The sequence below is a fragment of the Schistocerca nitens genome, chromosome 2 (genome assembly GCF_023898315.1).
Source record: "Schistocerca nitens isolate TAMUIC-IGC-003100 chromosome 2, iqSchNite1.1, whole genome shotgun sequence".
Taxonomy (NCBI): Eukaryota; Metazoa; Arthropoda; class Insecta; order Orthoptera; family Acrididae; genus Schistocerca; species Schistocerca nitens.
The window spans coordinates 453,949,075-454,021,163 of NC_064615.1; the positions used below are offsets into that span (position 1 = coordinate 453,949,075).

The window sequence follows — 72,089 nt, forward strand, 5'->3', positions numbered from 1 at the left end:
GCTGCCTAAGGTAACAAGTTTTACAGCAGTAAGTGTCCCGACTATTATGTTAGACTGTGGTGAAAATTGCTACCGCAGTTTTAGCGTCTGGAACGATCCCGAAAGTCGATGCGCAGCCTCTGTCGTCATAGACCAGAGATAATATATAGTCTATGACTATCATATGCGATTGTAGGCTTTCTCGGCGTATTTCAGCTATGAATTTTTAACGGGGTATCAGCCGAGTGGCGTCGTGTACTTGTCGCAACGTTTCAATGGACTGCGTATCCACCATCGCCTGAAGATGACGGATACGCAATCCATTGAAACCTTGCGAATAGAAGACGACGCCACTCGGTTGATAATCCGTGAAGATTTCATGTATGTCTATCGTTTTCGATACAACGCGTCACGTCATATGACGTCAGTCGTGACTCCATCAACGTGGAGTAAGACTCCAGCGCCAGGCGTTTTACTGGCGTGATACACTCCGTGTATGGACATACATTTATTTCTAGATTTTATGTTCCTTCAGGAGTATAATCCCAAGCGAAGATATTTTATAAGCCCCAGTACATGACTGACATATTGAATGTGGCCTAAACTCGATACTGCGTTTTTACAATAGGGTATATTCTGCGCCTATTTGCTTTCAGATTGTCCTCACTTTGTACTCAGTGAAAAATCATATATGTGCGATGAATAATATTAAGTTTAATACTGTGTACCTTATAAAAAGTAATACGAAAAACAATTTTTTCGTTAATAACTAGTAGTAACCTGTTACTGAGAAATATAAAATGTTAAGTAACTCATATGTTCAGAATGTGACAGTTCCAATTATTTTTAGGTACTCCAAATTTCTTTGGAGCGACTGCAACGGTTCAGACATAACTGAAGGTCATTTGTTAAGGCAATCACTTCGATGGGAGTGGCTTGTTGGTACTAAATAGGAGGGCGCTGTAGTGCGGAAGTTTTGCAGTGTTGCACAATTTGACAGCCTGTCGTTAAGTGGCGTCTGCTGCATAGTATTGCGTAGAAGGCTTGTGTAGCGCATCGCATAGGTTGTCAAGCTGTCTGAAAGCAGGTTAGTCACGTATTTGAGTTGTATGTTTCCATTGCCGTCAAAAAATTTTTTTGTATGTGAATACGTCTTAAAGAGGGAAAGCTTGCTAGTGTAACTCGTAGTGCTTTTTAACGTTGTGATGTAGCGTATTTCGTCGATGCTCAGAATTCTTCTTCCGTCAAGTTGCTCTCCGGCACACAACTAATAAGGTTCCGTAAACCAGGGATTCTTTCCTCAGCTTCTAGTCAGATTATTCAAACGAAATCGTGTAATCCACAGTAGTATTGTGAAAAGACTTTTGAAAATGTAAGTCTATTCCAAAACAGCGTCAAAATAATCTAGTTACATACAAAGACAACAGATTTGTTTTCGAAATGTGATAATGTTTTAAAAATTGCAGGAAAGTAGTCCCTGGAGCGGGTTACTTTGCTCCACATAATGTAAGTATTAAGGCAAGACAATCACGTGAGGCAATGTTACCGTCTTGGAAATTTATGTTATAGGACCATAGTAACACCATTTATGTACTTTTTGGTGTTACGGATCAAAAATAAGAAATCCAGGGTAGTTCAGTTTTAAGATGTTAAAAGTAACAAGCGTGTACGAAATTCAGTGTTGTCATGCACTTTTTAAAGTTTCCTTAGGTATGTTGGCGTGTCAAAATATCAGTAACTATAACAGCAAAAATTTTTCTCGTATTACTCACCGTTAACTCTACCACTGAGGAAATGGCTCTTTCGTTTAAACTTTTTAGAAGGTTTATTTCTTAAACTACATGCTCCCATTTATGAAAATGTAAGAGACATCTGTATTTACAGGCCATTTCCAGTTATCAAGAGGTGGCAGCACGGTATTTACGGTTGCACTTTCTTCGGTAAAACCTTCTGTAACAGTGCGGTAATGTTTTTTTCGTACTGTGAAACCACAAACGCCCAAATCTGCTTGCTGTTGGTTTGTTTTTCCTGTGGTTTTGATAGTCTCGTCATTATCTGTACATGATTCTAACGCAAACCTTTCGATTTCTTCTGTACGATTGCCCATCTTCGTCTAAAATTCCGTCAAATTGTTCTTGTAATAGGTCTTGATCACTAGAATAATCAAACACTGTTTGGATTTTGTTCTGTAGCTGTTTACTAGTACCTGGCACTTGTTCAGATGAATTTTGTGACATCACTGAAATAGTTCAATATTTTTCCAGAGAAACTGAAATTGCCATTGTTAAACTGCTTTTTAAGAATGGTGTTAAGAGTGTCAATAATTACCGGCTTGTTTCGCTGCTGACATAAATTCCCCAACATTTTTTAGAAGGTGAGTTGCTCTAGAAAGTATCCCACCTCAGTAAGAATAGTATCCTTAACAAATCACAGTTTGGGTTTCAGAAGGGTTGCTCAACTATGCCATTTACTTCTTCACTCACCAGATTTTACAAGCAGTAAATAATAAAATAGCACCAGTCATTATTTTCTGTGACCTCTGTAAGGCACTTGACTCTGTGACTCTCACTATTCTCCTAGATGACTTAACATTTTATGGCAGTGATGGTATAGCCAATCAGTGGATAACATCATATCTAACAAAAAGAATACAGAAAGTTGTACTAAGTAATTCAACCAATACAGTTTAGGCACATAATGCGGGTGGGAGAAATCGTGTGGGGTTCCCCAAGATTCAGTTTTAAGTCCACTATATATGTGTAAACGATCTATAAACCAAACAGAATTAACTGTTTTTGCAGGTGACACTAGTATTGTAATCAAAGTATAGCTTACATACAGAAACAGAAGAAATGGTAAACAAAGTTCTTAAAAGTATCATTGACTGGTTTTCTGCAAATGGTCTCACCATCAATTTTAAAAAGACCCAACATATTCAGTTATGGTCATGTAGAGGTGCTACGCCAGTGTAACACATGGTGAGGAAATAATAAATAGGGTGGAAACTTTAAAATTCTTAGGGGGCCTTATTGATGAGAATTTAAATTTGGAAAAAAAAGAAAGGGGAAAAAAATTTTTTGGGACTCCTGAAACAATTTATTTCAGTCACATTTGCACTTAGAATCATTGCAAATGTTGAGGGGAGAGAAATCAGTACTCTGACATATTTTGCATATTTTATTCAATAAAGTCCTATAGAATAATGTTATAGAGTAACTCGTCTTTAAGAAAGTAAGGCTTCATTTTGCTGAAACATGCAGTGAGAATAATATGTGGTCTCACCCACAATCATCTTGCAGACATCTGTTTAAGGAGTTAGGTGTTCTGACTACTGCTTCACAGCATATTTATTCCCTCATAAAGGTTGTTGTAAATACTGTAATCCACTACAGTTCAAGAGTAACAATAAGGTACATAATTACAACCCTAGAAGGACAAATGACACTTATTACTCCACATTAAGGTTGTCTTTAGTAGAAAAAGTGATGCACAATGCTGCAACAAAAATTTTTGATAATTTACTCTGTGATATAACTGCATCTCTCTCTCTCTCTCTCTCTCTCTCTCTCTTCAAAGTGTAACCGTATGTACAAATTAAATTGTTATGTGAATGTGTAATGACTTGTCCCGCACCTTTATGATCTCTCATACAAAATGACCTGTGGAACATGTTACCAGCTAATTATCAAGCAAGTGTTCCATTTCATAGGGATTCCAGGCATTCTTTCAGATTTTCTGTGCTATAAACTTTGTACTGGGGAGGTCCTAGCTCCTGTTGACTCTTTTTATCACCTATAACAGCATTAACTTCTCAGCACTACTCATTTTTGACATTATAAACTCATCCCAAACTGAATCTGGTCTCAAACAAAGTAATGAAAACACTGTGGAGATACCTTGATGCACTTTGTAAGTTTGTTTATTATTGGTCCTGTATATCATACAATTTGTACAGCAAATCACATCATGATATAGAACAAGTCAATTTGAAAATTAAGACGGTGTATGATGAGAGATAATGGTAATGGTACATAACTTACATAGCAGAATACATATTGGATATATAGGCAAAATATTAAAAAGTTTGTGTGTGTGTTGAGAGAAGACAATGGTGGTACATACTACACACAGCATATACATATGAGATGCAGTCAGAATATGAATAACATATAATAATTAGATTATCTTACTAAGTAGAAATATCTAAAAGTGAATAAACAGGTTATTACAGGTAATTAAAAGGTGCAGGTTGACTAGTTTTCCCAGAGAAAACCTTCACAGCTGCTCTTAATTGTGGAGTGATAATCAACATTTTGATTGCTAATTTGTGGCCATACGATGTAGAAGTAATTTCTACACCTAAATGGATGTCTTTGCCTTCAGTTTAAGTAGTTTTCTGGTAGTGAAATACCAATTTTTCTTTACAAAAATCACAAAAAAAAATACAGTAGTACAGATTTGGTTAGCAGAATATATCAGAGATGGCAAGCGGCAGAATAACTCAAGTATATGAGCTAGCAGAAACTGTCAATTGTTGGACAGAATAACAACTCTTCCAAAATGTTTATTGGAGTAGGTGCTGCAAGTTACTTCCCCCCTGCCCCCCCCCCCATCCCCCCTATCCAAGTGACAAAGTGGCCCTGCTTGACAGTTCCAGGTGTGTGGTAAAGCAGTTAAATTCAACCTAACATCTACTTGTGCCACTTCATCAAGGGATATCGCCTTACGTTAGTTAGATTTTGGACATCTGTTGAGTACATGTAATTGTTGTGCATAATTGAGTTGAATTTTATTTGGTCCTGTAGATTACATATTGTACAAGTAGTGTACTAGCAGTATATGATAAGTTAAAAAAATAGTGTTACATGAGCATTTTATATGTGATGTTGTATACACTAGTTATGTATTTTCTAAGAAGAATTGTGTATTTTTAACCTAGTGACATAAACAAATCAATAAATTTGCGGTTTTCATCACAATTTAGGTTATCTCGACACGAATAAAAAGTACTGCATTAATTTCTTTTCTTTTAAGAGTCTTTACTAAGGTGGTTTCCTCTCTTTGTATACAAAGGGATGCCTTTAATTCTAAGAATTCATTCATTTGATAAAAAGTTTAAAGTTTATTTGAAGACATGTACATTATTAATTTCCCTTTTCATATCGATGGGAAGCTTATTGTATACTTTTACACCTGACTCAGCGACGTCCTTGTAAATACTACACATAGCGTATACATATGAGATGCAGTCAGAATGTGGTGGGAATTTTGATCTGTCTTGTTATGGTTGTAAATGTTGTGATTTGTCTGAAAAATTCCCTGTTGTTGGCTACAGACATTAGTGAATATGATGAAACACATCCTGGTAAATGCAATTGATGTCATCTGCGTGTATGCTGACATAAGTGTACAAATGCATATTTACATTGTGGAAAAGATATCAGGAGCTACACGCAGTAACTGGCCTTTATTGTTACTGATATTGATAAAAGTTCCCAATGCAAAACATATGCATCATATACACAAATTTGACGAAAAACATAAATTGGGGAAAAACATTTTTTAAATCCATTTTTGTGTCCTGTTTCTTAATGCACGGACACATCATATATCTCTGACGGCAACCTATTAAATAATTGTAAACCATGTGTTTGTACAAGTAAATCAGGTATAAATTAAATAAGTTACTTTGAGAACAAAACTGAGTTTTGTAATGAGTAAACAGGAAAAGGCTCTTTATAGTGAATTTAGTAACTAGGCTGGAAATTAAATTTCTGCAAAAATTGAGCAAAATAGGTAACTGTACTTTCTTCATAGGATGTTCACATTCACCTGGCAATTTATTTACTTCTTATTTGTATTGCTAATAATATAATTCAGTTACAGGTAGACTGTGACATACTCAAACACAACACACAGAAATAATTTTCATGTTAGTTTGCCACCTTTCTAGGGTTCAAATTGAAGGTAGCGCAAGCTGTTCATTTAGATTGCATATGTCAGGAAAAAAATTGGAATACCTTCAAATTAAAGGCTAAAATTCAAAGTTAAAAAAATTCCTTAAGGCACTATTTCTTCAGCACATTTTCTGATATCTACATTATTGAATTAAAGATTCCTATTAGTTTCATAACAGTTAGCAATGTTTTTATTAGAAGGCTTTTTTGTTAAGGCCTTTCAATAGAAATCAGTGTTGCCATCTAACTATCAAGAGAGCAGTTTCAGTAGTTAATTGTTTATGCAGTTTCTAACAGCTAGTGCTCTTGATTGATGTATACTATGACTTGTTTCAGAATCGTGAAGGTTCTATTTTTATGATAGGATCTACAGAAAATGCATGAATGAAGTGAGTGTTGACATCTTCAACTTTTGTAGTCCTGTCTCCCTCAGTTGTGTGTAATATCACGGTATATTGATAATGTTTACTTATGGACCATCTGACAGCAACTGAATAAAACACAAAACCGCAAATTGGCATTCATAAGAAGAAGGAAAAACACCAAAAATGCAACAGGAGTGTAATATGTAAGAAATTGTCCACGCAACCTGCCACTGATAGTGCCTTGCAGAAAATAAAGGTGAAACGCGTATGGTACTAAAATTGTGTTTTATTCAGTTGCTGTCAGACGGTCCATAAGTAAAAATTGTCAATATACCATGAAGTGAGTGTTATTTGCTCAGAACTCCATGATTATAAGCAAGTACTGCCCTACATGTAAGGACGTACAGTCTTTTGCTATCTGGCACTTCTTTTTGGATTCTGTCTTCCATGAAATCAGTCTATGGGCACAAGAACATTTAACATGAAAGAAAAGATATTATTCAAAGTTTTGAGGTAGTCTGGAATTTGAATTTGAATCTGAGCTCTTAGTTCACTGCTTCCCCAGAATCATTTCCTATAACTTATTGGGCCTTGGTTTGGGGTGACTTCTAGTGACTAAGTAGTCACAATATTCTGAATGAACATTGTATAGCAAGCAGTTCTTCTTTCGAGCAAAGCTATTAATCTTTCTCTATAGATTTGGTGGCAAGAAGAACACAGTGTTAAATTACTCATTTTGTTTATGGAAATAACCAGTTTTATTCAGTATGTATGTATTCATGCATCTGTGGAGATTTGAATTTCGAGATTCATTTCTAAATTAATTTGACATCGAATTAAATAAACACAACATTTGTTAAAAATGTTGTATTTCGATAGTTGCTATCTCTTCATGAAAATATTGCTATTTAGAGGAGTGCAGAGAATGAATGGGGACTGCCCATTGATTAAATTATTCACATTTTTTTCAATAGTGTGCCAAATAAATACATTATGTCGTAAAGCAGTTTCATTGTTTAATTAGGTCATATAAATTTGTCTAAGAAAAAAAGACAAACTTTATTTTGCAGGAACAAAAGGTGGTGTTTCAGGCTTGACTCAAATGCCATACGTTCTAGTTAGAGGGAATCTCGCATCTTACGGACAGAGGCAGCCTTGGAGAGTCCTAGTGTCTGGATTAAAAGGTAACTATAGTAGTTATTTTTTAAAATCACAACTGTGCATAAAATTTAAACTAAATTGTCATTTTTGAATATTTACATTTATCTGTAAATGTACTCTGTGGATTTTTGTCACTTATCATTTCTTGTACCTCTGGTAATGTTCCTCGATGAGAAAAATGCTGATTTACATTGTGGTTCAGAATCCACTTTGAAACATGTCTCCCCCTATAATTGACTGGATAAGCCAGTTAAAAGATCAGCGGAAGGCAAAGGCACACCACTTCCAGCAGGTCAATGCACCGTGCTGTTCAAAGCTTTACTTTTTTACTCTTGAGAGATTGTTTGCAGTGTGACGGTACTGGTACTATGTGGAGATGGTGTAGTCATGTCCAACCTTGCTGGTCTTAACAAAACACTGGCTGTGAGCAGCCAATGTGGTACTTAAACAAAAAAATGGGGGTGTGTAGGTGAGGATAGAGGCAGAATCTTGATGTGAAGACATTTGTTCTAGTTGAGATGTAAATACTCCTTTTTGTGGAAATAAGGCACTTGGAGTTCAGAGTGTAAGAGATCTGGTCCGACACCTTGTTTCAGATACAGATTTAAGAAAGTAGTACCAGTGTAATATGTAGTTACGATTATCAACTCTGCGTGTCACTACAAATTTTAGCTGTCGTGCTCTGCAATGTATTCAGTTACTGTTGACGCTACGGTGTTGGCGGCAGCTGCTGCAGTGCATAATGCAGTAATTGAAGGCGGATTGTTTGCTTTCTGTCAAGAGATGCTTGATGTACAATATTGAAAAAGTGAAGGGGGGAAAAAGATGGTGTATGGGAGGAATAAATGTGGTATCTTTTAGCATGCGGACACAGGTGGGCAGTAATTGCAGATGTACGGAAGTTCGTAAAATTTTTGGGTAAAAAGCCAAAGAATTGCTCAAGGTGGGTCAGTGTGCGATCTTGTTGCTCAAAATCAGTCTCTTCTCAGAGGACACCAAAGCACAACAATCTTCAAGATTGCTAAGTGCAGATACCAAAGTGTCAATATTAAAATTGCGTTCTGGCTTTATCTGATTTGTTTCTATACCTAAATGTGAAGCAACCCCTTAGGCACATTTTTGAGCCCAACAAAGATGCTCCCCCCCCCCCCCCCCCCAGGGGGGTCCACAATTCTTTTGTGGATACGTGCATAGCGAGCACGGGACCCCGAGCTAGTGTGGCCCTCCTTCCTTTCTGGGCTGCATACCTTCCTTTTCCACATCCTTCCCCATTCCCCATCTCCCCCCCCCCCTCCCACCACCGCCTCTTCCCTTCCCTTTCTCCCCCTCTGGGAGTATGTTTAGTGCCTACGTCCGGAGACGGATGCTCGAAGAAACTGTAAAAAAGTCTCTCTTCTTCGCTTTCTCTGCTGGCAAGCCTTTGTCCTTCCTTTGTCCTTCTCTTTTCCTTACCTCTTCTCTTTACCATTTTCTCCACTGCAGCGTTTGAGACCTCTCTTCTTTCCTTTCCATTTCTTTGTTCCTCCCTTTCTCTTTTTTCCTCTTTGTGCGTGTCTGAAGGCTGACCCATGCATTCCCACGCATAGCCAGTGACGGGATAACGCGTAATTCCCCACCCCGGGTAGACAGGTAGGACACGTACTTAGCCCCTGGCAATGGCAAGGCGCAGGGAGGGGTGATTACCCAAGCTGATACCTTCCGAAAGTGCCGATTGGTCCCTCCATCCATTTCTCGGGAGCTGTGACCTGAGGTGTGAACAATCACCTAAGGCGGGAGTGCCCTCAGAGACGGCCCCCACAAGGAAGGAGCGAGCCATCGGAGATGCTGGTAATCATGGGGGATACTTCCGCAATGGTTTCCTATGTCTGCTCACAAGCGAAAGTTAAATGAGTCTCAGCCACGGACAATTCTTCCGTCAGTGCCACAGTTCCTTGTTGTTTCTTGGTCGGACGAAGGTCAAGACTTCTCCACAGTCAACCCTTTCATTATTCAGAAAGGTGTATACCCAATTGCAGGTCCTGTAAAGTCTTGTTCCCGATTACGAAATGGCTTCTTGTTGTTAGAAACAGTCAGTGCCCTCCAGGCACAAAAATTGCTGTGTACTTCACTGCTACACACCTTCCCTGTCCTGGTGGAAGCGCACCGCACTTTAATTTCATCATGTGGGGTCGTTTATACACGCTCCCTTGACAGATTGTCTGACGAGGAAATTCAAAACAACCTCTCAGACCAGGGCATAATGGCTGTTCGTCGAGTCATGGAAAGGGTTGACAAGGACATGGTTCCAACCCATACTGTCTTCTTGACATTTGACAGAGTTCAACTTCCATCGAACATAAAAGTCTGAGAGAATTTCTGTTTGCCCTTACATCCCAAACCCTACGCATTGCTATCGGTGTCAGCGGTTCAATCATACCAGCCAGTCATGTTCCAATCTGGCCAAATGCGTTGTGTGTTGCAAGGATGCCCATGAGGGTGCTTGTCCACCTCCATCCCCTCGTTGCATCAACTGTAGGGTGACTACGCTGCTCCCTCCAGAGATTGCTCCATTTTTAAAGACGAATGGCTCACTCACGAAATCATAGTGAAGGAAAAGGTGTCACCCTTTGCTGCTCGAAAGTTATTCGCCAGTCGAAAGCCCACTGTGCCTCACGCAGGTAAATACAGCACTGTCCTTGCCTCTCCTCGGCCTACAAAGGAGGCAGCCACGCAGACTTGTGATCTTACCTTTAGTGCCACGGTCGTCAGATCGGCCAGGGCAAAGATCGTCCGTTCAACCTCCCCACTCTCACCTGCTCACTCTATGGCTCACCCTTCATCGGGTTTTGCTAAATCCTGAGCCCCAAAATCAGACACTCCGACTTCCAAAAAAGAGCCTACTCACGAAGATTTTTTACGTTCCCCAACTTCACAACCATTGATTCCTCCTTCATCTCAACGTCCTGTTTCCAAGAAGGCTCATAAGAAACTCAGTTCCTCTCCTTCTCCGCCACGGCGTGTCTCGTCTACAGCACCACCTGGCGGTAACTGCCCTCGGCCGTTTTCTGTGTCGCCAAGGTGCACTGCAGGCGGCCGCTCAACTGGCCGATCGCTGGTGGCAGGAGCTGCTCCCGAACAACCTATGGATCAGGATCTGATGCCTTCGGCTGAATGCCGTTCCACGCTGTCGGCCGCCGGCCCTGAGCAGTCGTTGAGTTGAGGGCAACCTTGGTCACATTCTTCCCCTTTCTGTCCTTCCTATGTCCATTATCCATTGGAATATCCACGGCATTCGAGCCAATCGGGATGAATTGTCAATCCTATTACGATCATACTCGCCGGTCATCTTCTGTCTTCAGGAAACAAAGCTGTGTCCCCACGATCACTTTGTTTTCCCCCATTTTCAGTCAGTCCGATTTGATCTCCCCTCTGTTGAAGGCACTCCAGCACATGGAGGACTCATGATTCTTCATGATACTCTCCATTATCACCCAATCCCCATAAACAGTTCCTTCCTAGCTGTCGCTGTCTGTCTTTCCATTTCTGGATACACCTTATCTCTTTGTACTGTATACATTCCATCGTCCACACCAATGGCAAGAGCAGATCTCCTTCATCTTCTTGGTCAGCTTCCACCCCCCTATTTGCTGGTTGGGGACTTCAATGCCCACCACCCGCTTTGGGGATCTCCTTGTCCGTGCGGCTCGCTATTGATAGAAGTCTTCCACCAAGCGGATTTTGTTTGCCTCAACACAGGGAACACTATATTTTTGTCTGCCTCCACGACAAATTTCTCTCATTTGGACCTTTTGGTCGGTACTGTTCCGCTAGCTTTTTCATCTCTAGCAACATTCGATGACCGTAACTTTCCTAGTGTCGATGATGAGGTCAATCGTATTACAGAAGTTATTCTTACAGCTGCGGAACTTTCAATACGCCGCACCTCCGTTTTGGCCCGGCGTGCCTCTCCCCCACCCCCACACCACCCCACCCCCCAGTTCCTTGGTGGGACGAGGCATGCCGTCACGCATTACGTGAGTGGCGACGTGCTCTTCGCGTTTTCCGCCTCCATCCTACTTTGGCCAACTGTATCCACTATAAGCAGTTCCGTGCGCGATACCGTTGCGTCATCCGTGATAGCAAGATGGCAAGCTGGGACTTCTTTACTAGCTCATTGAACACCTTCACTCCCTCCTCGGAAGTTTGGAGTCGGATTCGACAGTTATCTGGCGCGCTAGTTTCTCCCTGGTCTCTGGGCTCACTGTCGTGCATGATACGTTAGTGGACCCCGTCGCAATTTCTAACTCATTGGATCAACACTTTGCTGAGATTTTGAGCTCTTCAAATTACCCGCGAGCTTTTCTCCCAAAGAAATGTGTAGCGGAATTGCGACCTCTTGCTTTCTCCTCTGAAAATTGCGAAAGTTATAATACTGTTTTCTCCATGCGGGAACTCCCAACACGCACACTCTTCTTCTCGCTCTCCCACCCCAGGACCGGATGGTATCCACATCCAAATGTTGCTCCATTTATCATACCATAGTCTGCGTTACCTCCTTCGTCTTTATAATCAAATTTGGACCGACAGTACCTTTCCCAGAAGATGGCAGGAAGCTATCGTCATTCCTGTTCTGAAACCTGGAAAGGACAAACATCTCCCCTCTAGCTATCGCCCCATTTCTCTCACGAGTAGTGTATGTAAGGTTTTGGAATGTATGGTGAATTGCTGTTTAGCCTGGTGGCTTTCTCCATTTATATCATGAACAATTTTCTCAGGAAATGCCAAACAGTAGCAATTTATTTTGATCTGGAGAGAGCATATGATACCTGTTGGAGGGCAGGCATCCTCCGCACACTGTTCTCTTGGGGGTTTTCGAGGTCGGCTGCCCCTTTTTCTTTGTGAATTTATGGCAGAGCGCACATTTATAGTGCGGGTGAACACTGCTTTCTCTCGTACTTTCTCCCAAGAAATGGGGTACCCCAGGGCTCCGTGGTAAGTGTTGTACTGTTTGCCATTGCCATAACTCCAATTATGGATTGTCTCCTTCCTGATGTCTTGGGCTCCCTCTTTGTGGATGATTTTTGTGATCTACTACAGCTCTCAACGGACCAGCCTTCTTGAACAACGTCTTCAAGGATGTCTCTGTCACCTCCACTCTTGGAGCATTGGAACCGGCCTCCGCTTGTCTCCCAGTAAGACAGATTGTGCCAATTTTTGGCGTCGTACGAAGTTTCTTCTGCCTTTCTTACATCTAGGCCCTATAAACCTTCTGTTCAGACGTTGCTAAATTCTTGGGTCTTATGTTTGACAGAAAACTGTGCTGGTCCTCCCACATTTCCTATCTTTCGGCTCACTGTCTGTGATCCCTCAACACCTTCCGGTCCTGAATGGTACCTCCTGGGGAGCAGACCAAGTGGTCCTTCTCCACCTCTATTGCGCCTTAATGCGCTCGAAATTGGACTATAGAAGCATAGTTTACTCCTCTGCTCAGCCGTCTATTCTTCAGCGTCTCGACTCTGTCCACCACTGTGGATTATGTTTAGCGTCTGGAGATTTTTACACCAGCCCTGAGGAAAGCCTTTATGCTGAGACTGCTGAACCTCCGCTGTCCAATCGGCGAGCTGTCCTTCTGAGTCATTATGCTAGCCACCTGTCTTCCATGCCTGCTAATCCAGCCCGTGACTTTTTTTCAACGCCTACTTGGATTTAGAGTTTGCAGGCCGCCCTTCCTCTCTATTACCACTGGGAGTCCGCTTCCATCAGCTGCTACATTCTCTTTCCTTCCTTTCTCCTAAAACTTTCTTGACAACTTTGGGTACAGCACCGCCTTGGCTCCGGCCCCGGACCTGCCTGCTCCGTGACCTTTGTCAGTTTCCCAAGGTTTGTATCCCTTCTCTTGTTTATCATCAGGCATTTGCTGCTCTATGAGTACAAATGAAGGATGCCACATTTATTTACACTGATGGCTCAAAAACATTGTTTGGTGTTGGGAGTGTCTGTATTGTTGGCGACACCCCTAATCAGTTTCAGCTTCCCGACCAGTGTTCGGTTTTTATTGCGGAGCTTTATGCTGTTCTCCAGGCTGTCCAATACGTCCGTCGCCATCAGCGGATACAGTATGTTATCTGCTCAGATTCGCTCGACTCTCTCCTCAGTCTCCAAACTCTCTACGCTGTCCACTCTCTGATCCACTGGATTCAGGACTGTCTCCACTTGCTCCACTTGGGGGGCATCTCTGTGGAGTTTCTCTGGATCCCAGGACATGTTGGTATCTGTGGAAATGAGGCGGCCGATATAGCGGCCAAGGCTGCAGTCTCTCTCCTTCAGCCTGCTATTCTCATGATTTCCTTCGCCGATCTACGGAGTGTTTTATGTCGTCGTGTTGCTCTCTTGTGGCATGCGCATTGGTAGACACTTCCCAATAATAAATTGCAGGACGTGAAAGCTCTTACCTGGGCTTGGACCTCTTCCTCCTGAACTCGTCATCGGGAGGAGGTAATTTTAACTAGACTCCAGATAGGGCACTGTCTTTTTAGCCATTAACATCTTTTAAGTGGCAATCCTTCCCCACTTTGTCCCCACTGCTCTCAACTGTGGATGGTGAGACATCTTTTACTTGAGTGCCCCTATTTTACTCAGTTATGCACCCGTCTACAGCTGTCGTCTGATATATCTTCCATTTTAGCAGATGACACGCGCTCAGCTGATCGCGTTCTCGAGTTTATTAGTGCGAGTGAAATGACGTCAGTCATTTGAAGCTCTTATTGAGGACAAACAACCCCACTTCTGGAATGAGATTTTCACTGTGCAGCGGAGTGTGCACTGATATGAAACTTCCTGGCAGATTAAAACTGTGTGCCCGACCGAGACGCAAACTCGAGACCTTAGCCTTTTGTGGGCAAGTGCACTACCATCTGAGCTACCGAAGCACGACTCCCGCCCGGTCCTCACAGCTTTACTTCTGCCAGTATCTCGTCTCCTACCTTCCAAACTTTACAGAAGCTCTCCTGCGAACCTTCCAGAACTAGCACTGTTGGAAACATCCCCCAGGCTGTGGCTAAGCCATGTCTCCGCAGTATCCTTTCTTTCAGGAGTGCTAGTTCTGCAAGGCATAATTTTGTTTTTTGGCGTGGGTCATGGGAGGGGGGTTGCAGTAGGTGCATTATTCCAAAAATGTTAGTCACGGATGCTGTAGTTCTGACTTTATGCACTAGAAGCATTGCTGTCACATTGTGGTGATGTGACGTGCACGCTTAATTAAGTATGTGGATTAGGCCTGCAGGTCACTGAAGGCTGCCCAAGCCAGCTCTAGGGCACTCCCTCTGCCTCTCTCTCTTAGTTCTGCCCTATGCCATAGACTTGTATCCAATCCCCAACCAACACAACGTTTACAATATGCCCCCCCCCCTCCAGCTCTCTCTCTCTCTCTCTCTCTCTCTCTCTCTCTCTCTCTCATGAGTAGTACAAATTAATCCACAATGATATTAATCACTAATTCATAAAATGAAAATTGGAGAGGAAAATACTACAGCTAGTTTAAATGCATAAAATTCTTGGGAAGCACGGACGTCCAGGGAAGGAAAAAACTATAGTGCAATCAGGTGTTGTTCTTAAAAAAAATTTAAAGTTGGTATTGTGCAAGTTTTTAACAGGGTTGGAACTGGAATTACTTTATGGCTGTTTGCAAGTCACATTTTTCTACCAAAATATTAAAAATATTTTATACTACCCTGTTTGGCACCCTCCCTCCCCTAAGAACTGTCACATGGGCACTCTAGTTTGGAAGAGCTGGTTTTCACAGCAGTAGTGGTTTAAAAGTTGCTAGACATAAAGTATCATAAAAAAAAAATCCAATTTCATTTTGCAGATCACCTTTTATTTTCAGATAATCAGTTTTACGCCAGTGGGTACAAATTAAATAACAGTTGTTTCAAGACTTATGTTTATATATGAAATTAATCAAAAGTCATGTAACACATTATTACAAATGATTTTTATTCCAGTCTTTGATCACAATATCAATTCTTTAGATGATGACCAGTTTCAGTCCATAATGACCATCCTCAGATCTTTTTTACACCATGTCCTAAAGTGATAAGTCCATAATATCATAGTCAAAACATACACTCCTGGAAATTGAAATAAGAACGCCGTGAATTCATTGTCCCAGGAAGGGGAAACTTTATTGACACATTCCTGGGGTCAGATACATCACATGATCACACTGACAGAACCACAGGCACATAGACACAGGCAACAGAGCATGCACAATGTCGGCACTAGTACAGTGTATATCCACCTTTCGCAGCAATGCAGGCTGCTATTCTCCCATGGAGATGATCGTAGAGATGCTGGATGTAGTCCTGTGGAACGGCTTGCCATGCCATTTCCACCTGGCGCCTCAGTTGGACCAGCGTTCGTGCTGGACGTGCAGACCGCGTGAGATGACGCTTCATCCAGTCCCAAACATGCTCAATGGGGGACAGATCCGGAGATCTTGCTGGCCAGGGTAGTTGACTTACACCTTCTAGAGCACGTTGGGTGGCACGGGATACATGCGGACGTGCATTGTCCTGTTGGAACAGCAAGTTCCCTTGCCGGTCTAAGAATGGTAGAACGATGGGTTCGATGACGGTTTGGATGTACCGTGCACTATTCAGTGTCCCCTCGACGATCACCAGTGGTGTACGGCCAGTGTAGGAGATCGCTCCCCACACCATGATGCCGGGTGTTGGCCCTGTGTGCCTCGGTCGTATGCAGTCCTGATTGTGGCGCTCACCTGCACAGCGCCAAACACGCATACGACCATCATTGGCACCAAGGCAGGAGCGACTCTCATCGCTGAAGACGACACGTCTCCATTCGTCCCTCCATTCACGCCTGTCGCGACACCACTGGAGGCGGGCTGCACGATGTTGGGGCGTGAGCGGAAGACGGCCTAACGGTGTGCGGGACCGTAGCCCAGCTTCATGGAGACGGTTGCGAATGGTCCTCGCCGATACCCCAGGAGCAACAGTGTCCCTAATTTGCTGGGAAGTGGCGGTGCGGTCCCCTACGGCACTGCGTAGGATCCTACGGTCTTGGCGTGCATCCGTGCGTCGCTGCGGTCCGGTCCCAGGTCGACGGGCACGTGCACCTTCCGCCGACCACTGGCGACAACATCGATGTACTGTGGAGACCTCACGCCCCACGTGTTGAGCAATTCGGCGGTACGTCCACCCGGCCTCCCGCATGCCCACTATACGCCCTCGCTCAAAGTCCGTCAACTGCACATACGGTTCACGTCCACGCTGTCGCGGCATGCTACCAGTGTTAAAGACTGCGATGGAGCTCCGTATGCCACGGCAAACTGGCTGACACTGACGGCGGCGGTGCACAAATGCTGCGCAGCTAGCGCCATTCGACGGCCAACACCGCGGTTCCTGGTGTGTCCGCTGTGCCGTGCGTGTGATCATTGCTTGTACAGCCCTCTCGCAGTGTCCGGAGCAAGTATGGTGGGTCTGACACACCGGTGTCAATGTGTTCTTTTTTCCATTTCCAGGAGTGTATAAATATAATCAGCACAGCATCGTCACAAGATCTGAGGATCATTACAGACTGAAACCGGTCGTCATCTTAGGAATTGATTTTGGGATCAAAGACTGGAATGAAAAACATTTGACAGTATTGGATCACTGTTTGTATATGCAACCATGTCGCAGTTGGTGACACATTATTACAGTTGTGGAATAGCAACAAGTCAGTACACTTAGGAACATACCAAGCGAGGTGGCACAGTGGTTAGAACACTGGACTCGCATTTGGGAGGATGACTGTTCAAACCAGTGTCCGGCCATCCTGATTTAGGTTTTCCGTGATTTCCTTAAATCACTTCAGGCAAATGCTGGGACAGTTCCTATGAAAGGGCATGGCTAACTTCCTTCCCAATCCTTCCCTAATCCGTTTGTGTTGTCCTCATCATTTCATCATCATTCATGAAAATGGCGAGATTGGGCTGAGCAAAGGTTGAAAAATTTTAAATTTAGAAGACCCAGCCTTCTCCTCTTTCTATTTGGTGGGCCTAGTGGGAGCTTCCGCTGCACCTGCCCAAACACAGTGCCACACTGAAGTTTCCCCTGCTTTGTCCAGTTTGTAGCCACCAGTATGGCGAGGGCTTCTAAAGTATCAGAATAGGATTATATTTAAGAGAAACTTGGTTCCAACCATTGTGATGAGTTCAATACTGTGGTGTTATGTAGCCAAATGAGCATACATTGTAATGTTATTGATTCACTGTATTCATGGAACTGTAATCTGGCAACATGTTTAAACATTCCACGTGGGAAAAATATATCTGAAAACAAAGTTTTAATCTGCCAGGAAGTTTCATATCAGCGCACACTCCGCTGCAGAGTGAAAATCTCATTCTGGAAACATCCCCCAGGCTGTGGCTAAGCCATGTCTCCGCTATATCCTTTCTTTCAGGAGTGCTAGTTCTGCAAGGTTCGCAGGAGAGCTTCTGTAAAGTTTGGAACGTAGGAGACGAGGTACTGGCAGAAGTAAAGCTGTGAGTACCGGGCGTGAGTCGTGCTTCGGTAGCTCAGTTGGTAGAGCACTTGCCCGCGAAAGGCAAAGGTCCCGAGTTCGAGTCTCGGTCGGGCACACAGTTTTAATCTGCCAGGAAGTTTCATATCAGCGCACACTCCGCTGCAGAGTGAAAATCTCATTCTAAAGATGATGTGACTTACCGAACGAAAGTGCTGGCAGGTCGATAGTGTATAGGTTAAGGCACAGGCCAACCACAAGAAAGCAAAATAAATACAATAACTTCGGGGTCTCAAAGATAAAATGTGGGTGCTCTCCAAAATTTTATATTGGACAGACAGGGTGAAATTTTGGAATCTGATACAAGAAACTTTTGTAATGACAGAAAATGACATCTGTAGCACATGTAAAAAGATAGCAATTATGAAGTTAGCACAATAAGTGAGGAAATGGAGGCATTACACACACTCTAAAGAATGTGCTGGAGGAATTGAGAATTTATGCACCCAGAAAAACTGTTTAATGAGCAAAGTGATTTTAAGCATTGTACTTATTACAAAAGTTTTAAAGACCTACTTCAGTCTAATTTTGGGAAGGCATAGGATGCTCTACCAAACATCAGCTGTGGTAGCCTAAAAGGTAATCAGCTTTCATTGCTACAATTCAGCTACTAAACTTGATGATTATCATTGATCTTCAGTGAAGTATGTAACTAAATTTTGCTGCATTTTCTCCTTGTGTAATATTATCTGGGTTCTTTAACATGTCAGGTTTTGCATGTCCAGTTAATCAGTTAAATGATGAAGCCAAAACAGTCCACCTGCTTTAAAACCTTGCTATTCCACCAAAGACCGACACAGGTTTGGTGTCTAAAAGTTGAAATGGTACTAACTCCCCACAGCTACTGCCACTCTCCCGTACATATCTTCCAACAGTAACAGATTTGTATTATACACTGTTTCAATCAGATTTAATGGAATGAAGAATTAAGTTTACAGTGGTTTTACAAAATTGGTTACAATTTGTCTGAAGCATATCGAAATATCAGTTCTCATCAGGGGGGGATGTCAGTTCTCATCTCAAACCACAAAACATTTAGCGCATGTTGATCATTTTAATGCAAGTAATATTAAATTTAGTAGTTTGGAATGTGAGCACGGCTGTAATTAACAAACAGCGAGTGGTTTTCTCGCTATTAGGTTACAGAACGGAGCCACTTGTTGCAGCAGGTGGTACAGTAATTGAGCATAATGCTGTGAGAGCTGCCATTCTGATGGGAAGAGCTATTGGAGCTAGTAACAAGATTATTAGCTGTACTTGCCGTGGAAGCCACCTAAGATGGTGCAGAGGTTGCAGAAAATCTGAAATTGAAATTTCGTGTGTGAAGAAGTCAGTCAGCATTAGAGTTTGGTGTGGAACACATTATGTGTGTCTTACAGTGAGCTTGTAGTGGTGCCATGACTTAGTGTGCTACTAAACTGGACGAGTTTGAAGGTGAACTTTGGAACTGTGCAACATCACAAGTGATGATTATGATATATGTAGCTGGAGTGATCAGTGTAGGTGAAGGAATGAGAGTTCCATAAAAATTTTGCAGTTGAAGATGATTACATCCACAAATGGATTACAATTGATGGAAACTTTTTTTATTAAAGGCAATTACACCATAATCCACCAACCAACCAACCTAAGTGCAAAAGCAATTAGTTTTCAGCTGACAAGTGCTGCATCTGCAGTGGACAAGCAGTGACAATCTGAGAGGTGTGTCTATCACAGACCGTACAGTGCTAACCCACAGTTTAGTGCAGGTACTTACTTTATCTAAACTGCACCTTCTTTTGCAAGATACCTGCCAGAGCAGCTTTATTGTTGCATCAGTGCAGCTTATTGGTAAAATGGTAGGACAGAGATGTTCAACCATAGAGCTTACACTCAAACTTACCACTTCTGTAATAGTGCTAGCAGCAGAAGCTGCAATCCTTGTCTCTTACGAACATCACTGAATGAAACGTGGTGGATGTGTGAAAAGGTGGTCATCATTAAATATTGCAGACAAGCACTTCAGCAAACACAAATGATCTTGATTGAGGTAAGACATTTATATTCACTCTGAGCCCAGACCCACTACCGAATTAATAAATATGAAGAATGGTTCTGGGAAAGATTTGCCATGACTATTGGGTCCCATACCATCACCTCAAATGCAGGATATACTATGCAATATTTATGGGCACCAGTCATTGTCAAGTATCCCAGATATCAGGGTGTCATTGAATTTGCCCCTCCTCCCCCCCCCCCCCCCCCCTTCCATGGCAGTGTGTGTGTGTGTATCCATCCTTCAATCCTCAACCCTCAGTATCATACAATGAGTAGTCTAACAAATCTAGCACTGCTCAATACTTCGGTGTAATGCCACAAAACGGCACTGTTTGTGTCTGTTTCCATAACTATTTTCTACATTAATGCTGAGAACACAAATGTAATATTATTGCTAACTAAATTGCATCTGGAATGAGGTGGATTCCCCACCCCACAATGGAATGAAAGCTTAGTTATCCCAGTTTAAAAGTGGGAAAGAACCCGCACATTGTGGATGGCTGTAACCTCATTTGTAAAAAAAAAATTCTGTATGCAAGTGGTGCAGATGAATGGTGAACCCACAACAGATTTGAACCATATAGACCAAGGGATTTGTATTTAGATTTTAGGCTAGTTTTCAGGAAGACTGATCTACCAGCAGTCACTTAATTTGCTTGCATTCTGCTCTGAAAATGGCGTTCAGCTTCTGTCTACGTTTTATACGTGTGTGTGACTTTAGATTGTTATCCCTAATTTTGTCTCAGTTCTGCATTCAAACAGGTGTTTTCCACAGTCTTCACCACACACAGAAAACAGCCTAAAAGATTCTGTTCTTAGTGTAGACCTTTTGATAATAGCAATTATAAAATTTTTATAACATTTAAGGACTGCAAAAACTTACCCTTCAGACCGGCACCCCCCATTGGTGCTACACCTTGTAGGTCAAGTTGATTAATGGGAGCTTTAATTTGCTACAAGTTCCTTATGATGAACCTTATATCTATATTCACTTAAAGGAAGTGAGGATTCCTCCTCCCCTTTAGGGATTTGGTGGTGCTAGCTACTGCTTAACAATGATGTTATTATCTTCCCACATAAGAGCACTATGTCCACAAAAATTTCCCTTCGTCTGATGTTGCAATGTCTGTCCATGTCCAGTTCCTCAGAAATACATGTGACCTTAATGAACTGTCTCACAAAGATCCTCATGGATGTTTATTTTCCACAAATTCATCTAGGTGCATTATTCAAAACAAAAAAAACCGTGATAGGACCATCTATTTTACAACAAAGGTTTTATTTGGTGGTAGAATAATTTGAATTAGAAGATTATCTACAATGGTGCACCATGCATTACTGATTGAACTGGCTATGCCTTCACACATGTAAATGACAGTGAAAAACTGTCCCTGTCACAGGAATGTAGTGTCCTTAGTGTAAAACTAGTACTCATTATGTGTGCTCTTTCTAATGTCTGCACTTTTCCAGTTTTCAGTGCACCATGAATAGTTTCCAAGCCATAACTCAACTTCTATTTCTGATATCTACTACTACCGCTGCCACTAAAACAACTACCACCACCACCACTACCACCACCACCACTACCACCACCACCACTACCACCACCACCACTACCACCACCACCACTACCACCACCACCACTACCACCACTACCACCACCACCACCGTCCACTGAAGACCTTGCTGAGCTCCAAAATACTGGAACTTGGATCACATTTCTCTGGATCCCTAGTCATGTGGAGTCTCGGGGAAATAAGTTCTCAGGTCATTTGGCCAATGAAGCTTCCAAAAAGGATGCCTTGGTATTAAATACTGGTTCCTAGAGGCAGGTTACCCACGTAGCACATGCTACAGGCAATGTGGTGATAGGGTCGCTACAGCTGCACTTCCCAAATTTTCAGTGGAAAATTTATTACCAGTTTTGAATTGAAGCCAATAAAACTGTGCAGTATACTTTTAGTGAATGATAATTCCATGTGACATTATATGTGCACGATAATAGTCAGAAAGTGAAACAGTCTGACAACCAGAATACTCAAGAGTCTGACAGCTATTCATTTGAATGAAAGTTAATCATATTCGAATGCTGTTTTTACTATCCTTTCACCAATTATAATTTCAGCCCCATTTGCCTTCGTGGTATCACATTCTGCTTCATTACTATTGAAGGAGAATTTTATTGGCAGGTCTGCAGCATTTGTTTCAAAAACAATCATTCCACAGCAGCATTTTGTTTTTTGTTATAGTAAAGTAAAATAAATCAAAATTTAGGTGTGGATGGCCTAAGTACTAAACAAATACCTTATGGTATGTTTGTCTGCCATTTTGAGCATGTTTTATTGTTTAACCCATTTAGATATTGCAATGTGGTAATTTTCTCCCACAAGTGCCACAGTGTTAATTTTCCAGCTTCCAGCATGAAGCAAAATGTATACTTATCAGCCAGAACATAATGACCACTATCAATGTAAACCCATCCAGGCGATAGCAGCATCACCTGGTGAGGAATGATTGCTAGCCAGACACACCCACAGTGCATGTAGTAAGAGCGATTGTGCTATCCATTTGTAGAATGAGGAAGGCACACAGTCTATCAGATTTTGACGGAGGGCAGATTGTGATAGCTCAGAGGCTTAGCACAAACATTTCAGGAACTTCATGACCTTTCAGGTGTTTGAGGAGTGCTGTGGTGTCAACATGTGGTGAAACCACATGCAGATGTCATGGGTTTGGGCAGCCACCCCTCATTATAGATGTTGGCAGTGCTTTTTTCTAAAAAAAAAGTTTGAGGGTACTCTAACATTGGATATAATGCAGCAAAAATTACTTATAACTGAAGCATGGGATACCACGCGTCTGCTGTTAGCCATGACGTCATCAACATGTTGAACTACAAAAAGATGGTATCAGACTCTTCAGTTGACTTTACAGCTCAAATGAAGCAGGTGATACCGGGAAACACCCAGACATGCAAGAGAATGTGGTATCGAACACTTCAGTTTACATAATCTCAAATTAAGCATGCAATTCCCATCAACCGCTGAACAATAAAAGAAAATGGTATCGTACACTTCAATTGACATATAATACACCTAAAATGAAACAGGTGAGTCCAATCAAGCCTCCGACATACAAAACAATACAAGGAAATATTACTGAACACACATTTCAACCTATAAAACACCACTAAAAGACACAATACAACAAAAACCATCCACACCTATCATGAACATCAATAGAAACTACACTACAAAAATCTTTTGTAACCTTGTTTGGCTCCCGAAATGGCATAGATGATGTGTGGTATCCCAATCTTCAACTGACCCAAATTTTAATACAGCTGAAAATTTATTTAACTATAAAACTACATTGTAACTTACATTAATAGCATTACAACAGTTTCCAAACTGACTTGAGTTCATGGCTGCTGTAGTCTTTGCGCCTTCTTACTTTACTCTTGCTATCAGTAACAAGATGTCTTCCTTTCGTGAACCAAGTTTGTACATAATCCATGGGCTGGAACATCAGTGGAGGACCAACCAACTTTATGAACATCAGATTGCTGACTGTGGAAAGATGAAATGAAACTCTTGTTGGCGAGACGATCATATTCATTTGGGAAAACCCACATTCACATTCACTCATTGATATAGGAACACATTTCAGTACATTCTGAAGAGGAAGGAGGGATACTGGCATTTTCTTCTCCATCAAATACTCCCGAACCAGCTGCCAGCGATTCAGTTGTCGAACGGTTGCTGCAGCTTCGAAATGCTTGAAACAGTCAATGACATCACTTTTCCCACCAAAAACTTCACTGGTATCGTTCGTATTACAATTACCAACATGAAAAAATGAAATAAAAAATTTATGTCCTTGAAATAAATCTTTGGTACTCATCCAAGTTCTCAACATTGTAAAAAAATTACTTTGTCGATGAAAAAGTTTAGGGGTATGCATCCCCCAGCGTTCCCCCAGAAAAACAGTACTGGATGTTGGATGCTGTAGGATAGGGAGACTGATAAAATCGGAAAGACGACGAATGGTGACGGAACTAACATCAGCCTTAATGCAGAGTAAAAGTGTGTTTGAACAAACAGCGCACTGTATGTTCCTAATGATGGGCCTCTGCAGCTGACGACCCATGCAAGTGCCAATGTAGCACCATGACATTGTCAAGTACAACTGAAATGGGCGTGTGACCATCGGCACTGGATGTTGGCATAGTGGCAGAGCGTTGCAAGGTATAGTGAATCCCAGTATCTTTTTCGTAATGCCAATAGGTGGGCATGAATCAGTTGTCTTCAGGGTAACAGCTTCATGACACCTGTACTGTGGGATGGACAAGCTGGTACTAGCTCCTTTATGCTCGGGAGAACATTCATATGGGCATCCATGGGTCCAGTGGAGCTCGACAAGGCACCATGATGGCGAAGAAGTATCATACAGTCCTTCATGACGATCATGTTTCCCGATGGCAGTGATATTTTTCAGCAAGATAGTGCACCTTGTCACAGTGGCAGGAATGTGATGGAATGGTTCAAGCAGGGTGAATATGACCCGGGAGATCCGGGAAAAACCCGGGAATTTTTTCATCCGGGAGAAAACCGGGAAAAACCCGGGAATTGTTTAGAATTCCGGGAATTTTTCATTGTTTTGGTTTTCAGTTAAATTTTTGACTGGTAAGAACCAATATTCTAACTAAGGATATTACTGTATCCCGCTACTGCAGAATAATACTGGAGCAACAAAACATGAACGAGAGAAAAAAAACGAAAATAAAACTTGCAAAGGAAATGTGCCGTATACAACAACAAAACACAGTGCTCATACAAGCATCTGCCAACAGCACAGTGTGTCGAAGCCTTAGGAACACTGTGCAATGCTTCATAACAACAAATTGCCTCCAATGAGCGTGATGTGACAACTGTTTAAATTAGAGTTGTTTGAGAGCCGGTCGGAGTGGCTGTGCGGTTCTAGGTGCTACAGTCTGGAGCCGAGCGACTGCTACGGTCGCAGGTTTGAATCCCGCCTCGGGCATGGATGTGTGTGATGACCTCAGAAGTTAAGTTGCATAGTGCTCAGAGCCAGTCATTTGAGCAGTTGCGGGCGGGCTCTTGCGCATGCGCAGTTCAGTCGCATATGCGTAGTACCTTCTCGTGCTTCTGGTTACCGAAGTGTGGCTGGGCGCCACTACCTAATATTGCCCCGGTTTGGGAATATAGTAAATCTGGGGCTGATGCACAGAGCAGTCAGAGTTGTTGTGGGGAGGTGGGTCGTCTCCACATGACCCGTCTTTCGTTCAGTGATTTTGTTGTTTCGTCTTCATTTATTGCTCTCACGTTAAATGATGATGAAATGGATTTTTTTCGCCGGGGGCTATCAAATGAATTAAAATACGTTCGCTTAGTAACGGAAGGCGTTGGCTTAGTAACGAAAGGCAAAAATATTTTATTACTTTCAGATTTTATTTCCACTTTTCTGACAGTCAAGCATTAATCGCCTTGCAGAATAATGAAGTTATTTTTGTCGGTTTGATTTGGCCTTTATTAATCTTTTCTGCTGAGGCAGTCAATTTATTTGAAACGAAGAGTTTAATTTCACACTCTTGGTTAGTTTCAACTGTTCGCTGCATTTCAAGTGCATGTATGGCATTATACCATAATAAAGAAACAAACATGAGATAATACAGCACTGGTACTCAAAGAAAATTTACATCCGAATATGGACATACGAATGTGCACTTTAAGCCGAATTATTCATTTTAGTGTGGTTCACGAAATTCCGATGCTCTTGAAGTATCCTCTAATGTCTTGTTTCTTTTATGACATAACATAAGATCTTTTAATATTTGCACGTACGAACATATGGCTGTCCTGCGTCATCGTAGCTGCGCAAGCACGGTGACGCCTGTTATCTGGTGCTCTCTTGCAACTGCTGAAACGAACCAGTATCTAACAGGTTGCGGGAAAATATTGCGGATGGTGGTTTGAAAAGCTTTACATTCAAAGCAAATTTCCTTTTGCGCAAGATGAACTGTGTGCGAGAATGTACGATAAATTTCTTAAATCACAAAGCGTTTGACTCTCATTTAAAAATCAACTCTTTGAGGACGACCATTTAGAAGAATTTCGAGCCCAGATCAGACATTTATGTTGTTATTAAGAATTTTATTGGCACATTTGTGTGATGTATCTTAATTTAAACCATGAACTTTTCTTATTTGCGTGTTCACGCTACTTAAGAGTGATCTTGCTATTGACTGACTACATCAAGTGTCCTATGCTGTCATCAGCGGGCGAGGTCAAGTGACATAAGCTATTACTGGCTTACAACAGCGCATCGCAATCTCGATTACAATGCTTCAGAAAGTGACATGCGGTGTTTGGTGGAATTCCCGGGAGTTTCGTTTTCTGAAGCGCCTGGACATTCTACGTCGGTATATAAAACCATAAACATTCAAAGGATTGATGAGTTTTACAGTGCCGAGTAAGAGTGTACTGTCACTTAACACGGAAAAAGTGTATTTTCACCCGGGAGAACGTGTATTTTTTACCGGGAAAAAGCCGGGAATTTTTTTCTTTGTCCACGTATACACCCTGTCAAGGTACACAGTGGGGTGAGTTCCAGTTAATATGCCAAATATGCCCCCCCCCCCCCCCCCCGTGCCAACTCTCCCCAGATCTGAATTCAATTGAACATAACTGGGATGTGATTGAACTCATTGCCCCCATCCCCAGAATTTATGGGAATTAAGCAGCGTGTGTGCGTGCGCGCACAGATGTGGTGCAAATTCCTTCCAGCGACCTATCAAGGCCTCATTACTTCCATGCCATGATGCGTTACTGCTGTTACCCATGCCAAAGGTGGACAACTGGCTATTAGGTAGGTGGTCATAATGTTTCGGCTGATCAGTGTAGATCAGGCATATAACTTTGGTGTTTCCAGAGATCTTAGTTTTATAGGGCTGTACATTACCCTTTTTAGCATGAGCTGTAATAATTTGTAATCAGTATTGAGGTGGTCTGTACCACAAGGTAGCAATTGCAACAGGAGCAACTATTAGTTCTGCTTCTTATTAATTCAAGCAATGCTAAAAGTCTGGAAAAGAATTACTTCTTTCCTTCCACTTTGTGAAAACTAGTGTAAGAACACCCTCGTCTGATGGTAAGAAGGCAGTTATACAAAAATATTATTTCAGTTTTATGATGGAGATACTTGTTTGTAAAAGGCAAGCTGAATAACCTTTTTGGGCTCAACACTGTTATTTCAGTTGCAAATAATGTGAATGAAAATTGTGGTCCTCTTCAGCATTTACAAGAACATTCTACAGATTTTAAATACAGGGCTGGACTTTCGTAATATGTTTATATATGAACATTTAATAATTTTTTCTAGACAATGAAACATAAGAAGTCCACAGCTATGTGAATTTAGTATTGGCCTGGAGAAGGCAAAGAGAAGCAGGAAGTTGAGTTTGTTGCCAGTTACCACCACTCCAAGTGTTCTGAATATGTGCAGTACCTAGAATAGTGCAAATAAAGCATGCCATGCAGACAAGCAAAATTACATGGAACATAAAAATATAATTATATATGTGGTGTCTGTTCTTTTGGGCAGCACAGATGCACAGGCTGTGAACACAGAGGTGGCTCACAAACAGAGCACCCTAGAGTGCCCCTGAGAAGTACAACACTAAGAAGAATCACTTCTCAGCTTTTGACAAGATCAATGTGTAGGGTTTTTTGGGAATAAGGAAATTTTATTTAATTTCGATAATAATAGGTTACATCACTGACAATTTATATTTTTACATACAGGATCATCCTTAATCCATATTCATGTTCCTTCTTGTTCATTAATTTTGCAATGATTCCTGGTCCTTAATACTAATGGCATTGTAGATGTAAAGTAGGATTTATCCACATCTCCATTATGTACCTCTCCAATCTAAAAGGTACGACAGGCAATTACATCCATACTATTAAGTCTCAAGTCCTGGAACTGTTTTCACTTTTTCGCCATTATACCGCACTACTGCAATAGTTAACCAACCAACCATTACCATGCTGTGCAGCACCAACATTGGTAAGGTTCAGTGCAGATGTACAAGAAGCTCAAACTCTTACAGGAATCAACAAGTTGCCACAAGGAATGATGCTAATGATTAGGGGCACTACATCACTAGTGCGTGGTGTTAAGTTGAGAATTTTGGTCTGACAAGAGGCATGCTAAGGTAGTCAGTGCAGTTCTGGTGACCACTGTGTCCAGATTGCACAGTGATCAGCACACCTGTTTAGTAAACTGGAGACCAGGGTTCAATCCCTGATCCAACACAAATTTTCGATTGGCCTGATATAAACCAGTGCCCACTGGCAGCTAATGTATATGGTTCATCTGTGTCTTAAAAATGTAATTGGATTTGTTCTCAGTCTGGAGGCTGGTTTGATGGAGCTCTTCACACTAGTCTGCATTGTGAAAGCCACATCTCTGTAGAACTACTGCAACCTACATACATTTAAAGTTGCTCTATTGAGGTGTCCAAAATTTTTACACTCACCACTACCACTACACTTCCCTCCATTACAAGTTTAACTATTTCTCTTTACTTCTACTGTTAAATGTTTTGCTCACAAAATAGCAAAACCCTTTTACTTTCAGCATCTCATTTCCTACTTACAATCTCCTGTCAAGACAATGTCCACTGCACTCAGCTGATCTTCAAGCTCCATACATGTCTGCGACAGGTTTAGAATGTGGGGTGTTCTTACTTCAACTCTTTTTCCACATTTTTCCTCAGTTTCCTTTACTGTTATGCCTTTGCAGAGATTGAACAAGTAGAATGAAACTTATAACGCTCTCATTCCCTTCTTAACTATTGCGTCTCTTTCATGTCTTACATGAAACAATGGAAAAGCCAGGATGGAATGTAACAATATTATGAAAGGAAAGTTGCTAATCATCATATAGTGGAGATGGTGAGGTGCAGATAGGCACAATAAGAAGGCTGTCACAATATAAGCTTTATACCAACAAGACCTTTGTCAAAAATGGATGACACACAAACTCGCACACTTGATGGGAGTGGCAACTGGGTGGGGGTAAGGAGGAGGCTGGGAGGGGGATGGGGAAGGATAGCAGGGTATGGGTGGGGCACAGTGAAGTGCTGCTTTGGAGCATGCATGGACGAGGTGGAGAGAGGGTAGGGCAGGTGGAGAGAGGGTAGGGTGGCTGGATGTCGTCGGTAGGTTAGATGGTAGGCAGGAGAGAGGTTGGAGGGGGGTAGTTGAAAAGGAGGGAAGTAAAAAGACTGGGTGCATTGATGGAATGAGGACTGTATATTTCTGGAATGGGAACAGAGAAGGGGTCTAACCCTAGACAAATGACTAACAAAAGTTGAGGCTCATCTCTGGCTGCCACCCCTCCTTCCATAATGACCTCCATCTGTTCAGATTCCACCAATCCTTAGCCCTCACCAACATAGTCCTGCAAAACAATAACGACCAAGCTCAAATCTCCTTGCAATATCTTCTCTCCATCTGTACAGTTCTCCTTCTATGCAATCTCAAATTCCTGGAACCCATAACACACACAAACTCATGCTCACCAGGAACTAGAGCAACATGCACAAGGCCACCTCAAAAAACTCTTCACGTCCTGCTCCTTCTTTGGAGTACCACTGTCCACCACCTCTACAATCATCTCCAAACCTCCCTCACATCCCCTCATAGCTGACAAACCCTGTCTCGCAGACCTATTACACTTACCCCTCCATCCAAACCTCCCTCCCTCCCTCCCTCCCTCCCTCCCTCCCTCCCTCCCTCCCACCAACCACCACACACACACAATCCAGAACCTAAACAGACTCAAAACAGTTGTGAAGCTTTCCTATAGAAGCCTTAGCCCCACAGAAATATCAGTCGTTTCCAAAGGCCTCACCTTTTGCCCCACTCCTAATTTCAGTCATGCAAGACTTGGTGGAGACGTTCTCTCCTTCTTCCAGTCCCTACATTGAAAACACTTTTTCACCACCAACCCTACCAATCAGACCAATGTTGAACCCTGGCAGACTCAGTTCACTCCTCCATCCAACCGTGATCAACCCACACTGCCCCCAAATCACTCCCTGTTAACTTTCCATAATTTCTTAACGTCAAATCTTGCCTCGCCATCATTCCCCAAACCCCACAACATGCAAACTAACCCTACATCTGCAAAAAGAACTGCAGTCCACCGCCTAAAAACTGATCCTGACCTTTGGATCCTACTTGTGGACAAATGCTCCACCATCGTTGTTTTGAACCACTTTGATTACCTGGCAGAAGGACTCCGTCGCCTATCAGACACATCCACTTACAAACCTTGCACAGTGACCCCATTCCTGAAATCCAGCAGAATCTCCAGTCTCTCCTCAAATCCTTAGGCCCATCCCAGAACCTCTCCTCGGAGTCCATCTCTCTGCTCACCCCTACAACTCCCTGCACTCTCCATGCTTCCTAAAATCCATAAACCCAACCACCGAGGATGCCCCATTGTAGCCAGTTACTGTGGCCCCACGGAGAGAATCTCTGCTCTTGTAGACGAACATCTTCAGCCTGTTACCTGCAACCTACCCTGCGTTATTAAAGATACCAACCATTTCCTCCATCGACTCTCCACGGTTCCTGTCCCTTTACCACAGGGTGCCCTGCTCATCGCTATTGATGACACCTCCCATTTACAGGAACATCCCCAGTGCCCATGATCTTACTGCTGTTCAACACTACCTTTCCCAGTGCCTGACAGATTCCAAACCAACAACCTCCTTCCTAGTCGCCATGACCAACTATACCCTCAACCACAATTACATCTTCTTTGAATGCATTACCTTCAAAAAGATCTGGGGTATGGCTATGGTCACGTGCATGGCACTATCCTATGCCCACCTATTCACGGGCCATCTAGAGTAATCCTTCCTGGTTCAGATTCATTGACGACATCTTTGCGATCTGGAGTGAGGGTGAGGACACCCTATCTACATTCCTTCAGAACCTCAACTACTTCTCCCACATCTGCTTCATCTGGTTCTACTCAACCCAACAAACCACCTTCGTAGATGCTGACCTCCACCTGAAAGATGGCTACATCAGTACCTATGTCCATATCAAACCTACTAACATCATGTGATACCTCCACTTGAACAGCTAGTGCCTATTCCATACCAAGAAGTCCCTTTAATACAGCCTAGCCACCCATAGCTGTCATATCTGTACTGATGAGCAGTCCCTCTCAAAATACACCAAGGGTCTCACTGAAACCTTCACGGACTGTAATTACCCTCCCAACTTTGTACAGAAAGATATCTCCCATGTCTTATCTCTCCAGCCACCTACCACTGTCTCATAATCCCAACATCTGGACACGAGGAGAACTCCTCTCATGACTCAGTATCACCCAGGACTGGAGCAACTGAATTACATTCTCTGCCAGGTTTTTGACTACCTCTTGTTGTGCCCTGAAACGAGAAATGTCCTGCACACTATCCTTCCCACTCCTCCCACTGTGGTATTCTGCTGTCCACTGAACCTGCTCAATATACTCATCCATACCTAAACAACCCCTGCTCCCAACCCCTTTCCTCATGGCTCGTATTCCTGTAATACGCCTAGATGCAAGACCTGTCCCATACATTCTCCCACCACCACCACCACCACCACCACCACCACCACCACCTACTCCAGTTCAGTCACAAGCATCACCTATGCCAGCAAAGGCAGGGCTACCTATAGAACCAGTCACATAATCTAAAAGCTAAGCTGCAACCACTGTGCTGCATTCTATGTGGACATGACAGCCAACGAGCTGTCTGTCCGCATGAATGGCCACTGACAAACTGTGCCCAAGGAACAACTTTACCACCCTGTTGCTGAGCACGTTGCTGCTTAACACAACGTCCTTCATTTCAACGACTGCTACACAGCCTGCGCCATATGGATCCTTCCCATCAACACCAGCTTTTCTGAATTGTGCAGGTGGGAACTCTCCCTGCAATATATACTATGTTCCCATAACCCTCATGACCTCAATCTTCTTTAGCCATTTTTCTCATCTGTTCAGCCCCTTCTCTGTTCCCATTCCAGCACCACACAGCCCTCATTCCACCAATGCACTCAGTCTTCTTACTTCTCTCCTTTTCCACCCCCCCTCCCTCCTCCCACCTCTCCCTTGTCAACTGTCTAACCTCCTGACTGCACCTGTCCCTTGTCAGCTGTCTAACCTCCTGACTGCACCCTGGGCTGCCCTACCCTCTCTACATCTTTTGTACCCTCTCTACCTTGCCCTTGCACACCCTGCAGCAGCACTTCACTGCCCCCCACCCCTACCCTGCTATCCCTCCCCCTCCCCATCCCAGCCTCCTCCTTACCCCCTCCCAGTTGCCACTCCCATCAAGCACTGCTGCTGTTGCTTGCAGTGTGGCTTCAGCTGTCAGAGGCTGCAGTCGTGTGTGTGTGTGTGTGTGTGTGTGTGTGTGTGTGTGTGTGTTTTTGACAAAAGCCTTGTCGGTCAAAAGCTTATATTGTGACAGTCTTTTTGTTGTGCCTATCTGCGACTCAGCATCTCCAATTCGGTCCTTCATCCTTAGACTCTTAGCACCACTGTCTGGTTTTTGTGGGCTGTGGTTAACCTTTTGCTCTCTATTTTATCTCTGACAATTTTAGAATTCTGGGAAGTGTGTTCCAGTCAGTACTATCAAAAGCTTAGATAGTTAGAACATCCCACTAAAAAAACATATTCATTGCATATTTACCATTAATTGGGAGATGGAAAAAAATTTCTTATACTTATTTGTAACATGGGCAGAATTTCTGATGTGTCTAGTGATGTAGCAAGTTCTTATTACGAAATACGTGGATGATGATCTGTAGCTGTAGTAATATTGTGAGATTTTGTCACAATTTCAGGTTTTTATGATATCAGCTGTATTAGTCATGGAAATTATACCTATTGGTGACATTAAAATTTGTGCCGGACAGACACTATTGCATGTGGAGATTTGGATTGGTCCTGGATGTGTGCGTGGATAGCTGAGATGGTTAAGGTGACTGGTTGTGATAAGCACGAAATCCAGGTTAAAGTCTCAGTAAGGCACAAATTTTCTTGCGCTCCAATAGGTATGATTTCCATGCCTAGTACAGTTGATGTCAAAAATATTTGGAATTGTCACGAAAGTTCATAATGCAACAAGTAGTCCCTAGAATGCAAATAATTTTTGCATGTTCCAGTTTGAAAGAGATAATTCAGGCAAATGGTATAACTCTAATAACAAAATAATAGACAGATGCGTAGATTTTAACTGCATCTGCATGCTAAAATACTTTTATTAAATAATGCCGGTCAGCATGATCAAGGATATTGGCATAAGTTTCTTCAAATGAACATCCAGCAAAGTATTAAGAAAATGTGGGTTTGAGAATGGGCTGTGGATTAACTAAACTTTCATTTAACAGAGTACACTACGGTCTGATTACATTAATGCTTTTATGGTGGCAGCTGCTTCAGAGTATAATTAGTGTTGTCATCTATGTGCATGTATACCAGAAGCTGTTTCTGTACCTTCACCACAATTAGTGAGGCCTTCGTTAAAGAAGAGTCATTAGGGGCGAATATTGTCAATTACATTGAGAGTTGTGAAACACAACATGAGATCAATTCAACTTGTAGTTTTCACTGTGTAATATAATCCTAGGTATGACTCTTAAAACAGCATTCTGTTCTGAGAGACATTTTCTTGTCGTCAGCAATTGAAGAAAGTCCAAAAAAGACTAAATACAGGGTGTACATAAAGTCCGGGAACTCTTTCAGTTATTTATTGCTCAAGAACCAAACATTTTACAGATATCACACACATGTCATTTAGAAGAGAAACACTCAGTTCCCCCCCCCCCCCCCCCCATGTATACCGCCACAGCGTAGTTTGGTAATTTGCTGAGAGTCAGCGCTGGTCGCAAACGTGGTGAGTTCAGGTGCGGAGCCAGCTTTCTGAGTATTGTGGCACCCTGATCACCAGATCTCTCTGTGTGGCTTTTTTCTGTGGGGACACATTAAAGAGCTGGTGTATGTACTGCATTTACCATGTGATGTAGCAGAGCTCCGGGAGAGAACACGGGAAGCGATTGCCACAGTCGACAATGTCGTGCTGGGACGGGTATGGCAAGAATTTGATTACCATATTGGTGTCTGCCGGGTCACACGTGGTGCACGTATCAAATGCTTGTAAAAAAAAAAACTTTTGAGTTTCTCTTCAAAATGCAATATGTATGACATCTGTACAATGTTAAGTTCTTGTGCAATAAATAATTGAAATGTACACCCTGTACATTACATTTCTACATTTATTGGTTTGTGATATGTTTATCAGTTTTACAACCATATGTTATCCTGGAGAGAGTGGTAAGATTTTCATTTTCTTAACTCAGTTTGACTACACTGTTAATTCACAAATTTTGTCCAGTTGTATTCTGAACAGACATATCAGCTGAAAATCTTAACTCTTAAGCATTAAGATATTATGATTTTAGATTCATTTTCTCTTTGCATTTTTGTAAGACTGTAGTGAATAAGAGGCATTTTTGAAAGAGCCGATTTGTAATATTGTACTGTGCTTTTTTCGTGTCATTTTGAAGCATCAGATATTGAGCAGATGGACAGGTTTGCTTCAGGAGGTTATAGTGATGAATCTACTATTGTATATTTGCAACACCCCTGTGTTATTTTGACAGCCCTTGAAGTTTTGGGCTATAAAGTAGTTGCATCTTCATCTACATCTGTCAAACAGGACTATAATGAATACATGTGGACACTGACAAAGGATTTTGCTCAACAGAAAGCTAGTGAGTAATTATCTTGCTGATATTGTCTGCTGTTACAACTTTTTGCAGTATCTCACAGCTGTTTTGTAGTGGCAGTAATTGATTTGTGTGTCCTTTCCTCACTCATAAAATTTTGCATGAATATCTTTCATCTGATTGAATGACTTTAACCACACTCATTTGAATGAAAATTTGAACCTCTCTCCTCCACACAAAAATAGCCCTTGTGACATATAAATAACATTTTTGTTCACAAATCTGCAACAACTTCATTTATACTTGTTAATAACTATGTGATATCATCATCATTGAGTTCTAAATATTATTGCAATAGTATACTTACTTTGTCTTTAAATTTTTTTAAATAATAGAATGTATACTTGACATACTTCCTTGTCTCTGCTACAGCTATTCCATCACAGAGCTCTTGATGGTGAGCAGATGATTAAATATCCTAGAAGGACTTAGCCAAAAGTTGGGATTGCATTTGAATGTCCCAAAACAGCTAATACAGTCTTTGAACATACAGTGAAGAAAGAGTAACTGATTGACCCTTTGGCTGCCAAGATCTCCACAGCAAACAAATGGCATACCTCAGATGTGATAGACTGCTACAGCAGTTTGAGTCAGACATGTTCATGATGCACACAGCTGCTCTAAAAGTTTTGAGACTACTGCTTATCGTTTAGTGGTGATTCTGTAATGTCTGTCTGGTGGCAGCCCTGCTGACAGACTTGCCAAAGTATTCCATTTCATTTCAGTACAACACATGGTGGATCAATGTGCAGCAAATGTAGATTTTTTTTTTTTTTTTTTTTTTTTTTTTTTTTTTTGTGAACTCATCAACTGCAGCTTCAAACCAACGTCATTATAAAAAATGAAATAGTTAGTTTGGTTAAACAGGTACTACAAACAGTCAACAGTACATTACCTGTCTAAAGATTGATTTGAGAATGTATGAATGCAAATATTAAAATAACAAACCTAACTCTCCCATTGTTTCCAGAAAGAACAGATAAAAAAATTGAGAAATGTCAAGTGTGTAGAAAAAATTCAGTACCTGAGGCACAGCCACAAAGTGTCATGTGCCACACTACAAATGTGCTGCCTCAAAATTGGCAGCTGATATTCTAGTGGATATGGGCTCTTAAACTTGATGTAAAGCAAAACTATTTCACCACAATACCAACTTTGCTTCCTTATAATTGTGCAATATTGGTGTAAATAATGCGTACTTGTATGGATCCTCCCCCTGTGTGTTAACACATCAGGCTGATACTTGATTCCATGTCTTGGTATATCGCTTGTCAGACTGTTTTGGATGTGCCACTCACTGCATGTTAGAATGTCTGCATTGTTTGTGTGAGTTTTGTAGCCATTTTCTTATTGCATGGATTGTTGATAGACTGTGTTGCTATTGCATGCCTATCTGATTACCTGAATTGATTTCATTAGACCATTTTTGTATGTTTGATTTGGAGGGAGAGTGCGTCTGAAAGAAGATGCTCATTTTATCTATTTAGTCACATAATCAAGAAAGGGATAAGTCCCCTCAGTGTGTGTTTAAAAGCCATAACTGGGAAATTGTATTGTTCATATGACTTAGTTTTCCATCTGGAATGTTCTTGATTGTTAAGATGTTGAATTGGACAGAAATAATTGTTAGTGACTTCTAGCAGTGATGGAGAATTTTTGTCTGCCAACACTTGGGGCCTGTGAGCACATACTGAGATGTGATATATTAGCCACATTTTTATTAACTGCTAAGTATTAGTTTGTTTTTCTTGTTATCTTTCTAACATTCACAGTTAGAACAACTTATAAACTTTCATAAATTTTATATATTGGATTTGATTTTTATACAGGGTGTTCCATTGATCGTGACCGGGTCAAATATCTCACGAAATAAGCATCAAACGAAAAAAACTACAAAGAACTAAATTTGTCAAGCTTGAAGGGGGAAACCAGATGGCGCTATGGTTGGCTCCCTAGATGGCGCTGCCATAAGTCAAACGGCTATCAACTGCATTTTTTAAAATAGGAACTCCATTTTTTATTACATATTTGTATAGTACGTAAAGAAATATGAATGTTTTAGTTGGACCACTTTTTTCGCTATGTGATAGATGGTGCTGTAATTGTCACAAACACATGGCTCACAATTTTTGATGAACAGTTGGTAACAGGTAGTTTTTTTAAATTAAAATACAGAATGTAGGTACGTTTGAACATTTTATTTCGGTTGTTCCAATGTGACACATGTACCTTTGTGAACTTATCATTTCTGAGAACTCACGCTGTTACAGCGTGATTACCTGTAAATACCACATTAATGCAATAAATGCTCAAAATGATGTCCGTCAACCTCAATGCATTTGGCAATATGTGTAACGACATTCCTCTCGACAGCGAGTAGTTCGCCTTCCGTAATGTTCACACACGCATTGACAATGCGCTGACCCATGTTGTCAGGTGGTGTTGGTGGATCACGATAGCAAATATCCTTCAACTTTTCCCACAGAAAGAAATCCGGGGGACGTCAGATCTGGTGAACGTGCGGACCATGGTATGGTGCTTTGAAAACCCATCCACCTGTCATGAAATATGCTATTCAATACCGCTTCAACAGCACGCGAGCTATGTGCTGGGCATCCATCATGTTGGAAGTACATCGCCATTGTCATGCAGTGAAACATCTTGTAGTAACATCGGTAGAACATTACGTGGAAATCAGCATACAGTGCACCATTTAGATTGCCATCGATAAAATGGGTACCAATTATCCTTCCTCCCATAATGCCGTACCGTACATTAACCCGCCAAGGTCGCTGATGTTCCACTTGTCGCAGCCATCGTGGATTTTGCGTTGCCCAATAGTGTATAATATGCCGGTTTACATTACTGCTGTTGGTGAATGACGCTTTTTTGCTAAATAGAAAGCGTGCAAAAAATCTGTCATTGTCCCGTAATTTCTCTTGTGCCCAGTGGCAGAACTGTACACGACATTCAAAGCCATTGCTATGCAATTCCTGGTGCATAGAAATATGGTACGGGTGCAATCAATGCTGATGTAGCACTCTCAACACAGACGTTTTTGAGATTCCCGATTCTCGCGCAATTTGTCTGCTACTGATGTGCAGATTAGCCGCGCAAGCAGCTAAAACACCTACTTTGGGCATCATCATTTGTTGCAGGTCGTGGTTGATGTTTCACATGTGGTTGAACACTTCCTGTTTCCTTAAATAACGTAACTGTCCAGCGAACGGTCTGGACACTTGGATGGTGTTGTCCAGGATACCGAGCAGCATACATAGCACCCGCCCGTTGGGCATTTTGATCAAAATAGCCACACATCAACACGATATCGACCTTATCCACAATTTGTAAACGGTCCATTTTAACACGGGTAATGTATCACGAAGCAAATACCGTCCGCACGGACGGAATGTTACGTGATACCATGTACTAATATGTTTGTGACTATTACAGCGCCATCTATCACATAGCGAAAAAAGTGGTCCAACTAAAACATTCATATTTCTTTACGTACTACACGAATATGTAATAAAAATGGGGGTCCCTATTTATAAAAACGCTGTTGATATCAGTTTGACCTATGGCAGCGCCATCTAGTGGGCCAACCATAGTGCCATCTGGTTTCCCCCTTCAAGCTAGACGAGTTTTGTTCTTTGTAGTTCTTTCGTTTGATGCTTATTTCGTGAGATATTTGGCCGGGTCACTATATTTTCTTCTGCGAGTTTGATAACATTATTCTTGTGCCCCCTGTATAATATTAGGAATCATCTAAGTAAAAAGCCCCATTCAAATTGTTGAAAAGGTTATTCCAGCAGCCATTGAGAGAACAGGGTGCAAGCAACTGCAGTTTGTGGCACATATTGGAACAGATGCTGCCTGTCGTTTAGGCACTGGGCTCATACTTGGGTCATTCCAGTGACTGGCAGACAAGTTTGAGAAGACCAGCCTTATGCGTGGCATTTCAACGAAGCTCGCAATTTGCAGTATTATCTCCAGAACTGATTATGGCCATTTGGTTCTGAGTCAAGTGGAGGAACTAAAACAGAGACTTTGAAGGTTCCATGAAAAGCTAGGTGGCGACTTCCTGGACTCGTGCTGTAGGGTTGAGAACTATGCAGTTCCCCTAAATGGGTCAGGTGTGCACTACACAGCAGAGGCTGCTACTCAGGTAACTGACTGTTTGTGGTGTGCACACATGGTGTTTCTTTTATTAGGCAGCTCTCCATCCAGTCCAAATAACAGTAGCTATGGGGAAACCCAGAAGTATAGTGTAACTTCAAAAGAAATGCCTGCGATAGGTGAGAGTATTAAAATCATGATGGTAAATTGTCGAAGCATTTGCACCAAAGTGCTAGAGTTTGAGGCGCTCATGGAAAAACAGTGAAATTTGCATAATACTAGGTACAGAAAGCTGGTTGAAATCTGAAATTGATAGTAGTGAGATTTTTGGTGAAAATTTAAGACTGTAGTCAACGTATTGGCTAATGGGAAATGGAGATGGTGTATTTGATGCAGTAGGCAAGAAATTCAAATCAGCAGATATAGAAACTAGAGCTACATGTGAGATAGTTTGGACAAGACTCAGTATCGCGGGTGGACATAACATTATAATTGAATCCCTCTGTTGCCCACCAGTCTCACCTCCTGATGTAACTGAAAACTTGAGAGGAATGGGGGAATGACAGTGAATGAGTCATCTGTCTGCATGAATGGCCATAGACAAGCAAAGGCCCATTGCCGAGCAGTCCACTGAACACAGTGTTCATTATTTCAATGACTGCTTCACAGCCTGCGCCCTCTGGATCCTTCCCATCAACACCAGCTTTTCTGAACTGCGAAGGTGGGAACACTGCCTGCAACATACCCTACATTCCCGGAAGTTCTAGAACACAGGATTGGTTGCTGACCTTCCGAGGTCTAGTCGACCAAGAACCTCAGCAGACAGGGTGGATGCTGTAAGGCAGTCTTTCTGCGAAGTCCGAAGAAATTGGTGCGCAGGGCCTCACGTGAGTTACAGATGCCAAAAAGCTCTCTCCATGACATTTTACACAAACATTTATTGTTTCGTGCATACAAAGTGCAAATCGTTCAGGCCTTGTTGCCACGTCGATATGACTTTGCGGTCGAAATGCTATCATTTATTGAGGACAATGATGGTTATCTCAGACGAATTGCCATTTCCAACGAAGCGACCTTTTCTCTCAGTGGAGTAGTGAATTGCCATAATGTGCGCATTTGGGGTTCACAACCCCCTGGTGAGGTCATGGAGTGCACCAGAGGCAGTCCAAAGGTGAATTTTTGGTGCACGCTATTGCACGATCGAATTATCAAGCCATTCTTCTTCACTGAGGCTACCATCACATCTGCAGTGTATCTGGACATGTTGCAACTGTATGCTGTTCCTCAGCTGCTTCAGTATCACCCCGATGTCTTGTTTCAGCAAGACGGTGCACCGCCTCATTGGGGTCTGGACGTCTGTGCCTATCTCGATATGACCTTTCCTGGGCGATGGATTGGTCGTGATGGGCCAACAGTTTGGCCTCCGTGCTCTCCTGGTATAACCCCATTAGACTTCTTCTTATGTCAAGGACGAGGTCTACCGAATACGTGTGCCAGATCTTGAAACCCTGCGGGGTAACCACAGTCGTTGAATCGATCCCTCCAGTGATGTTGGCTAAAGTGTGGACGGAAATTAAATATCGCCTAGATGTGCTACGTGCTACCAAGGGTGCTCATGTGGAAGTTTACTGATGTGTGAAAAAAAAAAAAAACTTTGATAGTTTGTAAACAATTGGACACCAGTTTCATATTTGTATCTTACTTCTAGCCCGAGTTATCAATTTACGTAATCAGGGAAAGACTTTTCGGACACCCTGTACCTCTTTAATGATACTATGTCCCATAATTTATATACTATTGCGGCTCTCCTTTCACATCTTCTTTTTTCTCATTATCTGTTTTAATTAATGTCTTTTTGATATTTGAATGTAATACTGGAATAATCAACACGTTCTCTTTAGGCCAGTCGATCTACTTTAACGAAGTTTCAGCTTTGATTTGTTTGCCTAAAATCTCTATGGGTGCTACCCTAGTAACTGAATAGGGGAGTTCATTCAGAATTCTTTCAAAATCAGTCACTATCTCAACCCACTTGGAGTGTTTACTGGCCCAGTACATTAGACATAACCAATTCCTGCATCATATGTTTCAGTGGGCTTAGTTATAAATTATTAGAGAACAAATGTTTCCATCTCCCTACTTGCTTTAAATGATGATCTCTTCAACTTCAGTATGACACTGTGGGTCATAACTTTTCTTGATAAAATTTAGTTTTGGTCAGCATTGCAGGATGACAAAAACGAACCCAATACCCCATCCCCAAGGCAGTGGACCATAAAAGTCCACTGCTACTAATCCCACAACTCATTGGGATGAAGTAAGGTGTGCAGTTTCATCATCTGTATTTTTACTTTTTGACAATATAATGTTACATTCCATCCTGGATTTTCCATTGTTTGATTTTTACTTTTTGATGTGTCTCACATAATTTTAAAATTTTTGTATGTCATTGGAGTATGTTTTTAAAGTAATATTGTTTGTTAATGTGCATGGTACATTTCTTGGGATCAGAGTGACCATAACCTAGATGTATGTACCGAATTATTAATTGACTACAGTTGTATGGTATACATACTCAACCAGTTACTTGAAGAGTGACTTCTGTGGAACAGCATTCCTCAGTGGAGCTTGCATCTCATGTTTAATTCATCAATCCTATCTTCTGACCATTGAATATGTTTAAGTAGTGCTTGATCTTTGTGTTGTTCTGTTTGAAAGTTATGACAGACATATGACAGCCCTGTCTAAACCGTTGATTTAAAAAAAAAAAAAAAAAAAAAAAAAAAAAAAAAAAAATGTTGTGAAAGTGCCACATTCCTTGACATAGTCTTGTTGCTGTCAACCTATTGAAGCTGGAACAACACATCGTGTAAGATATTTTCATTGCCTTTGTCATATCTTATAGAAAAAATGAATTCCTACAAGAACATTGCCCACTATGGAAGCTACTGTGTAGCAACTTCCTTTTCAAGAGTAGCATTAATGATGTATGATCACTATGGAACATGGTCTTGTTCTGCTAATAAGTATTTAAATTTCTTAAATGCCTACACTACTACAAATGGCTCTTTCTTGATTATGCCATAATTGCTTTCAGTATGTGTGAGCATACAGCTTGCAAATGTTATCGGTTTGTGTTCTACATCTGACTGTTTTGTGTTACACTTGGGGCCCCAAGGCTATAATCCCAGGCATGTGTTGAGATGAAATGGTGTGCTGAAATCAGGATGCACCAATAATGGTGTCAACATCAAACTGTCCCTGGTGCTAAGAATTTGGCGGTGCATTCCTGTTCATTGAAGTGGCAGTCACTAACATTACCTATCACATCAAAGGCAGGGCTACCTGTGAAACCTGTCATGTGATGTACAAGCTAAGCTGCAACCACTGTGCTGCATTCTATGTAGGCATGACAACCAACAAGCTGTCTGTCCGCACGAGCCGGCCGGTGTGGCCGTGCGGTTCTAGGCGCTTCAGTCTGGAACCACGTGACCGTTACGGTCGCAGGTTCGAATCCTGCTTCGGGCATGTGTGTGATGTCCTTAGGTTAGTTAGGTTTAAGTAGTTCTAAGTTCTAGGGGACTGATGACCTCAGATGTTAATTCCCATAGTGCTCAGAGCCATTTGAACCATTTTTTTTGTCCGCACGAACGGCCACCGACAAACTGTGGCCAAAAAACAAGTGGACAACCCGTAGCTGCACACGCTGCCAAACATGATACCCCTAATCTCAGTGACTGCTTCACAGCCTGTGCCATATGGATCCTTCCCACCAACAGCAGCTTTTCTGAATTGCGCAGGTGGGAACTTTCCCTGCAATACATCTTACGTTCCAGTAACCCTCCTGACCTCAACCTTCGTTAGTCACTGTCCTCACCCATCCAGCTTCCTCCCTGTTCCCATTCCAGCACTACACAGCCGTCATTTCACCACCACACCCAGTATTTTAATTTCTTTTATTTTTATTTCTCTCCTTTCCGTTACTTACCATCTCCCCCCTTCGCACCTTCTCTTCTAGCCTCCGTCTAAACTGCAACACTTCACTGTCCACCACTCCTTCCATACTATCCTTCCCCCTCCCCCTCCCCATCCCTGCCTCCTCCTTACCCCCACCCAGTCGCCACTCCCACCATGCACTCGTGCTGCTGCTCGCATTGTAGTTTCAGCTCTCTGGGACTGCAGACATGTGTACAAGTTGCGCTGGCGTGTGTGTGCGTGCACGCGCTGCTGGCAAAGGCCTTAATGGTCGATAGCTTTTATTGTGTGAATCTTTTTATTGTGCCTATCATGACTCAGCATCTCCGCTATATGGTAGTAGCAACTTTCCTTCTCTAGAAATCCTAAATTAAGATGACCACACGTGGGTTTGAACCATTGTCCTCCCGAATGCCAGTCTAGTGTGCCAACCTCACTTGATAAAAGACCTGTGTGCATCCACAAAAGATAATGTTATGCATCTGGTGGAACAGCAGTGGAGTGGTGTATTATGAATTGCTTCCCTGAGGTATAACCATCACTGCTGACATTTGTCAACAACTGAGATTTCTTGTAGACACAGTGCAGGGACAGTTACCAGGAGCTCTGCATGAAGTGATGCTACCTCATGATACTGCCAGCCTGCATTCAGCTAGACTGATAAAAAACACTATACAGGAGTTGAGTTGGGAAGTCATTCTGCGCACACCATATTCACCTTATCTTGTGCACTCAGGTTTTCGCCTTTTCCAATCTCTGTTGAATAGCCTTCAAGGAGTCTCCTCTCTTGATGAAAATGCACCTGAACATGGCTTGATAATTTCTTTGCCTCATAACTACGTGATTGCTACAGTCACTAAATGGAAAAGTTACCACAGCATTGACAGACTGTTGTAAATAGTGAAGGAGTATTATGAGGGTTGGAACTTTAATAGTGGCAACTATTTATTTACAGCTCATACAAAATAGATATGTTTTTCAGTTTTACTGACCTTCAAAGTGATCACCAGCATTGTGCATAACCCATCGCCAGCCATGTGGAAGTCGTAGGATACTCTTAGCAGTGCCAGTTGTGTTAACAGTTCGAGCGGCGTGGTCTACTGCCCAACAAATTTGTAGCAGTTCTGAAGTGAATACTGTGAAGTGTTTCTTTCAGTTTAGAAATGGAATTGAACTCATGAGGGCATAAGTCAGGGGAGTGCAGTAGGTGGTATAGTACTTAGCAGCCCCATCAGTCAAACAAATCGGTAACAGCTTGCACTATACGTGCTTGAGCATTGTCCTGCAAAATGATGGTCAGGTCCTGCAGAAAGTGTCATCACTTCTGTCTCTGTGCTGTTCATTTTTGGAACACAACCTATGACCAGCTTAGAGACAAAAATGATGATACTTTCTACAGGACTTGGCCATCATTTTGCTGGAAAATGCTCAAGCACGTACAGTGCAAGCTGTTACTGATTTGTTTGATTGATGTGGCTGCCAAGTGCTATACCACCTACTGCACTCTCCTGACTTAAGCCCTCGTGAATTCAACTCAATTTCTAAACGGAAGGAAACATTCCACAGCATTTGCTTCAGAACTGCTACAAATTCGTTGGGCAATAAACTGCGCTACTCGAACTGTCAACACAACTGGCACTGCTAAGAGTATCCCACAACTTTCACATCGCTGGCAACGGGCTATACACAATGCTGGTGACTACTTTGAAGGTCAGGAAAACTTTGTAAGACGTATCTATTGTGTACAAGCTGTAAAAATAAATAGTTGCCACTATTAAAGTTCCAACCCTCGTACTATTGACATCTAAAGTCTGTTGCATGTATCTGTTGTTTTTATTAAACTTGTGGAAAAACACTATGAACTTCTGCAACAGCCTAATAGTTGAAAGGATTATTCTACAAGAATGTAACGATTTTGTATTTCAGTAAATGTTTCTCTCCACTAAAACTACTGTAAATTGTTACATTGTTTGTGTCCCAAAGCATTAAAAATTAGTTATTTATAGTCAGATAAGCTTTTATTACAAATTTAATAATTTTTAATGTTTACTAGTATTTTTGCACCTAAGGATGTTGCTCATATTTGCATGCTGTTGAAAGCGTAGTGTGACTAGAGGCATGAAGAAAAAAATGTGGTTCCTTATCACATTAGAATTTAGACATATTAACATTTTTGTATATTTGTGAATGTAGAATCGGCAAATTAATTCTGCTGCATTCAGTTTAATCCTAGATTTTTCAGGTTGAAAGAAAAGCCTATACGAAGAGTAACCATGTTGAATGATGTTTACATTTTATTCTTTGCAGCTGGAAATGGCCACTCAACTTTCGCAGCCTAATGATTTAAAGATGGAAGACCTGCCATCGTACCTGTATGTGGCAGTTAAAGGCTCATTACATGCTAATGACTGTTCAGTCTTCGGACTAAATTGTGATGAAATACAGGCACTGACAAAACGTTACCAGAACACCTCTGCAGAGACGCTTAATGGAGTTATAATAAAAGGTAAGATTAATTACTTTCCATTCCTTTAGTATTTTTTTGTAGGTATGTTATATGTTAATTACATGGGAATCATTTGCACATGTCTGATACAAAGCTGTTGTCCATGTGTTACTTTTGGTTCTTCCACGGTAATGGAAAAAAAAGTGCAAAAAGTTGGGAATGACCAGAAAAAGTTGATAACATAAAAAGCTTCAACCTTTTAAATTTTACTGAGAGAAAACTGATAATATTTGTGTAAACACAGAAAGTGACCTGCAACCCATGTAAAATCTCATTACTAAGTAAGAGGAGAAAGTTGGAAAATGTGCATAAACCTGAATTTTTCATAAGCAGCATCTGAAGACATAATAGAAGAGAAATAGGTCCTAGTAGTTTTTTGTAACGCCTATGAAGGAAATGTAAATTTCATTTAAAACATTCTCACAAAATAAATTTGTAGTCATAATTACAAATTAAATGTGAAATATTATTTCAAAGGTTTCTGTTATAGGAGATTATCTACTCATGCTTATATACAATGTCATTTGTTCAGTGGGCTATTCTTATACCTACAGGGACTATGAAAATCAGCACTATTCCGTGTTATATTGTTGGAATATTATTTGCTTTGGAGTATCCATAATTGGGCCTAGATGTTCTCTCTCTGGTATTTGGGGTGGTAGCTTGTCTAACTCATTTATAAAATACATTTAGATATGGTACTGCGCAGATCTAGATGCACGGCATTGGTATTCTTAAACTGATGAGAATAGGTGAAGTATTAAGAACTTCCATTAGTGAGAAATTCTGGGGCACACATTGTATGCAGTGCATTGTGTATTTGTCATGGTTGAACTCTACGTTTAATTATAGGTTTTTGTGTTGGCATGTACGCCACAGTGGATAGGAGTAAAATGTTTAGTAAGAAGGAAGTTGAGAGACAGTTCGACCATATCATGCCCCATTGTCAACAATAGAGATCTAATGCCTGGTCATTAACTAACGAGAGCACCTTCTTGACTCATTCATCTTGTTATACACAACAAGAGTGAAAACAAGTGGATACTCAAAAATCTGTGGGATGTCTATGTATATCTTCATTTCACTGTATCACATAACTATTACATTTCAAGTAAATATACATTATAAAACTGTTTTACTGCACATCACATGTAATTGCAATAAGATGAGCTAGTTTGCTGCACTTGATAAAATATAAGACAGTTTGAACTTGCCAATTTTTTCATCTGAGAACTCTGTTGTCTAGTGTTGAGAATGTCATTCGGTTGATATCCACTGTGTGTAACAAGGCACACAACATACACAAAAGCTAAGAAAGTGTCAGAAGCATTATAATCCTAAGCGCTTCCACGTCCTTATAGTCTGTCGTAACAAAATCTCATCAGTATGTCAATGAAACCACCTAAAGTACTGGAAAGCATAATTATGTACTTGTCAATATGCTTGTTCAAAAATAATTAACTTATCTCTTTGAAAAGAAGTGTTGTTGCAAGTCTTTTGGAACTCTTAACAGCCACTTCCTCTGGTGCTCACATTAAACTGTAAGTTATGGTGACCAGATTTTTTTTATACAAGGTGCATTCAAATTCTAAGGCCTCAGATTTTTTTTCTCCGGACTGGAAAGAGATAGAAACATGCGCATTGTTTTAAAATGAGGCCACTTTCATTGTCAATACGTCCCAGAGATGGCAGCACCGTACGGCAGATGGAATTTTACCGCGAGCGGCGAGAATGAGAACTGTTTTAAATGCTTAAAATGGCGACGTTTTCCTTACTTGAACAGCTTGCAATCATTCGTTTTCTGAATTTGCGTGGTGTGAAACCAATTGAAATTCATCGACAGTTGAAGGAGACATGTGGTGATGGAGTTATGGATGTGTCGAAAGTGCGTTCGTGGGTGCGACAGTTTAATGAAGGCAGAACATTGTGTGACAACAAACCGAACAACCTTGGACTCGCACAAGCCGGTCTGACGACATGATCGAGAAAGTGGAGAGAATTGTTTTGGGGGATCGCCAAATGACTGTTGAACAGATCGCTTCCAGAGTTGGCATTTCTGTGGGTTCTGTGCACGCAATCCTGCATGACGACCTGAAAATGTGAAAAGTGTCATCCAGGTGGGTGGCACGAATGCTGACGGACGACCACATGACTGCCCTTGTGGCATGTTGCCAAGCAATGTTGACGCGCAACGACAGCATGAATGGGACTTTCTTTTCATTGGTTGTGACAATGGATGAGACGTGGATGCCATTTTTCAATCCAGAAACAAAGCGCCAGTCAGCTCAATGGAAGCACACAGATTCACCGCCACAAAAAAAATTTCGGGTAACCGCCAGTGCTGAAAAAATGATGGTGTCAATGTTCTGGGGCAGTGAGGGCGTAATCCTTACCCATTGCGTTCCAAAGGGCACTACGGTAACAGGTGCATCCTACGAAAATGTTTTGAAGAACAAATTCCTTCCTGCACTGCAACAAAAACGTCCGGGAAGGGCTGCGCGTGTGCTGTTTCACCAAGACAACGCACCCACACATCGAGATAACGTTACGCAACAGTTTCTTCATGATAACAACTTTGAAGTGATTCCTCATGCTCCCTACTCACCTGACCTGGCTCCTAGTGACTTTTGGCTTTTTCCCACAATGAAAGACACTCTCCGTGGCAGCACATTCACCAGCCGTGCTGCTATTGCCTCGGCGATTTTCCAGTGGTCAAAACAGACTCCTAAAGAAGCCTTCGCCGCTGCCATGGAATCATGGCATCAGCGTTGTGAAAAATGTGTAAGTCTGCAGGGCGATTACGTCGAGAAGTAACGCCAGTTTCATCGATTTCGGGTGAGTAGTTAATTAGAAAAAAAATCGGAGGCCTTAGAACTTGAATGCACCTCGTATAAAAAAACTGGACATGTCTGAGAAACGAAAAACGGAACAAAACAGGATACTAGTTACAAATAAAATATACTTGTATATGTTAACAGTGCGTTAATGAGGTAAATGAAAACTTTAATATGATTCTTAAAAACTCTAATTTTCATCCATCTAAAGGCAGTTAACAATTGAAAAGACTCTTTCCTTAGCAACATTTGTGCCTGGTACAGTAAGAGCAAAATTCACAAGAACCTCTATATTTATATATGAAATATCCGCATTTTTAAGCATAGTAATACCCTGGCTCAAGTTATCCCATTTTACTCAAATCTGGAGCTATGCGATTCATCTGTTTGAGCACCACACACCTCTATTCTCCTTCACTGCCTACATAGTGTTTGGCTTAGGACAGGTTCATACATGTTTCACGTGGAATCATTTTAGCCATGGAACTGTGGTTCCTAATGATGCCATCCAAATGGAACAGAACTGATTCATTTACATCAAATAAAAGAAAGAAAATCATTATCTTTGATGTAAACTTTAATATTAATGGAGACTTTGATGCCAAAATTTAAATTTGTGTTGGATCTACCAGAAACAACGGTTATGCCATTTATAAAAGGTTAAGAAAAAATTCTTGAAGCCATGAAAAAGCCTCAGTCTTTGAATTCAAATATCATTCATATTATCACGTAGATGGAAACAATATTAAAATTATGGTGTGGTAATCCAGTAAGAATGAAAAATTGCTCTGTTGATCAGAATACAGTGTGCTGTCAAGCTAAGCACGTTTCTGAGAGATTGAAAGAAGCAGCTGGGAGTGTGGCCAAAAGTGAAGTCTTAAAAGCTGGTAATGGTTCGTTTAGCCAATACAAAAGTAGTTGATATTGGCATAGCACCACAGAAAGTGAGGATGCAGCAAGCACTAATAAAGAGGCTGTGCTGCTCTATCCAGAAAAACTAGAGGCAGTGACAGATGGTGGTAGTTGTACCAACCAAACCATATTCAACGTAGATGAAATTGGACTGTTCTGTAAGAAGATGCCTAAAAGAACTTCTGTTGTGCGTGAAGAGAGAGCCTTTGCAGGTTTTAAAGCCGCTAAAGATCGATTGACAGTGATAGTTATCAGGAATACAGCTGGTGGTTGTAAATGAAAACCTGTTAAGTTATCACTCAGGAAATCAAAGAGATTTAAAAACCACATCTAAAGCTGGGTTGCCCATTTTTGGAAGTCAGTTGCTAAAGCTTGGGTGACAGCTTCCCTTTTTGAGGACTGTTTTGGTCTTGATTTCATACATAAAGTCGAAAGTTATTGCCAATTAAAACAAATCCCATTTAAAGTGATGCTATTGACAATGTACAAGGTCATCCTTCTGTTGCTCTAATTTTGATGTGAAAGTAGTCTTTTTGCCGCTGAATGCAACCAGCTTGCTTCAGCTGATGTACCTGTACCAGGAAGTCATTAAAACACGTTACAGTTGGAAATGATTCAGTGTTTTAGATGTTGTGAGAGTTACTGGAAAACTATCCAATTTTAAAGATAAAACCCTGGGTGGATAGCAACCATATCCTGATCAGATTGATATTGTGACTAAAGAAGTGGTCAACCTTGGCAGACAATTAAATTTAGATGTGGATGGTGATGACATTTGAGAACTGCTGGATTCTCACCATCATGAGCAGCACCAAGTGAGGTGGTGCAGTGGTTAGCACACAGGACTCACATTCGGGAGGAGGACGGTTCAATCCCGCATCTGGCCATCCTGATTTAAGTTTTCTGTGATTTCCCCACTTCAGGCAAATGCCGGGGTGGTTCCTTTGAAAGGGTGCAGCTGACTTCCTTCCCTAATCCTCCTATGAGACCAATTACCAGCACAGTTTGGTCTCCTCCCCCAAATCAACCCATTGAACAGCCATATTCTTTACACAGTTCAAATAGAAGATAAAACTATAGTTGCAAACTTGACAGGAGGCTTCAGTTCAGTTGAAAAAGGGTTACAAATTTTAGAAAAAATACATTCCAACGAAATGTGCATTTCTGCTTCAAAATGGAGAATAAAAAATTGGTTAGTGACTAGGGAAAAAAATTTTACTTGTCTGATGACAATTTAGATTTTGTTGTTGTTGTTGTTGTTGTTGTGGTCTTCAGTCCTGAGACTGGTTTGATGCAGCTCTCCATGCTACTCTATCCTGTGCAAGCTTCTTCATCTCCCAGTAACTACTGCAACCTACATCCTTCTGAATCTATTTAGATTTTATGAAGCCTTTTACATCACAATAACTTCAGTTTACATTGTTGAAAGGTGTCATACTGTACTGTAATTTGTTGTATTTTTGAACATTTTCTACTAAACAACATTGTTTTCTTTAGTCACTGGCCCTAATTGAACATAGGGCCTAATTGGTGCGTATTTATATGCAAAATTCGATCCGGAATTACACAAATTTAGCTTACATGATTATCGCTTGGTCTCACCTGTCGCATCATTCTGGGGTATTAATGTATATGGAATATATCGAACCATCTTTTGTGGTTCAGTGAAATGATTTCAGAGAAAACCACTTTTCTGAATAGGTTACAAAATTATTGTAAAATAAATTTGTTATAGTTTCATGTTTTGATAGAATGGAAAAATACCTCCATTTTCTAAATTAATTAACATTGAAGAAATAACTGAAGTTTGAAACATGCTCAATTTCCTTTGATTGTTTTCTTTAAGCGATTCTAGTTCCTCAGCTGATTTTATAGCAAATTTTTTTGTTCTTTCTACCTTTTGGATTGAATTGGAAAGCATTTTTAGTTGGCTTTGTGTAAAATTAAGCCAAGGAAGTGACTATTTTGGGTTCTCAAAAAAACTGTTTTAGGAATGTAGGACACATATCCTGAGACACGAAATAAGACTTAAGGGGTTCATACATATCAGTGTCTTGTAACTGCTGGCAGCAATGACAACCATCTAGTTTTAACACTACCCAGAACTTGCTTATATCAATAGCAACTAAAACACAAAATGATTTAATTTTGTCAACACATACAGTATAAATATGAAAATATTGAAATATTTTAGTAAATAAAATTTCTATATCTATCGGAAGAATGTCTGCACTTCGTTGTGTACCGTGTCAACTACACAACTAATGCCTTGAATGTTCATTTTGAGCACACTGTTCAGTTTGAAATAAACATTGTCCCAGCTCTCTTGTACTCACCAACATTAGTGATACAGTGACCTGTGCAAAAGATGATCTTTTCAACTAAATCACACTTTAAGATGCCTAGGATATAACTGGGTAATAATTCTGGTGTTTCTCCAAAGAGATTGTTTCGCACTGCATACCTTTGGCAGGAGTGAAATGTTTAACTACACTACTGGCCATTAAAATTGCTACACCACGAAGATGACATGCTACATACGCGAAATTTAACCGACAGGAAGAAGATGCTGTGATAAGCAAATGATTAGCTTTTCAGAACATTCACACAAGGTAGGCGCCAGTGTTGACACCTACAACATGCTGCCATGAGGAAACTTTCCAACAGATTTCTCAAACACAAACAGCAGTTGACTGGCGTTGCCTCGTGAAATGTTGTGATGCCTCGTGTAAGGAGGAGACATGCATACCATCACGTTTCCAACTTTGATAAAGGTCAGATTGTAGCCTGTCGCGATTGCGGTTTATCGTATTGCGACATTGCTGCTCGCGTTGGTCGAGATCCAATGACTGTTAGCAGAATATGGAAACGGTGGGTTCAGGAGGGTAATACGGAATGCAGTGCTGGACCCCAATGGCCTCGTATCACTAGCAGTCGAGATGACAGGCATCTTATCCCCATGGCTGTAACGGATCGTGTCGTGCAGCCACGTCTCGATACCTGAGTCAACAGATGGGGATGTTTGCAAGACAACAACCATTTGCAAGAACAGTTTGATGACATTTGCAGCAGCATGGACTATCAGCTTGGAGACCATGGCTGCAGTTACCCTTGACACTGCATCACAGACAGGAGCGCCTGTGATGGTGTACTCAACAACGAACCTGGGTGCACGAATGGCAAAACGTCATTTTTTTGGATGAATCCAGGTTCTGTTTACAGCATCATGATGGTCGCATCTGTGTTTGGCAACATCGCGGTGAACGCACATTGGAAATGTGTATTCGTCATCGCCATACTGGCGTATCACCCAGCGTGTGATAGTATGGAGGTGCCATTGGTTACATGTCTCGGTCACCTCTTGTTCGCATTGACGGCACTTTGAACAGTGGACGTTACATTTCAGATGTGTTACGACCCGTAGCTCTACCCTTCATTTGATCCCTGGGAAACCCTACATTTCAGCAGGATAATGCACGACCGCATGTTGCAGGTCCTGTACGGACCTTTCTGGATACAGAAAATGTTAGACTGCTGCCCTGGCCAGCACATTCTCCAGATTTGTCACCAATTGAAAACGTCTGATCAATGGTGGCCAAGCAACTGGCTCGTCACAATACGCGTCACTACTCTTGTTGAACTATGGAATCGTTTTGAAGCTGCATGTGCAGCTGTACCTGTACACGTCATCCAAGCTCTGTTTGACTCGATGCCCAAGCGTATCAAGGCTGTTATTACGGCCAGAAGGCTGTTATTACGGCCATAGGTGGTTGTTCTGGGTACTGATTTCTCAGGATCTATGCACCCAAATTGCGTCAAAATGTAATCACATGTCAGTTCTAGTATAATATATTTGTCCAATGAATACCCGTTTATCATCTGCATTTCTTCTTGGTGTAGCAATTTTAATGGCCAGTAGTGTATGATCGGGACTATTATTTTAAAATTTTGTGATTTGGTGCATCAGTCATCAGACATGTACTTAGCATCTTTAAGTTCTGACTGCGCTTCATGTGTTGCATATGGTGATAAAATGTTCCCTAAAATTGACTCGGACTTTCTCCTGGAACACGTGAATTTCTTCTTAAAAGTTCTCCCACAAGAGCTGTGCAGACCATTGAACAGAATAAATGATTGCTTTGCAGTATGAAACACTAACAGCCCTTCTTCAGCAGTGACACTTTCACCTTGCTCAGTTCTTACTTATAAAAGGAAATTTTGCTATTGGAAGTTCTCAAGGAAACTGCTAACATGTGCTTCACATTCTTTTTGTGTTGTGTTGTACTGACACATCCTCCACGTTAGTGGAAGAAACTTAACAACATAAAATACATTGTGTTTGTAGTGTTGGGTTTTGCTCCAAGAAAGGAAACTCTACATTTTTCCCCTCCATATTAACACAAGTATCTAACGAAGTGAATACTAAAAATATTGAATGCACTGGCGCCAGCTCACTGCGCTTCCTTAGTTAATTGTTAGTACTTTTTGGTAGTAACTGGAAGAAAGAGCTGCATGCATTTTCTGTCAATATATGAGATCTGACAGTGTGTAGCTGATTCATGTTCGTTACTACAGAGAAGCAGGACATTAGAACACTAATGTCCCTATAACAGGCTTTCACAAAACCTTATTTCCACGTGTCATTTATACCACAAAAAAATAATAAATATGAAGCTCACGCCAGAGTTGCCAGAACTAAGCAAGCCAGTGAAATGTCTTCTCTTCTTACTTCCACTGTCAGTGTGTACTTTTGCTCTCTGCTATATTTATGGCTCAAGGGGAAAACTTAATACCTGAAAAATGACAGCTAGCAATTGCACTCCCTTGGACATTAGAGTGTCACATGGATGTCAGTAAGAAAGCATGAAAAACATAAGAGACAAAACAGATGCATAGAGCAAATAAAAACCCTTAGAGAACTGAATGAAAAAGTTGGTTACAAGTAAGGATCTAAGGAAAAATGATTCATTTATTGCCGGAACAACTTAACACACAGTGAGAGAAAGGGACAGTCCTTTTAGAAATGGGACACCTGGTCGCCCTACTGAAGGTTGGAGGAAGGCCACACTACCTCCAAAATGGCTATGGTGGCTGATGGTGGTAAGTGGCTTAAAGTTTCTCTTTCCTTGCTTCATTCATTACTTTACTGCAAATGTGAGAAATAAAAACATCCATTTTAATAACTGGCAAAGTTAATCTGGTCAGTGTATCTGTGAGGCTTTTTGGTGATACTTCAGAGCCATGAAAATAGTAATGTGTGTAAATAGGCAGAACATTACATATGACTACACAATAAGTGATAAGTGACTGAAAACAGTTGGGACCATAAAACATCCAAGTTAATCTGCATGGAACATATTAAAATGAACCACCACATAAATGTAGCCATGGAGAAGGCACATGCCAGGATTAAATTTATTGGAAAAAGCCAAAGCAGTGTTATGCAAATTTTTCAACAAATTTTAGTTTCTTCTTTGTCTAGTCTGAGTTTGATGAATGGGAGACACGTTGAATTTTCAAGGAAGACCTACATACTTTGATACAGGAGGTAATTCCACAAGAGTTCAACACAATACTCAACTCAACCATCTCAGATTTCTTTCAAATTTGGTACCATCAGTGATACAGATAAGAGGCATAAACTAACAATTTGCAGAGATATGGTATCACCCCACTTTTACCTTCCCCAAATTAACGTTTTCTCACCGTTTGACATGTTTTATCATTCAAATTTCCTATGTTCACACTGTTAATTCACAACTGATTTTGCATTAACGTATAAACTTTCCCGTGATTTATGCTTTATGAAAAAAATGTTTATGGAGAAAAGAACTTCAATAATTGACATTAAATTATGATGGCATGGCACTAGCCATCAAGTAGTGTTTACAAAAGTTACGTGGTTGTTTCTTGACTCTGGGGTGCTCCAGCAGATCTGAACTGGCAAATGAGTAAAAGTTGGAACAGTTTTGTGCTTTATCTCCTGCCACTGCCGAGTGCTACTTGACGTGGTGGCTGATGGGAGTAACTAGTTTCGTTCGAATAAAAATATCATGACCAATCACAACCATTTACAAACTATCTCCACTGTGCATGTGCACCTTCGTGATCATCTTGAGTTGCATTATTCAAACCATATTTAGTGTGTTTCGTTGTTTGGCTACTAGTAACGCTAGTTGACACATTTGCTCACTTTAAGTCAAATGTTTTTCTTTTACATGCAGCACTAGTTAAGTTCTTCCCCCCCCCCCCCCCCCCCCCCCCCTTTCCCCCAAGACTTCAGAACACATGCTCCGAAGATTTATTCTTGTTGTCAAGTGCAAATATTTACATAAAGATTTTTTGCGATGTTTCACAAACAAACATTGTGAGTGATAGTTTGCATTTGTGTGGTTTTCTACATAATTGAGGAGGCACAGTCTCTGATAACTTCAAAAAGATTACTACAGTGCAAGAGATGTGGAACAACCCATATGCAGACACCACACAAAATACTTACGTAAGTATTTGCACTGGACAACAAGAAAAAAAATTCTCGTAACATGTCATGCTAACCAAGAAAAATATGTAACTGAGGCAATATTTCACTATTTATGTAACAGACTTTCAATAAAACATCAGTTTTGTCATATTAAATTAAGTCAAACACTTCTAGTTCCCAGATAGTTACACTTTCAATTAAGTCATCAGTTTTTATTAGCTAATAAACAAGTCCCTGACAAGTATCTTGGTGACTATAATGTATGTATATCTTACATACAGAGCAAAAATGCAAGGGGGGTGCTTAACTTTTTTCCAACATTTTACATTTTCCCTCATTTTACACAATTTTTTCCTAGATCCTTGAAAAGTGTAAAAGTGAGATTTCACTGTATAAGACAATTTTGAAGAAAATTACAGGTCTGCAAAGTTCAGTAATTGTGTGAAATTTATGTGCCTGCCTCTCTCTCTCAGCATAAATGAATATAATTCTGGTTCTAATCCAGATACAAGGTGTGACTATAAAATAAAAGGACAGTTGCAGTAAAACATTTTATTTAAAAAATTTATATGTTTAGTTATTGTCTTCCTCAATATAAGCCCCTCCTCTATGCTTAAACAACACTCAGTGTGAATTTTCTATTGATGGAAACAGTGCTGGAAGTCTTCCTTGTTAGCTCCTTGAGGACACATGCCACTTTTCTTACACTGCTTAAACAGACTGAAACCTTGTTCCTTTTAATGCAGGTTTGACCTTGGGAACAGGTAAGTTACATAGTGCTAGCCCAAGTGAATAAGAAACAATTGTCATTACTTTGAATCTTGATTTGCTCATTCGAGCTTTTGTCACTCTGATGCTTGGCCCTCAACTGCATGGATTGGCACGCACTTAGTAACAAACCAAGGTTTGTGACATGTTATCGCTATTTCACGAAAGTATTAGGATCAGTTTCAGCAGTATTCAAAGTGTCAATACAAACATATCACGAACTTCTTTTTGTTTGAGCGTGAGAATTTTTGGCACCAGTTTCACACACACTTTCCTCTTGTTAAACTGTTCACATGAAATTTGCTGCATTTTATATTCTTTGTCAATTCCTACAGTTTCAGCAATTCATTGACTCTCAACAGGTGACCAGATGGAATCAGATTACCTACTTTTTCGATATTTTTATCAGTTTCTAAAGTTGAAGGGTGTCCTGAGCAAGAGTCATCTTTTCAGTGGTTGCTCAGTCATCTTGGAAACACCCAAACCACTCAAAAACTCATGTGCATAATTAACAGTCTTCACAATACACTTCTTTTGGTAAAAAAATAGGTGTTAGTAGCAGCTTCTAAGTTTCCTGTGAACTTTACAATAATTCCTTGCTCTATTATTACACTTACTATGTTTTCTGGCAAAGGAAAATAACAGCTCTACACAGACTAAGGCCATGGCTATTACTGATTCGTCAACAGACACAAGAAATGCCATACTTCATTTAGAAAGCTTCATGCTTCTCAGCTACTGGCCATTCATCTTAGGTGCATGCTTGCTTACTCTGTGATAGCATCAGTCCTGTTTTTTATAACCACACTTTGTACAGCAAGGAAACTTATATACATTGAAATGCCAAAGAAACTGGTAAAGGCATATGTGTGTTCAAATACAGAGATACGTAAACAGGCAGGGTATGACGATGTGGTCAGCAATGCCTATATAAGACAAGAAGTGTCTGGCGCAGTTGTTAGATCGGTTACTGCTGCTAAAATAGCAGGTTATCACAATTTAAGCGAGTTTGAATGTGGTGTTATAGTCGGCGCACGAGCGATGGGACACACGGTCTCCGAGGTAGTGATGAAATGGGATTTTCCTGTACGACCATTTCAAGAGTGTACCGTTAATATCAGGAATCCGGTAAAACACGATATCTCAGACATTGGCTGCTGCCAGAAAAAGATCCTGCAAGAATGGGACTGATGACGACTGAAGTGAATCCTTCAACATGACAGAAGTGCAGCTCTTCCTCAGACTGCTGCAGATTTCAGTGCTGGGCAATCAACAAGTGTCAGAGAGTGAAACATTCAACGAAACATCATCAATACAGGCTTTTGGAGCTGAAAGCCCACTCATTTATCCTTTATGTCTGCAAGACACAAAGCTTTATGCCTTGCCTGGGCCCGTCAACATGGACATTGGACTGTTGATGACTGGAAACATGCCTGCTCGGACAAGTCTCCTTTCAAATTGTATCATGCGGATGGACGTGTACAGCTGTGGAGACAACTTCATGAATCCATGGACCCTGCATGTCAGCAGGGGACTGTTCAAACTGGTGGAGGCTTTGTAATGATGTTGGGCCTGTGCAGTTATAGTGATATGGGTTCCCTGATAAAGTCTAAATACGACTCTGACTCTGACTCTGACAGGTGTGTATGCATCCTGTCTGAACACCTGCATCCATTCATGTCCATTGTGCATTCCGATGGACTTGGGCAATTCCAGCAGGTCAATGCAACACCCCACACATCCAAAATTGCTTCTGAGTTTAAATATTTCCGTTGGCCACCAAATTCCCCAGACGTGAACATTATTGATCATATCTGGGCTGGCTTGCAACGTGCTGTTCAGAAGAGATCTCCATCCCCTCATACTCTTATGGATTTATGGACAGCCCTGCAGGATTCATGGTGTCAATTCCCCACAGCAGTATTTCAGACAAGAGTCGAGTACTTGCCACGTCGGGTTGTGGCACTTTCGCATGCTCACGGGGGCCCTACATGATATTAGGCAGGTGTACCAGTTTCTCTGGCTCTTCAGTGTAATTGAAAAGCTAATGAGTAGAGCTTTACATGGATATGCAACATGGTGGGTTTCTAAGAATATTCACATGCAAGGTCCTTGACCTTTGACTTCGAATATCTCAAAACATCCCCTCTTCAAGTTCATGGAAAAAAAACTTCTATTTATCCAGTATGTTGCTATAAACATGATGTGTATGAAGAATGCACATTAGACACCATGCCCAAAATTTATTTCATGTACAGCACTACACTAACAAAATGCAATAAGCAGCTGTTTTATTTATTACTCATCTTGGAGCATTAAAAATGCAATTGATGTCATCTTTTGTGTCTGCACACAGTTAAATATAAAATTACACAAATAATATATGTGGTGCAAAAGGTATTTTAGATCATTTATTGCTTATCAAGACACAAAATTTTTCATCATATTGCACATTATATATTCACATGAATAAGTTTTTAATCTAAATGAAACTGTATTAACACTTAAAACCATGTTTAGGGAAGATTTTGAACTCTTCTGTTGTATAAAGTGCTTATTCTGTGAGCCATTTGTGTGTGGCATTTTTAAATACTGTCAGTGTCATATTGTGTGCTTGTACTTGCAATATTTAAGAGTTTTACCTCATGTATTTGTAACTACCTTGAGTTTTCTTAAGTCTAATAACTGTGATGTCAATATGTTGTTTTAGGTGTGGGGTATGTTAGTGGACAGATTGTTGTAAATTTATGCATGCCTTGGTTTCTTTTGTATGTATTGGACAAACTTTTATATATAATGTCAGGTTGATGTGGAAAAAGGCAATAGTACGTATTGAGCAGTAGCTTATTACTAACACAAGAACTTAGTCCACCTATCAAATATGTAACACTTGCTAACTTAGTACAGAAATCATTAGTATGAATCATGCATGTTAATTTTGAGTAGAGACAGATCCCTAGAAGTTTAGCTGAAACCGTCATTGCCATCATCTGTAATACGTAAGTTAAAGAGAACATTTTGAGCCTTTTTTTCATGATTAATACACCATTCATTTATTTGGAACCACTTACTGGCTGCTCAGAGACGATTTATACTTTCCTGCTTTAATGCTCCCAAATCCTTCCTAGCTGTAACAAAAGTAGTATCATCTGAATAATGTGGATTTACACAACATAAGGTGATATCAAAGACATTTGACCTCGTATTGTCACTCAGGTAGGATCTCATCAGAAATAGTCTCGAGTCTATAAAACCATAGCAATAGAGTTTTCCTAGCAGAATTCCTTGGCTGACAATCGGGTGCCTTGCTGAGATCCAAAAGGATAGTGTTAACAGACAATCTCTCCTCAAATGATGGTAGTATAAATGAAACAATATTTTCAGTTGCCTTTACTGTTGACAAACCAGACCCGAAACCATACTTTGAGTCACTGTGAGTGATGCACGCACATGTCGACTGTATAATTGGAGCTGTGTAATGACTGTCACAGCCACTGACAAACACCCAGTTTATAAGAGAACATAGTGGATCTGCTATTACATCCACGATTTTTTTGATCACAGCATTTGAGAGACCATAAACGTCTTCAAATTTTGAGAAACTTAATTTTGTTACTGCAGTTGTTACTATTGCTTATGTTTACTCTTTTCTGTTTAAAGAAAGGAATTACTTCCTCTCAATTTTATAGGATGGAGTCTACATGATTTATGGATGTTGACATATTTATGGCTGTGTTCAGTTGCAGCAAGCGTTATTCATTTTTTCCAGCATTAATGAAGAATGTATAGAAATTGTCTGGCGAGATACCAGCATCACAGGACTTATTTTTGCTAATCTTTACTTCTACCCAAATGAGTCTTGACAACAGTTCAGGCTGTTTTCCATTTATTTTGGGACTTATTAATCATAATTTGTGTTGCACTTACTTAAAGTCTGTTCTGTATTTGCTCTTCAAGATTATAGTTTGCATCATAGGAAATCATTGACAGAGTTCTAGGTCTTTGTAGATCAGGTGTGAACCAGTTGTGCTCAGACATAAGATCATGTTTCATGGCAGCTGTCTCAGTTTTTCTCACTGGTTTTGGGCAAACAGTTTTGAATGTATCTGACAGTTCACTGATGAATGATGTAAATGTATTTTTAGTATGAGTGCTTTCAAGCAGACTGTCATTCCACTTCACTCTTGAGATGTGATACTAGGCATGGCCTTCACCTCAACAGGAAGGGGAAGGGTAAATTGGCTGGGGAAATAGCAGGAAAGTTAAAGGGGGGAGGCACTGCCAAGAGTGGTAAAATACCAGTGGTTATAGGATTCAGAAAAGACCCTTTTTTAGGGTAGGGAGGACAGAAAGAAAGCAAATTTTAAGAGAGGTTAGAACTGAGACAAACCTTCAGTTTGAGAAAGAAATCAAAAAACATAATTCCAGCTTATTACATCAGCATAAACAGTCATTGGTTAAGAATTTTCAACTGTCAGCAGATATTTTAACTCCACCCAATTTTAACTCAGTCAATGTGAAATGTCAGCTATCTTTATTGCATCAAAATATTAGAGGACTGAGAAATAAAATTAATGAATTAACTATCTGCATAGATGAATTAGTCTTCAAACCCAGCTGACATAATCTGCCTCTCTGAACATCATGTGACCACTGGTATAGAACATTTAAGTGTTACAGGGTTTAGGCTAGCATCTCACTTTTGTAGATCAGAAATGGAGAAAGGAGGAGTTGCCACATTCATCAGGAACTGTCATAAATTTAAGAACGTAGACATTCATAAATTTTGCCTAGAACAGCATATGGAAGCATGTGCAACAGAATTAGATTTTCACAAAAAATCCTTCATAATATTAAGTGTATATCGAGCACCTGCAGGTAACTTTAATCTGTTTGTAAACCACCTTGAAGCTGTACTGGCCCGTTTAACAACCAAAAACAAAGAAATAGTGGTTACTGGTAATTTCAATGTAGATTTCCTTAAAGACTCTCCCAATAAGAACTTATTTGAGTTAGTAACACTATCATTCAACTTAATTCCCACAGTAAAGTTCCCCACTAGGATAGCCACTTGCTCACAAACAGCCATTGATAATATCTTTATAGAAAAGTCCAATGAACAAAATTATATTACAAAACCAATAGTCAATGGCCTCTCAGACCATGACATGCAGTTCCTTCTGTTAAATGTTAATACTGAACAGGATATAAAATCTGAACTCAAGAGGGTAATCAGTAAACCAAAAATTGATTAATTTAGGACACTCCTCAGAGACATTCACTGGACTGATGTTTACAGTGCTCATGGCATGAATGAAAAATATAACATTTTTGCTAATAAAGTGCTTACCTTATTCGAACACTGCTTTCCCCCAAAACTTACCAAGGTTAGAGCAAAGTCTACAAAGAAGCCATGGATTACTCGAGGAATAGGGGTATCTTGTAAAACAAAAAGAAAACTGTATCTGTCAATCCGAAACATTTCCAATGTTGATGCTATAGCACATTATAAGAAATACTGCAAAATAGTAAAGACTGTAATACGGATGTCAAAGCAAATATATTACAAGGAAAAGATAGTCATAACAGATAACAAAATAAAGACAATATGGGATATAGTGAAGGAGGAGACTGGTAGAACCAGACATGAAGAGGAACAAATAGCATTAAGAGTAAATGATACATTGGTGACAGATGTGTATAGTGTTGCAGAACTTTTTAACAAACATTTTATAACTGTTACTGAAAAGATGGGGTTGTCAGGTTCGGTAGATGCTGCAATGGATTACCTTAGACCAGACATTTCAAGTAACTTCCATAATATGAATTTGACCCTCACTACCCCAACAGAAATAATGTCCATCATAAAATCTTTAAAATCAAAAACATCTAGTGGGTATGATGAAATATCAACAAAGTTAATTAAAGAATGTGATTCTGAGCTAAGTAACATATTAAGCTATCTGTGTAACCAGTCGTTTATCAGTGGAATATTTCCTGAATGGCTGAAATATGCTGAAGTTAAGCCACTGTTTAAGAAGGGAGATAAAGAAATAGCATCAAATTTCCGTCCAATTTCACTGTTGCCAGCATTCTCAAAAATTTTCGAAAAAGTAATGTACAGTCGTCTTTATAACCATCTTATCTAAAATAACATACTGTCAAAGTCACAGTATGGATTTCTAAAAGGTTCTGATATTGAGAAGGCTATCTACACTTACAGTGAAAATGTGCTTAATTCATTAGACAAAAAATTGCAGGCAAAGGCATTTGACTGTGTAAATCACAATATCCTTTTAAGTAAACTAGAATATTATAGTGTAACAGGAAACACTGCAAAATGGTTCAAATCTTATATCTCTGGCAGGAAACAAAGGGTGTTATTAGGAAAGAGACATGTATCAAGCTATCAGGCATCATCCAACTGGGAACTAATTACATGTGGGGGTCCCCACAAGGTTCCATTTTGGGGCCCTTACTTTTTCTTGTGTATATCAATGACCTTTCATCAGTAACATTACCAGATGCCAAGTTTGTTTTGTTTGCCGATGATACAAACATTGCAATAAATAGCAAATCAGGTGTAGTCTTAGAAAGATCAGCCAATAAAATATTTGTGGACATTAATCACTGGTTCCTAGCCAATTCTTTGTCACTAAACTTTGAAAAAACACACTACATGCATTTCAGAACTTGTAAGGGGTGTCCCAAGAGTATATGTCTAACATACGATGACAGAAGAAGTGGACAGTGTTAAATTCTTGGGATTACAGCTTGATAATAAATTCAACTGGGAGGAGCACACCACAGAACTGCTGAAGCGTCTTAACAAATCTCTGTTTGCAATGCGAATTTTGTCAGACATAGGGGATATAAAAATGAAAAAGCTGGCATACTATGCTTACTTTCATTTCATAATGTCATATGGGATTATTTTTTGGGGTAATTCATCAAGCCAAGCTAAAGTTTTCTGGGCACAAAAACGTGCAGTAAGAATTATATGTGGTGTGAACTTGAGAACATCCTGCAGAAGCCTGTTTATGGAACTAGGAATACTAACTACTGCTTCCCAATATATTTATTCCTTAATGAAATTTGTCATTAAAAATATATCACTTTTTCAAACCAACAGCTCAATTCATGGAATCAATACTAGGAATAAGAATAATCTTCACAAGGATTTAAAGTCACTTAGTCTAGTACAAAAAGGTGTGCATTATTCAGGAACAGACATTTTCAATAACTTGCCAGCAGCTATAAAAAGCTTAACAACCAATGAAATTCAGTTTAAGAGAAGCCTAAAGGATTTATTGGTGACCAACTCCTCCTACTCCATTGATGAATTTCTTAGTAAAACCAACTGATTTGTATATAAGTACAACATAACTTCTGCACAATTTCAGTGCAGTAATGTGTTCATTGTAAATAAGTATTACAGTAGTTGTATTACATGTTTATTACCTTATAAATAAATAAAAAACTTTATTTTAAATTCAGTGCATTAGTATTTGTAAAATGACTCTTAGTGTTCATTAAAAAATGACGATCATTCCACTTGGGACCTGTGGAATGGTACATTAGCTTATTTGTTTTAGTTGTAAATATTTGTCATGTATTGTTGTTTTTCTGACATGTTCCACATCCTGGAGCACCTCCTCACTACGAATCAATTGGAATGAAAGTAAATCTAATCTAATCTAATTCCTGTCAAGTTGACAGTTGATGGTTGGAGAGATGACATCACAGTTACAGGTAGTCTGCGTAAACCAGTTGTTGACCACTGATCCATCAGATATATGGATTGTGATAACCCTTCAACTAAGGCCTGGAGGTAGCGCATTGAAGTGCTGAAACTGGTAGATACGCAATAATGACCGCATAAGTGGCGTTAGGAGTTTCATTTTCTTACAGTAGTGAATGGCCATAGCCCCCAGATCTCCTGTTGCAAAGAGGACATACAAAAACTCTTTAGCTGTGTTGTGTGTAGTTATTGTTCACCTTGTTCAGAAGTCTCATGTACTTATTTTGATTTAATTTTAACCCGGTACTTTATGGTCTGGTAAAAATTACATATTGAACAACCTGTATCCAGTTCATACTCTCCCTAACCTTAAGTGACACAATCAGACATTTGGTAATACAAACTATGTGTGCTCTGAAGTAGTGTCTTTAAGCCAAAATTGTATTATTGCAATCCATTTAAAGGAGAAGGTCATGAAAGAGTATAGAATAGTTCAGGAGTGGATGATAAACAAAGGCTAGGTAAAAGAAATTGCAGTAAATATCACAAAACACAGCAATCCCTGCAGCTGTAACCTTAGCTACACTTGGTACTTCCACAGAAGACGTAAGTGAAGATGAAATAGTAACTGATCTGGCACTGGATTATTTAAATACTAGTCTCCAGTTTTTAGGTAAATCTACTGTGAAAAAGAGGTTTAGGTGCGAGTAAAAGTATGAAAAGCAAAAATTGAAAAAACTGCCTCAGTGCTGAAGCATACGTACGTGGCACAACTAGAAAAATAAAGTTAAAAAAAAAAGCAGAAGGTGAAATCATAGCCCAGCTGAAAGGGTTTTCAGTATTCTGACAGTTTGTGATAAAAATACAAAGATTGACTGTACATTCAAAGAGATGGACTATAAGGAAAATTGTGGAAGAATTTCCACTCCAGAGTACATGGTATGAAGAGCAAAATGGAATATGGTATCTTAGTGACACCAAATTAAAATCAAAGTAAGACATTGTGTAAGAAAACATTTCAACATGTATATGATTCTTTACTGTTACAGTAATGAACCATATGATACCAGAGAAGAAAAGATTGTGTGTCTGTGACAGAAAATGGAGTTAAGAGTACATAAGCAGAAGTAAGCAGTATGTTGTAAAATCTTAAGGAACCGCGTGCATGTTTCAAAGATACCTACCTTGACCTAAATATTTGAGTCTCAAAATTCTGTTAGTTGTGGCCAAAGCGCTCTATTCTCGCAGGGGGGGGGGGGGAAGGGGGGGGGGGAGAGAGAGAGAGAGAGAGAGAGAGAGAGAGAGTGTGTGTGTGTGTGTGTGTGTGTGTGTGTGTGTGTGTGTGTGTGTGAGTGTGGTGGTGGTGGTGGTTAGTGTTTAACGTCCCGTCGACAACGAGGTCATTAGAGACGGAGCGCAAGCTCGGGTTAGGGAAGGATTGGGAAGGAAATCGGCCGTGCCCTTTCAAAGGAAACATCCCGGCATTTGCCTGAAACGATTTAGGGAAATCACGGAAAACCTAAATCAGGATGGCCGGAGACGGGATTGAACCGTCGTCCTCCCGAATGCGAGTCCAGTGTGCTAACCACTGCGCCACCTCGCTCGGTTGTGAGTGTGAGTGTTCATCCATCCATCACTTGACCTCTTTACAAACACATCCTGTTCCTTTATTCTGACATTAGCTGTTAATGAAATATGAAGAATGTCATAGCTGTCATACTGCAGTTTTGTTGATTGTGGGCAAGATTTTATTCCACTTCTTATTAATGTAGTGCATGTACCTGTAGTTTTGTACAGGTAAAATGTTGGTATCTCAGTTATGAAATGTACAGTATATTGTGTACTTTGCGGTGTTCCTTGTGTAATATGATTTTGATTTAATGTGTAAACCTTAAACTTTATTAAACAGATTTTTACATGACATGACATAAAATTGTATGTGATACTGTGAAATCTGTTCCACAGGACCACCTATGCACGTCATAAATTCCTTAAGTGAACTAGGCTATCATGTTGTGTGCAGCACTGGTGAAGCAGAAATTGTGTGGACATTGCAACGTGAAGTTTAACTTATTGTGGGCATTGCTGAAAATAGTAACTTGGATGCAAGTGAAACAGGAACGCACTTGGACTGAATGGGCTGTTCCAAGAGGAAGTGCATGTATGTGTGCATACTGTGATCACTGTGCCAAACTTTCACATCTGTTAACAGTCTGAATATACTCTGTTGAAACACCAGGAGACAAAATATGCAGTACAGAACCTGTAATTATGTCAGTTTCCTGATTCCATTGTATCCCAACAAATTATTGTATGCATGTCTGCTAACAGCACTTCTTATGCTAGAAGGGTGTTTTCATCATACAGAAAGCACCTTTTTGTGGAGGTAAGTTAAATTTCACTTGTTTTTTGGCAACAAATTATTAGGTATTTATTGAATGTGATTGAGTTTTCTTGAAATATTATCATATCATCATCGTCATTGCCATCACCACTATCATGCTAAAACAATTTTCATAGCCTTCCCCCCCCCCCCCCCCAAAAAAAAAAAAAAATACTTGTGAGGGATCTACACTGAATTACTGTTCTGTGAAGGCCTCGCTTTGTGGTGGTACAACATGCAGTGTGTGGTTTTCATGAGCAATAAAAAGGGCAGAAATGATATTTATGTTGATCTCTATTCCAATTTTCTGTAAAGGTTCCGAACTCTCGGAAACGAGGTGATGCAAAATGGTTTTTGATGTGTGTATGTTGATGGTTCTTTTCTTGTCTTCCCCACCCGCCATCTTTAGCCCATTCAGTCCTTTGTCCCGATTATTTTCTCTAAAACTCAGTTAAATAGAGTGGATGACTGAGTATTTCCTGGATTAGCTTTCTGGTCTTAGTCACCTTTATAACTTATTGTGTGTTGAAGAATGTTTACCTAGGGAGCCATAGGACTTTTTGAAGACGACAAATGTTACTATTATGTTTCTGAACTTACTTGACGTTAATATCTTTCTCAAGCATCAGATCTATTCACTGCGCATGATCTTCTCTTCCAGAACCCTCCTTGATGTTCTTCTATTTGTGAATGTATCCGAGGCTGCAACCAATTTCACGGGGCTTTGGATAGAATTTTTAATGTGACTAGGCATAGTAAAATTGTCTGCAGTTATTAGTTTGTGCTTTGCTCCTTTTCTTTTGGAAGGGCTGTGTTAAGGCTGGCATCCATTCTTCTAGCACTCCCTATTTCCCTGATGTTTTAGGTTATTTTGTGTATTTTGGTGTAATGTTTCAAACAAAGGAAAATCCTGGATGGAATGTAACAATAAACCCTAAACCCTCCTGGCCTCAACCTTAATTAGTCACTGTCCGCACCCATCCAGCCCCTTTCCTGTTCCCATTGCAGCACTACACAGCCATCAGTCCACCATCACACCCAGTCTTTTTATATATCTCCTTTTCCACTACTCGCTACTCCCCCCCCCCCTCCGCCCTCCATCTAACCTGCAGCATTTCACTGGCCACCCCCACCCTATTATCCCTCCCCCTCCCCACACTGGCCTCCCCCTTACCCCAACCAGATGCCATTCCCATCAGGCACTGGTCACTGGTTCTGCTGCTTGCAGTGTAATTTCAGTTGCCTGAGATTGTGTGTGTGTGTGTGTGTGTGTGTAACCTTTATTCTGTTTTCTATGGGCCTATCGCATGTCAGGTCGCACTATCTGTATTTCCATTCTTTTGGTGATGAGCCAATTATCAGTCTTTCATTTTTTCTACAGTTCTGTCTACCCATTATTCAAAATTTTCTTAATTTTTTCTGTTGTGTCCCTCTTGTTTAATTTTAGTCACTGTGAGTCTGCTCTGAAAGCGTTGTTGGAGTGATGATTTTCTGATTGTGAGGTGAAACTTATTACAGAGTATGGTATTGATTTGTGTACTAAAAATCCTGTTCCAAAGGGTTTGAAGTTTTTCTGAAATGGCTGTGACATATTTCCCCTTGTAATTCTGTAATTATCCAACTTACGTGATTCTCATTTGAGAATTGTATTACCTGTATTGTCAGTATTTTGATTACAAATTTATCCATGGTGTTTGAGAGTTTCAATTTATCTAGTTTCATTTGGGGGGGGGGGGGGTGTTCATGTTCAGTAATCCTGTGTAAAATATTCTATTAGTCTTAGAGCAACCACAGTGTCGTCCTGGATAGTGGGTGTTAACCTGATCAAATATTTTGTACATTTATAAAGCAGCTCAGATTCCTTTCTTCATGACCTGCTTGATCCATGGGAATCAGATCTCTTAATCAGTCTTATTGATTAGGGCCCAAGGTAGTGAAATCTTTCCCGATTTACTGTATTGATTACTGTTTTGTGCTAAAGCTTTGGAGGTGAAGTCCCACAGAACACAATTTTAACTGTGGTTTTGAGTTCTGTAAGATTAAATTTTCATTAATTATAGTTTGGAAAATCGTCTTTTGTTTGAGACTGTTATCAAACTGTGAGATACAACATTGTCCATTAATGTTTTGCTTATAAAACCTATGAAAAGCATTGTAGTGTTGACTTAACAATAACCAGGCTTTGTCATATGTGGCCATACAGAATAGAGTATTATTACTGTGTGCTTGGTAAGAAGTGGTCAGAGGTAGGAATGCTCTTCACTGCTTGTCTGTTGTAATTAGTGCCAAATGATACACACATTATTGAACTCTGCCTTATAGCCAGAGGGCACCATTATCAAGACTGATTCCTTGAACCAGCGGATGACTATTAGAGCTAAAAGCTTGCAAAACTTTGTCAGTTATGACTGGATACTTACTTGGACAGATCATATCATTGTTTTATACCTTCTGAAAACAAAATGAACACTTCATGTTATTGTGCTTTATCCTTTGATCAAAATGGTTATTTAATCAACAAGAATCATTTTGGGTTCGTGTTTCTGGCATTACGTTAATCACGCTTGATTTTCAGCAGTTATTTTCACTAGTATGTCTTCAGTATACAAGTAATGCTTATAGTTCCTTATTAAGATCTTTTTCTTGTGTAACAAGCAAAGAATTATTGGTTTCACAGAACAGAAATCTAGTGATCATCCAGCTTTGATACTTAATTATCAATATTTTTGGTTGATTGTGAATAAGGCCTTTATACAAGGGGTGTTTGAAAAGTCCGCACAAAAATAAAAACTACTTACGTGTTTGGGGTAAACCTTTTCTATTTTTTGACATAGTCTCCTTTTAGGCTCATACACTTCAACACTGTTCTAATTTGTTGATCCCTTCCAAATAATAGGAATTGTCCAAGTCTGCAAAATAGCTATTAGTTGCTGCAATCACATCCTCGTTTGAATAAAATCTTTGTTCCACCAGCCATTTCTTCAAATTGGGGAACAAATAGTAGTCCGAGGGAGCCAAGCCTGGCGAATAGGGGGATGTGAAACGAATTAGAATCATATTTCCAATAATTTTTCTACCACAACTGCTGAGGTGTGTGCTGGTGCATTGTTGTGATGGAAAAGGACTGTTTTGCAGTCCAGCTGCCGGTGTTTTTCTTGCAGCTCGGTTTTCAAACGGTCCAATAATGACGAATACTATGCACCTGTAATAGTTTTGCCTTTTTCCAGATAGTCAATGAGGATTAACCCTTGTGAATCCCAAAAGAGTCGCCATAACCTTTCCAGCTGAAGGAATGGTCTTTGCCTTTTTTGGTGCAGATCCTTCCTTGGTAACCCATTGTTTAGATTGGTGTTCTGTCTCAGGAGTATAGTAATGTATCCATGTTTCATCCGCAGTGACTAAACGAGGCTTAAAGTCCTGTGGATTTCTTCCTGAACAGCTGCAAACCATCCTTTCAACACTTTTTGGTCAAGTGTGAGCAATCGCACAACCCATCTTGCGGATAGCTTTCTCAGGTCCAAATGCTTATGCAAAATATCATGTACCTATTCATTCGAGATGCTCACAGCACTAGCAATCTCAGGCACCTTATCTCTTCTGTCATCCATCACCATATCATGGATTTTATCAATGATTTCTGGAGTCGTAACCTCCACAGGGTGTCCAGAATGTTCAGCATCACTTGTGCCCATATGGCCACTCCGAAAATTTTAAAACCACTTGTAAACTGTACTAATCGAAGGTGCAGAGTCACTATAATGTTTATCAAGCTTCTCTTTAGTCTCCTGAGGCGTTTTGCCTTTAATAAAGTAATGTTTAATCACCACATGAAATTCTTTTTCATCCATTTTTTGACAATCACTTGACTTCCTTGATTCACATGAATTCCAAACACAAGGAAATAGACCAATGTGGCTGAAACTTGGGTGTGCGTTCTTTCCAAAGATGCTAACAACTAAACATGACCTTGATACGTGCTAGTGGTGCCATCTCTCAGACTTTGCAGGGACTTTTCAAATGCCCCTCATAAATGTACAAAATATTTGAGAGGGTGAACACCTGCTGTCCAGACTGGCACTGTGGTTGCTGGTCCTATGCTCCTATTGTGGGTTTTGATTACCCATTAACTGCCTAGCCTGACTGCCACACATTTGTTTTCATAATTATTTGTTGGTACGTGAAAATAAAGCTTTAAGCTTCGAAACTGGTTGGGGAATAAATTTAGAAAATTGCTAGCAACTGAATCAGATTTTTTCTTTAGAATGTTTTTGTTGCCCATGCATTTAATGTGGGCATATCATTTAGGATTCAGTGTGGACATATGAAGCATTATTAAGTTTGTACTTGGCTTTGTCAGACTGAAATGGTGAGGTGTAAAAGTTACAAACTGGATTTTTGTAGGATTGTGGTATTACTTGATTGTTATATTGATATGGACAAGAGCCTTGTCAGTGTGTTTTTGCAGAACATAGAAAAACAAATCCATTAGTGTTTGGGATCATTCAAAAAATGAAGTTGAGTGCTTTACCAGTTTCATATAGAACAGCAGCCAGATATAAACTTCTGTTGATAATGTTAGTAGACATTAGCATTTAATACTCATATACTTCAGTATCGTCTACAGCACAGGAGTGAATATGTATTTCTAACCATTTTTTGTGTACCTAATCTGGCTTTTATTGTGTACTGTATATTGTATGTAACCTCTTCAGCTAACTGATTCTCCCTTCTTTTGATGCACTAGTTTTCCTGTGCTGTTTAAAATTATTCTGCTACAGTGTTCCTTTAAAAATATTCATTTCTGCACATCCTAAAAAAAAAAATTAAAAAAAAATGGTCATAATCTACTCGGTCTTGGTAATTATTCTTCTTCTGGAGTTTTCTGTTTCGAACCTTGGTTGCAATTTGATATTAGCACTGATCAGTTGTCTACATAGACAATATTAGTTGGACCCATAATTTAACACAATTTAATTTGGGATGTCCTAATGCTGGTCTCTTTGTTTTGTGATTCAAATTGAAGTTAATGCCAAATGACAGATTGCAGAAGATGAATGAGTAAGCCAGCAGACAACCCTTAAATATTTATGCTAGCAACTTCATTTTAAAAGATCTCTCTCAGCATTCCAGTGGACAGTCTTTATTTTTCCTTGCCAATTTAAGACATAGTAGTTGCTGTAATTAACTCTTTATCATTGTTCATTGTTTCTATTAAGAGAGCCATTACTCCTATTTACTAGTACTTTCCCTTCATTTCCAGAGCAACACTAATATAGTGACATCTTCCTTTCAAGGATTAACCTGTTGCCTGTTCCGAACCCACAAACAAAATCTTTCCCATCTTTTTGAAGTCTTCCAGTATCTCTCTTTTCATTCTGCTTGTAGTTGAGGATCTTCTGGGGAATTCTGTGACCTGGTAT

General features: G+C 40.5%; 2 long non-coding RNA genes across 3 annotated transcripts in view; both read left to right on the forward strand.

The window, feature by feature from the left end:
• Nucleotides 1-225: 225 nt before the first annotated feature.
• LOC126236333 (uncharacterized) lies at nucleotides 226-45,362 on the forward strand. Of its 2 annotated transcripts, none has more exons than XR_007544896.1 (5): nucleotides 226-473; nucleotides 830-1,066; nucleotides 2,244-2,353; nucleotides 7,372-7,485; nucleotides 45,352-45,362. It is a non-coding gene; the product is annotated as an uncharacterized LOC126236333 (long non-coding RNA). The 2 variants fall into 2 exon arrangements; XR_007544897.1 differs by lacking the exon at nucleotides 226-473 and adding an exon at nucleotides 488-608.
• Nucleotides 45,363-66,360: 20,998 nt separating this feature from the next.
• Nucleotides 66,361-72,089, forward strand: part of LOC126236332 (uncharacterized) — a 7,433-nt gene continuing 1,704 nt past the window's right edge. Inside the window, exon 1 of the long non-coding RNA XR_007544895.1 lies at nucleotides 66,361-66,672. This is a non-coding gene — a long non-coding RNA (uncharacterized LOC126236332). The remainder of the gene's footprint in view (nucleotides 66,673-72,089) is intronic.